The sequence below is a fragment of the Perca fluviatilis genome, chromosome 23, assembly GCF_010015445.1.
Source record: "Perca fluviatilis chromosome 23, GENO_Pfluv_1.0, whole genome shotgun sequence".
NCBI classification, from domain to species: Eukaryota; Metazoa; Chordata; class Actinopteri; order Perciformes; family Percidae; genus Perca; species Perca fluviatilis.
In genome coordinates, this window is record NC_053134.1 from 28,488,179 (window position 1) to 28,543,224 (window position 55,046).

General features: G+C 45.1%; 1 non-coding gene and 2 pseudogenes across 1 annotated transcript; 2 read left to right on the top strand and 1 right to left on the bottom strand.

Moving 5' to 3' along the window:
- Positions 1 to 8,749: 8,749 nt before the first annotated feature.
- Positions 8,750 to 8,810, bottom strand: LOC120553856 (annotated as a pseudogene).
- A 4,245-nt stretch (positions 8,811 to 13,055) lies between these two features.
- LOC120553833 lies at positions 13,056 to 13,241 on the top strand. Its single transcript, XR_005638234.1, has one exon. It is a non-coding gene; the product is annotated as a U2 spliceosomal RNA (small nuclear RNA).
- Positions 13,242 to 38,580: 25,339 nt separating this feature from the next.
- Positions 38,581 to 40,933, top strand: LOC120553768 (annotated as a pseudogene).
- The last annotated feature ends 14,113 nt before the right edge of the window (positions 40,934 to 55,046 follow it).

The following is a 55,046-nucleotide window of genomic DNA, read 5'->3' on the forward strand; positions in this document are numbered from 1 at the left end:
CCCGCGGGCTACGTATTGCTCCAGCGCTCCCTTCTGCGGGTCCCCTACAGATGGGCATGTATCAGCCTCCGCTGCCCCGCCGCCGCCTCTGTGGGGGCAAGCTTGCGGGCGCTTCTGGCCCGCTGTAAGACAGAGGGGAGGGTCTTGGACAGGAGCTGCTGGGGCCTTCATGGGCACGAGTACCTGGACGCAGTCACAAAGCTGGTGCCAGGGTTGGTCGCGGAGGACATCTTGGAACAGCTGCCCATTGCTCATCGTGAGGAGTTTCCCTGCTGTTCTCACGCATAAGTAAGTCATGTACAAACAGTAAAGTGGGCCGCTTCTTCGCCATTGTGCTTCGCGTAAACGTAGCTGCGCTTAGCATGCCAGTTGTGTAGATTATTGTTTTAATTTAAATCATTCAGGTTTGTTTCTTCATGGCGAAATCAACATATATCCTCTCCCTTGAAATAAATACAATCCTAAGGTTACATTTTTCCTCAGCAATCTTTGGTGTGCATTTATCAAATCATAATTGCATTTGGTAACAACACCTCCTTTGGAAATCTTTGCGTGTCCAACAAGTCATATTTCACTTAATGAATCAAACCGTCAACCTTTAGCTTCATTGTTTGAAACCAAGATAGAGAAAACTGCTTTTGTGTTTGTTGTCCATTAGATGTAACAGTTCACTCTGCAAGTATAGTGTAAATGAAAAGCCTGCTCATATGAAAGGGAGCATTCTATTCCCTACGGTGTGACAAAGTTACACATTACTGTCAGTCTCTGGATCTGAGAAATGCACCAAAGCAACTGTAGCTCCACTGTTGTGAAGCCAAGTAAAACAAAATACCATTAAGTTGATTATACAGCTCAATACAGGTATTTGTGGTGGATATATATTTATGCATTCAAACAAAGCGTTTTCCCGGAGAATGAATGATGCATGTGGAATGTAGGCCTACTCTTAGCTTTATTATACCTAACTGCAATAACTGCAGACCCTTACTTAAGCGTATAATAAACATGCAGACATCACATAATGCAATTCTTATTTAGAATGAAAATAATCCACACATCTTCATCTATTTAGAGGTAATGTATTTTCTGTGGTTTTCTCCAGTAACCCTGATTGCCTCTTTCTCCCAGGCTGTCCCGGGCAATCGAAAGCGGCGATAGGGCTCGCATGAAGGAGCGCACTCTGGCAACAGTGCTGCGCTCGCCTCGTGTCTCTGGTGGGAGCAGCAACACCAAAGAAGTGGATGGTGTCGATGCTCTTACCTTTCTGCAGGTTCGAAGTTTGTGTAATCGGCGTACGTCGCTGCCGCTGGCGGGCTGCCGCTTCCACTCCATGCAACTGATATGCCGCACCTGGCTCCATAAATGTCTACGTGGAGGGAAGCCTTGTCGGGGCTGGACGAGACACGAGCCAGAGTGACTTCCATCTTTGGTGATCTTTAAAGATGGACTCCACCAAGAAGGTATCGCTTTTTGTTATCCGTCACAGCGTTCGTGGTAACCGGAAAATGCGTGCCTGTACGCGCCTCAAATGTTAGCTGTGCACAGATCACCAAAAGCTTGGGGAGCGTGCTGCTGGAACGGCTGCCTGGGTCACCAATGTCGGTAACGAGTAATGGTAGGAAGCCCGTGTCTGTCCTCACCGTAGCAGAGGGGGACGTGACTTGCTCGGACATGGCCAGCCGGACTGATGAGGCGAAGCCCGCCAGCCGGGAAGGTCCTCCAAAGGCTCCTGTAATCGGTCGACTGTGGTGCCGGCCGTGAACGCCTTGCAGTCCACCAGATGTTCCATCGAAAGTGGCGCGTAGCTGGTTCGTCAGGCTGGATCGCGGCGTAATCTTAGCGCGGCGCTTTCAGAGGCGGACCAACGACAGCCACCAGCTTCGTCGGCCCCTTCGTGGCGTAGGCTTCGCTGGCCATGTTCGAGGGGGACGGGAGATGGTTCGTCCCGGTGAAAGAGGCTGGGCAGTCAGAGGAGGGGGACGTCCAGGAGGTGAAGCTGTCAGCGTAAGGAGCTCAGCCTGGTCACCGTGCCGGCGACTAGGGGCAGCGGAGACGGAGCGGCTTCCTCCAGGAGGTGCTGAACCGTCTCTGGGGCAATGACGGACACCATGTGCGTCCCCTTTGATTGACCGGCTACCGCGATGGAGGAAGACCGGGCGAACGCAGCCCGGTCCACCTCGACTGCATCCAGGGACCCAGAGGGGTGGAGACTTGCGCCCCAGACGGGAGCCCCACCAGCATGGAGTGAAGCTTCCCCTGCCTTCTCCGGTAGCGGACGCTGCCCACTTCCTGGAATCGTTCCACCTGCACCTGTGCCGCCATCCCAGGTAAGTGCAAAGTGTGGTTTACAATCACACAACTCACCTTAAATTTCATATGCATTTCTGTGTTTATTTCTCCCTCACACACTACTGGGTTGGTTTTATTTCTGCTTAGGGCAATCTGTGCAAGGACGCGGCACTTCCAGGTGTACCTGCTGGAGGCGCCCGGCGGTGGTGGAACGAGAACCGTGGCAGGGCGGCAGGCTCGAGGGAGACAGAGGTCGGCGCTGCGCTAAGCTACAGCGGCCCGTAGTGCAGTAATAAAGCTTTGACCAGCTGACCCAGGGAGCTCTTGGGCTCACGCTGGTCGACACCGCACACCAGCCCAGGGAGTACACAGGTAATTTGCTTTGAGGTTTGTGTCACTCTGTCGGTAAGTCTGTCAGTTGCCAGCCCCAATACAATACTATGCATTGTATGTATTTCTGTATCTCCTCTATAACCTTTTTATACTAGTATGTTGTGTTATATGGACCTGTGTCTGCAATAAAGCTTTACATACATTTAACAATCTGTGTCTCTGTGCGCAGGTTTGTGTGTGTAGCGTACAGGGGAACTCATCGGGTGGGAGTACCTCTACTCCCAGACCAGCGCTGTAGCTGCAGCAGGACCTCTGCGCATCCTGACCGCCCGGAGGGACTGCGTGGAGGAGGAGGCGGGGGGGGAAGTGGGACGAGGGGTTCGTGGAGGAAGAGGAGAGAAGGGAGGATAGCCGGAGGAGATTTGTCTCCCTAGAGCACCACAGCGCTTCCTCCAGTCCGGAAACCTCACCCGCCTCTGCATCCTGTGCGGCCCGATGGAGGTGCAGCAGGCCGCTGTGGAAGAGGGAGGTGAGGGAGGGACCATTCTCGGCCAGACGGTCGGTGGCGCTACCAGCATCGCCGTGGCCCTGGCTCCAGGCTCCTTTTGGAAACCGGCCCACCGCACGTTACGTCACTTCACAAGCCAGAGAGATCACTGCTCTCTGGCAGAATCTGTCGGATTGGGGACATGCCGTGGTAACTTCACCCCATGCACGCAAACCGGTTTGTCCAGGGCCGCACCAAGCACTCCACATCCATGCCCAGGTGACCCCCCCAGTATACAAAGTTGAGCGAAAGCAGTCACACTTCCATCCCAAAGTCTTGTTTGGTTCTTGGTCCTGTCAGTCACTTTTTTTCCTGTGTGTCTGTCTATGTAGTGCGTCCTTGGCTATGGGGGCGTGGAGCGGGCGCGGGTTCCTAGCCGCCTCCAGGTTTGTGGAGGTTGTGCTGTTGGACCTCGCCCCCCTCAACTGCAGCGACAGCAGGACGTATTGTTGGGGTCCAGATTCATCGCTGGGTGCGGTGCCATGAGGGACGCCACACATTATAAAAGAAAAACATTTATAGTTGTGCAGCCCTCGCTGCGGAGCACCTGCATCCAGCTGTATTAATATGAATCCAGCGGACCCTGACAGCATGGTAAGACCTGGTGGGCTATTGCCCAAAACCAAGATAATCTCCTTGACCAGGCTAACAGCCAGGATTGATTAATCCTGCTGCCTACCGCCTTTCTGTTCACTCAGCAGTGGTTTTACCCCTCTTGCTATCAGCCTGTATTAAAATCCAACAGGTGCATATTGCTGTTCATTATTATATTATTATTTAAAGTTGTGACCATTATTTTTCACAATTATTCATGTGACAGTCATTCTTGTATGAAGACTGCTGTTCATATTGTGGTTAGAAGTTTGATCAATATATTACTGCAGTTGTTGCAATAATTAGAAATGAAATAACTGATGAATACACTGTGTTACATTCATGTTTACAGTGTGCATTACATTTATCACTTAATTATCATTGTACTACTAGTCTTCTGCTCACTTTTAAGGCAAAAGGTACAACCATTTCTCCTCCTGTACCCACTTTCACCCCCAGTTACATCCTCAAACGACATGGGAAAACTAGAGATTCTAGAGACCTTGTAGCCCCTATCTGTTCAGAGAGACAGTGCTCACATAATGTTCCAGACTGGATGTCTCACAAAGTTAGAATCAAAATCTACATGTGGGAAATGAGATAAACTCTTTCAGCATTTGTGAGAGAATTAAAGTAGAAATAAAACATGAAAATATAAGGAATTATGCCTAAATGCAATTTTTCCCAGTACACTGTCATGATTACTAATGTGCCTTTGTTACATTTGGTTTTCTCAGGTACAACAACAAGGAGCAAGAACCAGATGAGGGACATCATCGCCATAGCGGTCCCAGGCCCCAGCGCCCCAGACAGCAGCTGAGCCCCCCTGCCCGTCGTGAGGGACTCTGCTGCAGCAGTCGCGCGCAGACCAGCCTCTCCAGCACCGCCTACCGCGGACGCCTCTGGTCTGGCTGCCACCATTAGAGGGCCGCTGGCCCCGGAGCTCTACGACCTCCTCACAGACAGCTCCTCCACTGCCACAGCCTCCTCCTCCTCCGCTACCCCACAAACCTCCACCAGTGCCAGCGCGGACGCCGGCACAGCCCCATCCACCAGTGCCAGCACAGCCCCATCCACCAGTGCCAGCACAGCCCCATCCACCAGTGCCAGCGCAGACGCCACCCCCTCCACTTCCACAGCCGCCGCCACAGTCTCAAGGACCACCGCCTGGAGGCGCAAGCTCCAGGAAGAAAAGGAACGGGCGAGCCCGGGAGCTGGGAGAACACCTCAAACCAGCAAGGAAGGTCTCCCACTTTAACTGCAGGCGCTTGTGGCCAACCAAAGACCAGGGAGTTTGGCCACACGCTGTTATAAACAGGAGACCTTCTTGCCCCCGGCTGACGACAAAAAAGTGCGGAGGACTGTGGAGCAGTGGCTGGCAGAGGTGAAGGGGCAGAGGTGAGGTTCCCTTAGGGAGGTGGTGTAAGCACCGCTCCCTCCCTTTTGGAAGGGAGGATTTGTAAATATTGTGTATATAGTTGTTTCAATTGTTTAAAATATTGATAGTAGTGTATATAGTTCCCAATTGTTTAAAATATTGATAGTAGTGTATATAGTTCCCAATTGTTTAAAATATTGATAGTAGTGTATATAGTTCCCAATTGTTTAAAATATTGATAGTTGTGTATATAGTTCCCAATTGTTTAAAATATTGATAGTAGTGTATATAGTTCTCAATTGTTTTAAATATTGATAGTAGTGTATATAGTTCCCAATTGTTTAAAATATTGATAGTAGTGTATATAGTTCCCAATTGTTTAAAATATTGATAGTTGTGTATATAGTTCCCAATTGTTTAAAATATTGATAGTAGTGTATATAGTTCCCAATTGTTTAAAATATTGATAGTAGTGTATATAGTTCCCAATTGTTTAAAATATTGATAGTTGTGTATATAGTTCCCAATTGTTTAAAATATTGATAGTAGTGTATATAGTTCTCAATTGTTTTAAATATTGATAGTAGTGTATATAGTTCCCAATTGTTTAAAATATTGATAGTAGTGTATATAGTTCCCAATTGTTTAAAATATTGATAGTAGTGTATATAGTTCTCAATTGTTTTAAATATTGATAGTAGTGTATATAGTTCCCAATTGTTTAAAATATTGATAGTAGTGTATATAGTTCTCAATTGTTTTAAATATTGATAGTTGTGTGTATATAGTAGTGTGTGTGTATATAGTTGTTTCAATTGTTGTTTTAAATACACTTTTTCTTTTTTAAACCAATGGTTTCTCCTGCTTCTTTCTGCCTTTAAGAAATTAAACAAAATATGGAGGTCATGTTAGGGGTGCCTGATATCGCTAAATCCTCAGTAACAGTCACAAAATACATCATTCAATTCAATTTTATTTATAGTATGAAATCACAACAGTTAGTTATCTCAGGACACCTTACAGATAGAGTAGGTCTAGACCACACTATAGTTTCTATAAAAAGGTATGCTGAGGCTTTATCCTTTCTTTAAATAAATATTAAACAGCTTTATTACAGTGTACAGTGTTTACAAAAGACAAGTTATTACTATACAAACAGTAATTAATAGATAGAAAAGACAAAAACAAACAACCAAACAACCAAACAAAAACTCAAACTAATAAACCAAACAAGTGCTAATGTGTGTATATGCAAATGCTCCTTCCTTCCTGCCCGGGGGTGCTTTCACCTCCTGCAACAACAGGGGGGTTGACAGGGGTAAGGTGTGGCTGCAAGGTGTTCAGTCCGCCTCTTCCAAGAGAGTGTTTCCAAAAGCAGTCAAGTCCATTCATTCAAGCATTTCAGTTGTGGACAGGATGGAAGGCAGAAAAGCAACACGTAAAACCAAAAGTGTGGACTCTTCAGGTTTGTTACAAATACACTTAGTTCAATTGCATCTGTGTTTCTAAGTATTATGTACCTTGACTAACAGAGTTCTTTATTGCATTTTAAGTGGACTATCAGCAGCCTCCAGAGCCGGCAGCACAGCCAGCCGGGACCAGAAAGAAGCCCACCAGAAAGAAGCCCACCCGTTGTACCCTTCACAGGAGGAAGATGAGGGCACAACAGGACAAACAACTCCTCCAAGGAAAGCCACAGCAGCAGCAGCACAACCCCGGTGACGCCTGCAACATCTGTGGCGAAGCACGCACTGTGGAAGGCGGGCACGCCTACGTCAAGGGGCAGTTCTTCTGCGCTGTGGATGAGGGCCCTGGAGGACGCACAGTTCAACAGTGGACCAGGGAGCAGCTGGGCCAAGATGAACTGCAGCTCCCCAGAACCTCGGCGTGGAACCTGAAGCAGAGATGGGAGAGACAAGACAAACCAGGGGGAAAGTCAGAAAGGCCCACAAACTGAGGGGTCTGCCAGCTCTGTGGCCAGCCAAAGCAAAGACTATGGCCACAGCCAGCATGGGGGAGCACTTCGCGCTCTCAACGAAGGGAAGACTGTGAGCTGTGGCTGCTGAGAGAAGGGCAAAGAAATAGGAACATTTCTTTTTTTTAAGTGTGTTTTTATTATTAGGGTAAATATTTCTTTTGTTAAGTGCATTTCTGTTATTTTTACTCATTTGAATACATTTTTCACTATTTCTAATAAACATTTAATTGATTAAAACCCTTTGTCTTGTCTATTTCAATATTTCAATTTTTTATTTCTATTCATTTCTGTGGGAAATCACAAAATCTTGCTCTGGCCAAAATTTCATCCTTATTTTTATATACTATGCTTCCGCCAATACTTATTGATTATATCAACCCACCCCTACCATCCACCCACCTCTCCCACCCCCCGTCCCCATTTACCCACACATTGCTGGTCCTCATTCACCACAGGTCTCCATCTCACACCACACACACACACACACACACAAGAATAAGTAAAATAAAATAATAAAGGGGGTTCTAAAGACATGCTCTTAGAGGGCATTATAAAATGATATATATATATATACAGTACAGGCCAAAAGTTTGGACACACTTTCTCATTCAATGTGTTTCCTTTTATTTTGTCATGACTATTTACATTGTAGATTCCTCAGAGTAGCCACCCTTTGCTAAGCTTCATGAGGTAGTCACCTGAAATGGTTTTCACTTCACAGGTGTGCTTTGTCAGGGTTTATTAATGGAAGTTTTTCCCTTTTTTTGATTGACAGGTGTTGGGAAAAGAGGGATTACCTGTTGGCTGGCCCAGTGTGATGATCAGGATTTAGAAGGAGATCCAGATGTTCCTGACGGGCTTCCAGCTGGAGGAGGAGGAGGAGGAGGAGGAGGAGGAGGAGGAAGAGGAGAGCCACGCAGGTTATGAGGCCTTTTTTGGGGAGGAGCTGCTCTTCAGCGTTGAGGTGCTTACCCACACATTGCTGGTCCTCATTCACCACAGGTCTCCCTCACACACACACACACACACACACACACACACACACAGAGACACACAGAGACACACAAACACACAGACACACACACAAATAAGTAAAATAAAATAATAAAGGGGGTTCTAAAGACATGCTCTTAGAGGGGGCAAAAATAGGAAATATTTCTTTGTTAAGTGTGTTTTTATATTATTTCTTGTTTTTTTATTTAATTGATTAAAAACCCTTGTCTTGTCTTATTTCAATACTTTTAACTTTACTTTTAAACTTGAAGCCACGCCATAAGGCTAAAACCATACAGATGCGCGTGAAATGTGTAATTGTCGAAAGCAAGTAAAACCACACATGTGTCTCCCTCGCCTGTGCCTTTAATTCTCAATATGACAAGTAGCCATGTGCTCGCGACAATGGTAAACAACGGCTTTTGACTGACAGGCGCTGGGGAAAAAGCAGGGGCAAAAAGAGGGACACAAAAGAGCATCGTTCCAATTTCGGGTGGGCAAAAATTGGGAAAAATAGAAGCGGGAGCCTGCCGGCAGGCGGGCCTGCCGGGCGCACCCGCCGGTAGGCCGCGTCATCGCTGTCGCGCTTAGGCCCAGGCGGCTGGGCCGCCGCGTGTAAGAACCGCTCCCTCCGGCTGGCCATGCTAATCTTCTCTGTATCGTTCCAATTTTGTCATATGTGCTGCCTGAGCAAGCACATTAGACCCTCAGGTGCTGCCTACAATTTAAACCCCCTTGTTGTCATACTGACACCTTCACAGCGGTGCAGGCTGGAGGTCCAAATTCTGTAGAAGTAAGTACTCCAATGTCACAATAGCAAGGGGTGAGGTCTTTCCCCCAAGACATAAATGTCTTCTGTACATTGTTTAAACTGCCAGCTAATTCTGTGTCCATGTTTAATTTAAAAAAGGAAAATCCAAAAATTCCCTGACAGTGGGTGGTGCCCAATTTGCCCTTCAGGACAGAGGCTAGACTTGGACCCCAGTTGCCGTTGGGCTCTGATGGCCAGTAGGGGGTGCCACAGCAGATGCTCCAGTGGGCCAGAGTTTGACTTGTGTCTTTTGTTTGGGTAAATGCATAGTTCTGAATTAGGCTCAGCCAACGACTGCCTGGGCCAGATTCTTTAGAAGGGCTTGTTTAGTATGTCTGACTGATTGTTGTTGTAGCCAGAAAGAACTCAGGAAGCTTCGAGCCATATGACCTTTCCCCCATGGCAGTACCAGTGGCTCTCTTTAACCAGCCTTGGGTGCTTCACCATGGAGCGCTTGGGCGGGGGTGCTAAGTAGCAGCTATTGTTATGCCCAATCAAAAGTACTGGACCATGACAAGTGATAACCGTCCGGGGAGGTTGCATAGGACAGCAAACAGGTGGTGCTCATCGCTTCTCGGCCTTTTGGCTAAGATCAAGTGCATGAGGATTATGGTCTACGGCAGATAGTTTCGGATATGGCCACTGGAGGTGCGAAGGAGCAGCCAATTCCGAAAGTTGGGCTGAGATACACCCTACGGTTCCAGGTGGATTATGAAGAGGAGCAAGCTTTGTCACGTGCATTTTTCTGCAAGGGTGTCATCGTTGGGTAGTTACACCTGAAGGTTGACGGCGGTCTACTGCATTCAGTGGAATCAGCAGGAAAAGGCTTTTGATGTCACCTTCGGACGGAGGATGTTTACGGAAGGGTGGCAGAGTGCTGCAGAACAGAAGCTAGGTAAGGCCTTTAGTTTTTTACAAGGTTCTGAACCTGGACAGGCCGAATTTCAGAATGGTTTCTGTTCATATGTACAACCCCTTTGTGACTGACCTAGCGTTAGCTGCTTTTCTTGGGCGGTATAACGAGGTTGTGACGAGCGCAAGATATGTGAAGGATCCACTGGGGTTTTGGACTGGAAGGAGGCAATTTCAGGTTCTGTTGAACCCTGATCCTGAAGGACCTGGTGGCCTTAAACATCCACCTGCGCAGTTCAGTCTTGGTGGGGATCGTGGCTATCTTTTTTACTCTAGACAGCCAGCTTTTGCAGGAGATGTGACAGCCTGGTATATACGGTGCTTGGGTTGCACAGGATCATGCTGCCGTATCTGTGGACTAATGGGTCATGAGGCTAAGGATTGCACTGCAACTAGGGCCTGTCATGGATGCGGCGGACTGGACCACCTCTACCGGAGCTGTCCCAGTCGTAGGAGGAGTTTTGCTGAGGCAACCCAGGCTACTTGTGTGCCAGAGGGATCCAAGGAGTCGGAAAATGGACCTACTTTTACAAGTCGTTTCCCAGGGAAACTGATGCCAGTGAGGCCGGTTTTAGGTCTTTCGGCAAGTGGAGGGCGAGAGGCACTCCCTGTGCAGGCGAATTTGGATGCTGTACCTTTGGGGAATGGCGAAGAGACAGTTCTACAAGGGCAGGAAGCGGGCAGCACTGTTGAAGTAGACAGGGAGGCTCAGGTGACCTCTGATGCTGTGGGGGGGTTTCCGGCAGGCACTCCTGGCTCAGCCTCAAAGACAGTGAAGCAGGGGGCACGGAGAGGTTCCCAGGTATTTGTAGTAGGGCTTTCTAAAGAGGGTGGGTACAGTAAGAAGTCAAAGGGTGAGGGGCAGAAGCAGAAGGCCATAGTGGGGGCTGAAGGTGGACTGGGTGAGGGGCACTTAATGGGGGCTGTAAGGGAAGTAGAGGAGGGAGGGGTCCTGGAGCAGGGAAGTGGGGACAATGGAGACAGGGCAGGTGGAGAGGTGAAAGTACAATCAGGGGATATTCTAGAGGCAGTTTTGGGGCTAGAGTATGATCTCTCCATAGATTTGCCAACGCTGTCGTCTCCAGTGAGGGAAGATGCATACAGTGGAACCAGCAGACCATCAAATGTGCCGAATGCAGAGCCCTATTCTTGGGCTGAACAGATGGACAATGAGGACTATTACACATAGTGTGGAGGGAATGTTTTGTGTGTTTTTTGTTTTGTTTTTTGTATCAGCGATTTATAATATCCAATGGGTACTTTTAAGGTTCTTTCTATAAATGCAAGGGGGATGAGGGACACAGTTAAAAGAAGGGTTGTTTTTGATTTTGTGGACTCTCTTCATGTTGCCATTTGTTTTTTACAGGAGGTGCATTTGTGAGATAAGAGTGATGTTGGGAATTTTTCGCGGAGTGGACAAAGGGTTGACTCGAGTGTGGAGGGGGGGGGTGCACTCCTACAGGGGTTGGGATTTTATTTGGGGTCAAAGAAATAAGGGTGGAGTCTTCATTTGTTATTGTTCAGGGGAGAATATTGGGCAGCGACATCTCATGGGGTCCAGTCAAGATGAGAGTGGTTGTAGTGTATGGACCACAAACCCCAGCAGAGAGGCAAGATATGTTTGGATGACTGGTGGAGCCACACCTTGTTACAAATAGGCAGGTAATTTTAGGTGGGGATTTTAATCAAGAGATAGGGGAAAGGGGGGAGATTCCGCGCTGTACTTTTTTCCAACCTAATGGCCACACGTAGATTGGTTGATGGGGCAAGGGTGGTAAATCCATGGTTAGATGGGCCCACATGGCGGAACTCACGGGGCATAGAAAAATGTTTGGATTATGTGTTCTTTGCGAGGTCTTATGACCTGTTGGCAGGTAGAATGCTCCCTGTGTTTTTTTCTGATCATGATGGGCTACTGTTTGAGGTACGATCATGGATGCCAGTGTTTGGACCTGGGTACTGGCGCCTTAATATCAGTGGACCACTGAAGGTACTAGGGGTCAGCTTTGACAAAGCTCACAGTGCAACGACCTAACCTGGTCGGCGAATTCTGTGAACCCGGAAGGAAGCTCACACCTGTAGGGAAGGTGCCTGACTTTGTAGGGAAGGTAACTTGTTTTGAAGGTGGATGTATTGCCGTCTCTTTGTATTTGGTACATATCCCCGTGCCCTCTCACCCGCGCTTGTTTTCAGTTTCCTGTGGGGTGGGAGATATGAGTATGTGGCGAGGGCGCGCATGATGGCTGATGTTGAATCAGGGGGAGAGATGTGCCACCCCCCCGCTGAAACTGGATTGCATGTTTGTGTCGTTTTTGTCTAGGGAGTTGTCAGCTCCGGTAGTGCATCCATCAGGATATTTCCTAAGGCTCTATTTCGCTTATCAAAACAGAAGACTGATGGTCTGGAGCAATTTGGCACCTCGGGGGGAGCAGTTGCCATGGCATTACCTCCGCATGCCGGTATGCGCGGGCTCATCCAGAGATTTCACACACAGCAGTAAGCGGTTCATCAGGGGTCCTCTACCGAGAGGTCAGAAAGAAAGGGATTGCACCTCCTGTGGTTGGTACCCCATCCGCAGGTAGGTATCCAGCCAAAAGGGGCTTGACAAATGGACTTAAGGATCTTAATTGGTTGTGCCTTCACAGGTGCCTGCCGGTAACGAGATGTAATGTATAGGCATGGTTTGGCGAGATCCCCGTCTGTCCTAGGTCAGCATGCTCAGAGGAGGAGACAGTCAGACATGTCTTGTGGGACGTCCGTCTTTTGGTAAGGTTTGGGGCAGGGCAGAACCAATGTGGATGCAGATGGTTTCTGGGCTTAAACTAACTTGGGGGAATAGTGGACAGAGGGGTGGGGCTTGGGGAGTGCACAATTTTCTTATGTGGTTGATTGTTAGTATTGTGAAGAGGAGCTTGTGGTGGGCTAGGCGAGACCTGGTAAAGAGGAATAGGGATGGAGGGGTGGACGGGGTGATAAGGAGGGTTGAATTTGTTTTGAAGGGGAGAATCAAAAAGGACATTGAAAAATGTGGGGGAAGCATGCTGCCTTGGAGAGGTGGAAAGGAGGGTTTGGGTGGGAATGGTAACCTCCCGAAGTATGGATAAAGGGTTTGGTAGTTTAATTTGTGTGTAGGGTTTGTTTTGAAAATGGTCTTAGTATAGGATGCATGTTGGAGATGAATTTGTGTGTACATTGTGAATTATGTTGTATGTTATGATGAATAATGTGTTTAATAATAAAAAAAAAATAAAAAATCTGTTCTTATCAGTTTAATATCTGATATGTCCTCTATCAGGGGACAACATATTAAATGGATTTTTGCCGATGTAGTTGAAAAAGGGGCTTGCTCCATTCGCTCCACGCATCGACCCGGTATTGCAGCGCGGCCGGGAACGGTGCACCCTTCTTCTGTCTTGTGTAAAACCAAATAACAATGCGCACGGAGCTGCCCCGCGGTTGTGTTTGATACTGGACCAAGCGCGACATGCGTCGCAGTGGCTTGCAGACTTCATGGCCGGGAGTTGTCGCAAGAACCGCTCGTTTTGACTCAATGGTTTGACAGCGGGAAACAGCCGTGCAGGGAGACGAGGGCATCCTTGTGCACCATGAGGGCACTCTGCTTACTACTGCCCCCTTTGTCTCTCTCGCCGGGGGGATACACGCGATGGTCACAACGTATCCCACGTCGTTGCGCGAAGCCGCCACCTGAACGTCTGACCCCTGCACCTGCCGATGATTGGGGGGTCGCCTCGCTTCTCTGCAACCCTATCCCTCGCCTCAGAGCGCACCAGTTGGGGGCAGTGGCAGGGACCCCCTTTTGGCGGGTGAATGTCAACGCCTCCTCAGAAGGCCCCCGCAGTGGGTCTTTAGTGCAGAGATTCATGTCTTTAACAGCTTGGGGCAACACGTGCAGATCAAAATGTGGTAACGCTTCACGAATTTATGGCGCATTCTTCTCTGTTTTCGCAAGGAGGGGGGCCAGGGAAGTTTTGGGCTTTTGTTGAAGTTTTGAGGTTGCCGGTTCAATCCCCGGCCGCGGCGTGCAAAGACGGAGAAAACCAATCACCAATACCAATGAGTCTGACTCATTATGTTGTGGTTCTGCACCTTGACCCCTGAGCCAGCTGTTGTTGTGGTTCTGCACCTTTGACCCCTGAGCCAGCTGTTGTGTTTCTGCACCTTTGACCCCTGAGCCAGCACACACATATATATATATATATATATATATATATATATATATATATATATATATATATATATATATATATATATATATATATATATACACACAAAGACTTAAAAATAATGCTAGAAGAAATGTCATACATCATAAATTATCAGAAATAATAAACCTTCCAAACAAAGTGCAATTTCAGATTTTTATTTTTAAAAACACATAATAAAATACAATTATCAACCTGAAAATGAGCAGGGCACTTAAATCATTAAAACAAGGCACCCTCCTAGTAGTCTTTGCCAGAACAATATTGTAGTGTTGTGCGTTCACAAAATATTTACACAATGAAATGTTTTGATAAATAATCATCAGTAATGTGATATAATGACTAAGTGGGTAAATGCAAATAATAGAACAGTTACAACAGTCTGGTAAGTTCAGAAAAGTACATTACCTTATTGTAACGCAGCCTTTAAAACCTTTAAAACCTTTGTCACGATATTACAATATCCAAAATCTAAGATGATATCTAGTGTCATTTCACAATATCGATATAATATCGATATATTGCCCAGCTCTAGTGCTAAGCGCCAGAATAAGCCACGGTGCCTCTGCACAATAGTCTCAGGAAGTGGAACGTGTAAGTTCAAAAGTAGTTTTAGTCGTGTAACAGAAAACTCAGATTGGATTCCAGCATAAAAGATATAAATAATATACAGTGATAGTAGTATACAGCTGTTATACATCATATCACATCCATACAGAGGTAGTAGTATGCAGCTGTTATATATCATATCACATCCATACAGGGCTAGTAGTATTCAGCTGTTAAAAAAACAAACAAAATATATGACACTGGTATGGGATCGGTACTCTGTATCGGCCGATACGCAATTTCAGGAATCAGAATCGGGAAGCAAAAAATGGTATTGGACAACCTCTACCTCTACTCTGAGAAGGAGCAGTTAACCATAGTCCTCACAAATCCACCAGAGGTTAGAACGCCAACACAATAACTAATAAAAGCAAAACAAAATAAGAAAACTAAACAGAACAATACAAAACATTTCCCCGAGGAGACAGAAAAGGAAATAAATAAAATAAATAAATCACAGCCCCGGGCCCCCTGGTTCTCTGGCCATTTCCCTCTTCCTCTCCGCAGTCCACTCCTCCACTGATTTCTCCCGTCGGTAGCGCGCAAATGCCACGCGCCTCCACACGTCGTTTTTCCAGCCTTTTGACTGGCTACCACCGTGTAGATGCTACTGCATTATCGTCGGGCGGGGTTTGCTCCCGGGCAGTGGTCCCAGCCCTGCAGCGGCAGCCTCCCGCAACGCCTTCCTGCGCCGTTGTCCTGGGCACAGTCAGTGGTGCAGGAAGAGGAGGAGGAGGAGGAGGAGCAGGACCCGGGAGCAGTGGTCGAGGAGTGGGGCGTAGGCCCCCAGATGAGGGTCCTGGTTGCTCCCCATCTGGAGGAAGAGGGGCGGGGGGGGAGAGGAGGAGGAGGAGGAGGAGGAGGAGTGGGCAGTCCTGTTGTTGAGGGGCCGGGCTGCTCCTCGGGGATGTTGAAGTGAAAGGGCTGTCCTTGTCCCGCCTGGACACAGGACAGCCCTTTTGCAGGAGGCAGAGGCTCCCCAGCCAGTGCTGCCACAGGCACGACGCCAGTTGCCTGCAGCAGCACAGCCTGATCCTGCTGTTTCTGGCGCTGAGAGAACCTGGAAGACAGAACATATTCTGCTTTTAGACTCTAGAGCTTTCATCAAAAGATAAATCACAGCGCAGATTACAACACATCAACACAGCTTTATGTTAAACTCTTACCACTTGGACAGGGTCCTCTGGTTTAGCTCAAAGAGCTGGATGTCCGTCTGAGCCATCAGCCTCGGGCTGGCCAGCACTGCCGCTCTGATGGCCACGTAGTCCGAGAGGACCAGGGACCACCAAATCCTCTTGACCCCCAAAACCCGCGTGTCCGAAGGGTAGAGCTGGCAGAGCTGGCTGCAAATGGCCTCCACCAGGCGACTGGCGCTGGGCCAGCTTGCAGGGCCCGAGTACGGTCCGAGAAGAGAGCTGAAATAGTCAGTGAGAGAAAGCACAGAGTGGGTTATTATAAAGCATGTTTTTATTAGAGAATTAATAAAATAATATTTGCAAAGAGTCTCACCGTTGGAGACTCTCCTTTCCAGGGAAGGGGGTGTTTTTCCCCTTCCCTTTCTTGAACCGCCCCTTAGGCTGCCTTTCCCGGTATCTGGGAGGGTAGACGACTCGCCCCCTGTCGTGCTCTGGCAGGCGATTCCAGAGCACGATGAGTCTGTCTACCCTGTTGTCAGAAAGCCCCAGAAGGCTCCGTGCTTCCAGCAGGGTCTGGGCCAGCCTCAGGACATGCTGGTATCCTGGCTGACCATCAGGCCCCTCCATCTCCTCCTGACAAGAAACACAAGAAAGGGAAATCACTCTAAGTAAAAAGAGCACGGGGAAACATTTAGTACTTTAGTTTGTCTGAAATAAAATGATTTTATAACTCTGTTATGATCATTATTATTATTAATACTGTCATAATCTGATTTAATGTCCCGTAAGGGATAATCATTTCCACACATCTTCTTTTCATGTTCCATAAGCACAACAACACATATAAAAACACATAAAACATGTAACACATATACAAAAAGAAAAAAGAACACATCAGTTGGTAGTCAGTGAACTTACCTCAGACTCTGAGGAGGACTGCGTGGAAGCAGGATCTTCTGGGACCTCGACAGAGGCACGTCGCTGAGGGGCGGCCGGACCGGATGGCTCAGACGGGGGTGCGTCAGCTGGATCACCTGACCGAGCTGCTGCCACTGTGCGGCTGGCTATGGAGAAAGGTATGGGCTTGAAGATCGTTGGGTCCTCAACGGCCCTCCCGAACCCTCGTCCCTCCCAAGGGACTCGATGGCAGCAGCCTCGTCCGGAGTGTCAGGGTCCAAGCTGACAACCTCAAGCACTCTGCCTGTCTGCTGGTACAGGTACTCAACCCCGATGAGCTCCCCTGTCATACAGCAGAAACACAAAGCAAAGGATACGTCAGTGCTCCTTTTCCTCATAGTTATCATGTTAGAATAAAGTGTTTTTTCACATCACACACATACCTGTGTACTCAGCAGGCTTGGTGAAGTCCTTAACCATGGGAAGGCCAAGCACCCGTTGGCTATTCTGGTTAAGGACGTGCTTGAGGTGGCCACTGTAGGAGTGCAGAGGCCCCACCTGTTCCTCAGCCGCGACCGGGGATGCAGCTGCTGCGCGGTCCTCGTTCCACCTCCAGTTCGACCGACGGAACGCCTGGAAGTGCATAGCACTGGCTCGCGCCCCTGAGGAGGCAGGTTTTAGATAAAAAATTATTCAAGAGTTTTCATGAAATGTGAATACAGATTATTTGATCACAAGCCGAAAAACAAAAATGCAAGTACCTGGGATGAACCGGTTGAGGTGGAGGTGGAAGGACTCCAGAGACGTGGAGCCCCTCGCGACGACAAACGGGCAGGCTGACTCCGCGCCTTGTCAGCCTGCCCGTCTGGGGTACAGCTGCACCCCCCGGGGGTCCTGGATGCAGCTGGGGTGGGGCCTCTGCGTCCTCCAAATTTCCTGGATGCGGAGAGCATCCAGCAACGGGATGTCCAGGGTGTTGTCCCGGCTGGTCCGCCAGCGTGTCGCGGGGATTTCCTGGATGAGGAGGTCGACTCGGCTCCACGTGTCCGACTACGCGACAGTGGAGCCTCCACTCCTCCCCTGTGATCCTCCTGACGACCTCGGGCGCAGTCAGGCCAACCATCCCGGGTGCCCCTCCAGCTGGGACTGCTTAGCCTCAGTGAGACGGCGGGCATCTCCCGAGTCCACCTCGAAGATGCAGTGAGACAGCTGCCTCATGAAGGGGGCATACAGCTCGTGGGTCTCTGTGGTGACACCTGATGCGAAGCGCCACATCAGGTGCCAGATGTCCAGTCTCACCTCGAGCTGTCCCCACTCCTGTGACAGAAGAAACATAATGTGGTTTAATTTTTATAACATATATATATATATATATATATATATATATATATATATATATATATATATATATATATATATATACACAGTATATATGTATAAGTACAGTGTTCATGATGTCATAATCATCTTCAAAATTATACATAATAGTCCATAATATAATAATGATGATAATGAAAGCTATTATGAGCATTACTATTAACAGTCTCAGTTTCACACCTGAAACAAGGCAGCTGTCTTCGACACGCCGTCTCGGCTGCAGCAGTCACGGTCCACGTAGATCAGCTGGGGGGGATGTACCCCGGCGAGTCGGTACCGCCTCATCAACCCGACCGCCATGGGGGACAGGCCCTCGGTGCCCTCGGAGCAGGTGAGGACACTGATGAGGACCTGCCCGTGCTCGTTACCCACGTTGGTAACCCAGGCGGCCATGCCTTCAGCGGTACCTGCGAGCTTTTTCGTCACCTTAAGGAGAGAGATTGTACATGTTATTGTGAGTCCATGAATACACAGCTGTGCCGTAAAAGCAGCTCTATGAAAATATTAAACGGTCACAAACTTCACTTGCCTTCTTAGTGGAATCCATCTTTAGGATGAATCCCAAGGTGGACGTGATCCTGGCGTTGTACTCCTCCAGCCGCGTCAGGACGTCATGGCTGTAGACTGTTAACAGCCAGACGGCGGAGGGGAGAGGGGGCATCTGGGGTGGTGGTGGGAACTGCCCCCTCACCGTGCACAAGGCCAGGAACTGCTCGCACACGCCGAGGTACGCGATAGCTCTCCGCATCCAGGCATCTGAGGCGCCGCCCCCGCAGGGTGTTGCACAGCCGGTAGCACTGTTGCCCAGAGTGCGGAGACCTCAGCTGTGCGACCACCCTAAGGTCACAGGACAGCCTGCAGAAACAAAACAAACATTATATACAGCAAAACATATATATACACCACACAATATGTTAAACATACACTGAGATTTCTTACTTGTACGTAAGTACAGCTGGGAATTGGCAGCTGTAGGTGGGGGACAGCTGCCTGATGATGCCCTGTGACCACCCTCCGACCTTCTTCTTACACCGACGGCACTCTAGGTACTCAGTGGCCATGAGATACCAGCCGTCGATGTCCAGGACCCTCCGGATGGTCCTGTACAGCCCAGCCTTTGTCATGGTACCGGTGCACAAAGGCTGGGGGCATGTCAGCTGCAGATGCCAGATCCTGTGTGGCATCCACAGGAACAGCCGACATGCAAAGAAGGGGTCGGGGGACGCGGGAGGCTGGGTGTAGATCGGCCGGGTCTGGGGAGGGTACCACCATACGTTCAGCTCCTTGATGAGCTGGGACCTCCCCTTGCTGCTACTACTACTACTACCACTGAAGCTGAGAAAGCGGGGGTGAGACAAACTGACGATAACACATTACAGAGGTTGAGTGAGTGATGCAGACAGATTACACAGGTAACTAAAGGATGAAGAAGCAAATGTTACTCTACACATACAATGATTAGGGATGTTATGATTGATTGGCCAGCATGTTGGTTAGTGATTTGAATGATAGGTGAGTTGCCAGCATCTCGGTTAGTGATTTGAAATGACACCACGTAACCCGTTTCTGATTTAACACAAACCTACCTGTCGTTTCCTCTCCTCCTCTGATTATGGAAACAGTTTTAAGCAAAATAAATACAACGGTTAACAATGAATTCAAGCTTCATCGTCATAAACAATTTGCCAAATTGTAAAATATTACTTGACTGTTTACTTACACTTCTCCAAGTCAACTACCGCCTTGACCAGCTCTTCATCGGAGGGCTCCTGGGTGGAAGTGGAGGGATGAGCTGGTCTGAAGGGCCAGAAAGAAGAGGCTGTAATCATACAGAGAACAGAACTTTACAAAGTGATCACAGGGAAAACAATAGTATAAACATTTAACTTAGTATTTTGGACTTGCCTGGAAATGCAGGCTTAGGAACAATCTTTTTTAATTTTGCCTGCATTTCCACCGCAGACAGAGAACGCCGCCCTGAGACAAAGGCCGCAAGCGCAGAACCAAGAGGTCTATAACAAAAACACACAACAACATTTATAATGAGACAACATTACAAACACATCCAGGTACATCAAACAGACCGCTTTACACTGAAACACTTACTGTGAGGTACTCCTGGCTCTCTGGCTTGCGGCCGAGACAGAGGCTTGGCGGCTGCTGCTGCTGCTGCTGCTGCTGCTGCTGCTCCTCGGAGTTGACGTGGGCCCAGGCCTCCGCATCCACCTCCTCTTGCTTCTTGGCCCTGTAGGGGGCCTGGCTGCCAGGCGGCCGGGTCCGGGTTGCAAGGGCTTGGGCCTCGGCCGAAGCCTTCAGCAGAAGGGTCCCGTTAGGGGCCCTTCTGCTGAATGCTTCTGAAAGTAGGATTCTCCATCTACATAAATAAATGAACATTAGCTGAATACTGCAGTAGACATTTCAACATAAAAAGAAATAAATAGGTACTTACAGTAAAGATGAAGAACGATGAATGATGTCTGAATGTATAACACAGAGGATAACACAGTTAGCACACACTCATCCCTATATTTACAACTGCACTATTTCATTCTTTAATTCTTTTTTAATCGGAGCAGTTTCATGACATTTTCACAGATATCACGACATCTTTTATATATAAAAAATAAAATTAGACAGCATACACTTAGCGCCTAGCTAACATGCTGACCCAGGTAATAGTCTATAACACTGTGGCTAACAACACTCCCCAAAAGGACCGTAAAAACAGTGTGACTAATGTCAGACAGAAATATGAGTTTGCTAACTGTAGTTACAGTTTTTTTCGATTGCTAAATGACAGTGGGCACAACTGGAGTCACATGTGCAAATCTCTAACTACAGTCTGCACAGCAGCAGTTCATGTGGACCAAACTCTAGTTCATTTATCATTGCTTGAACACAGTTTTCAAAACTCTACACACTTATCCCATGACTTTAACCACAACGTGCACAACACTGTAGATTTACAGCACTTTGTTCAAATGCTAACACACTGCTGTCAAAACTGTAAACCACACATTCAAAACAGAATAGATTTCAGTCTGGTGCCTATCAAACACTGCTGAATGCAATTTTAGCTGAAAGCCTAAGCAAGTGTCTTATTTTAGACTAGTTAGTGAACATATATGGTATTTATACAGAGAAAGCTCAGAAAGTCTTTTTTTGTATACAAACACCAAATAAGAATGAAACAATTCTACACTGTACTGTTTGAGAGAAACGGGTAAAAGAGCAAAGATACCAACATGTCCAGGTAAGATGTCGGAGGTTATGTACACAGCTATAAAAAACAGTGAAAAACACTATATCTTTACAATAGTAAAACTGTGTTCTTACTGTTTTTCAGAAAGTAATGGAGGTGAAAGCAATGGAAACACCACATTCATTTGTATTTAGAGATGATGCAGACATCTAATGTGATGAAGAAAACTTGCCACATGATGTTGGAGAGAGGCAGGATTAGTCACACTATTCGTTGGTACTGTTATGTACCTTTAGTTTTTTTTCCCCAGTAATTCCATAAATTACTAGAGACAAAATACTTTATTGAAGAAAACTGCTGATTTTCATTCCTTCTTGTTTACCTTATGTAAAAATTGGTATGCTATACAATCTATATTTTTTCCTTAAATAAACTGTTGAGTAGTGTCAAGTCACTCAAATTGTTCAAACTGTAAAGATGAGAAAGTTTGTAATTTCTGTATTGGTGTTTGATGCTAGTGTTTTTACCCTCAGTGTGTTCTGAGTGACAGTGTGTGTTATCTCAGTGAGGCCTGTGCATACTGTTTGAGACGTGTGTTACGAGTTGTGTTGCTTTGAATGAGTTTTGCAGGTGATGTGAACTGTTTAGCTCAGGTGACTGTAGGTAGTGCAGACTGTAGTTAGAGTTTTGCACATGTGACTCCAGTTGTGCCCACTGTCGTTTAGCAATCGGAAAAAAATTTAATACTGTACTGTCTGTACTGTCAACAACACTGGCTAACAACACTCAGATATACCCCAAAGGACCATGTTAAGTCTGTGTGACTGATGTCAGACATCGATACGAGTTTCTACAGTGCTGTGCGCTCATATTTAATACAAATATTAACAAGTGTCTACCTCCGTGAGTGTCACTGTCGGGTCCCCCCGCTAGCCAAACAGCGCTACTGTAGCTACTGTACTGTACGTCAACAACACTGGCTAACAACACTCAGATGTTCCCCCAAAGGACCGTAAAACACCGCGTTAAGTCGGTGTGAGTAACGTCAGACAGTGATAAGAGTTTCTACAGTGCTGTGCGCTCATATTTAATACAAATATGAAGGACTGTTTACTCACTCGACTGTCGCCGTAATGGTCCGTAATGTGAATAACGGGGCTCGCTAAGCGAGAATCCAAGATGGAGGATGAGATTTTTCAGTCGAAACAAATAGAGCATTCTGATTGGATGAGGTCGGGAGCAAAAAAACGGACTTGTGTGATTGGTTCAGGACCTTGAACTCGAGCAAAGCGCACCTTCTCTGATTGGTCGGAAACTCGGGACATCTTGGAACACTTGGAACAGAGAAGAAGCCACCCAGGAGGCGAAAAAATTGGTCCCCGTTCTTCTCCTGCGGCCAGCGGGCCCCTCCCGAGACGGGTCCCTGCCCGGTGGATCAATTCCCGCCTCCACCCCTGCTCCTGGGCCTCAATCTCTGACGCCACAGTTCGCTCCGACTGTTTCCCCCAAGCACACGTAGCGAAATGTGGAAAGAACGGCTGTTTTCGATCATTACATGAGACGAGCAAAGATGGATCGCAAACAAGTGCACGTGCCCTGTCAATCAAATCAATTCAAAGGTCATGCCAGGACACAAACAGATGACCCAGTTACCAGTGTTTTCCTCCTATCTGTCAAATCATTTATAAACGTGCTTTTATATTGTCTATTTATTTATTTAAACATCCACAGAAAAAGACAGTCAGTCAGTTTTTAGGCAATTAAGCAATGTTTATTTGAACATACAAACACAAACAAAACTATAACTATGAAATAATATGAATACGTGAAAAAAAAGAATATGAAAGAGACTATTGCTGTGTATGTTAGGCTGGGCTGCCTGGATTCAAGCACAGACACAGAAAAGGTCAGAACAGGTATTGAGGTTTATTGAACAAAAACAAATGAGTGATGCAGGTGCTGGATATCCCCTGGGGCTGAGAGCGGGCAGACAGGTGAGAGGCAGGATCGGGAAAAGAACAAGGCTCAGATAGGCAGACTGGGCTTCCAGGGCGGTAGTGGAAATCTGGACACAAAAACACAAAAAAGTCAAAACTAGGCTGTCTTTCAAAAACAGTGAGGCTGGCCGTAGCGAGTGTTACCACTTGGGTGAACGGACGATCTGGCAGAGACTGGTTGGAAGGCTGGGGTTTTATAACAGGAGTGGTGATTGCTGGATGTGAATCAGGTGAACAGGAAGCCACAGGTGTCTTGACGAGGAGGGAGAGAGAGCCAGGAGCACCACACCCACTCAGCACATGACAGACAACAAAAAAAAGGGAGAGGGGAGAGGAAACAGACAGCACCATGACAGTGTATATGTCCCGTATACTAAACAAAACTGTATACATTTATTTACAACATATTTAAAGCAGTATCAGTGCCTTCAGAGCCCTTCGTTCCGCCAGCCACAGCGCCACAGTTTTCCCTGCATATAGGGCACAGAAATTTCTCCCATCGTATCGACTGTGCCCATAGTCTTTTTGTGCCGGCTGGAGGCACAGCTGGCAGATGCGCAGCTTGTGGGGCTTGTGCTTCCGCTTCCTCCTGGAAGGCCCAGGTGCGGGGGATGCAGGTGAGGAAGGGCCAGAGGAGGAAGAAGAGCTGGAGCAGATCGGGATGTGCTGCTTCCTGGGCTTCTGCTTCAGGGCTTTCTGCTTCAGGGCTTTCTGCTGCCTTGTCAAAGGCCCAGGTGCAGGGGAGGCAGGTGAGGAAGGGCCAGAGGAGGAGGAAGAAGAGCTGGAGCAGATCGGGATGCGCTGCTTCCTGGGCTTCTGCTTCAGGGCCTTCTGCTGCCTTGTCAAAGGCCCAGAGGCAGGTGAGACAGGGGAGGAAGGCCCAGGTGAAGAAGAGCTGGAGGAGGCAGCCTGCCTCATCATCCTTTGTTTCAAGTTCCAGAGAGTTGTTCTGGGAATTTTCCCGGCATCCTCAGGAGCGCGCTGACCTGCAAGCCAATCCCTGGCTGTGGGTGACCCAGGGCCCCCCTCCAGCTCACAGTAAAATTGGCCCTTGTAAAAGGCATGCCCTGTGTTGAGGGTCCTGGTGTTGCCACAAATCCCACAGGTGTCCCCCGGCTGGCTTTGGGGCTTCCCCTTCGCCTCTTGCAGCACCCTCTTGTCCTGCTGCATCCTGCTCCTCCATCGACACAGGGTGACTCTGTGTGGCATCCCCTCAATGGATGCCATGTTGACTCTTACAGCCCTCCTCTGCTCCCGCCGCCACTCCAGTGGTGTCTTTGCATCAGGGCCCTCTCCAAGTTGGCAGTAGGGAGTGCCTTGAAACTGGGTATGTCCGTTCTTAGCGGACCTCTCCAACCCACAGATCTTGCATGTTGGTGGCTTCCTCTTCCTCTTGGGAGGAGGAGGAGCAGCAGCAGCAGCAGCAGGGGTGAAACTGTTGGACCCTAAACACAGGCAATAGAGAACTCTTTTAGTCTTTATTAATATTAAATAGATGCAGTCACTAGTACACACACAGATTAAAACAATTTAGCAAGATAGATACACACCCTCTGTCTCAGGCTCCACACCCTTTGGCGCAGGCTCCACAGCCTCTGGCTCAGGCTCAGAGTTGTTCCTCTTCTGTGTTGCTTTCATAGTGAATGTGGTTTAAAGAAACTTTGCACCTGTATTTGTACTTAAGACAGTGAAGGGGCTGGACACACCCCTACACACCTCTGGGAGACAGTCTGGCCTGAGGATGCCCTGCCCCTATTGTATTAGCTTGGTGGGCCATCATGAGAGACAAAAGAGCAGCCAGGACAGCTACCATGACAGACAATAGAGGCCAAGTGTGTAGTGTGAAGTGTGAAGTACGTGGCTGCAGCAGCAGTAGTAGTACAGTTATGTTTTAACTGACTAACTGACCTAAAGGCAAAGGATATAAAGGATATAAATAAAGAGGACAAAGCATTGGCTTTTTGAATATAAATAACACGATTTATTAAAATAACTATATACAATAAAGTGAAAAAAGTCAGGGTTAAATAACTATACAATCAAGGTTAAATAACTATATACAAAAAAATGTAAACAATCAAGGTTAAATAACTATATACAAAAAAATGTAAACAATCAAGGTTAAATAATTATGTACAAGAAAATTTAAAAAGTCAAGGTTAAATAACTATTATGTACAACATATTAGGGCTGGGCGATATGGCCAAAATTACATATCACGATATTTTTGACCAAATACCTAAATATTGATACCAAAACGATATTGTAGTGTTGATTATTGGTGCTTTCACAAAATATTTACACAATGAGATTTATTATGAATAATCATCAGTAATGTGGATATAATGACTAAGTGGGGAAAGGCAAATAATAGAACAGTTACAACAGTCTGGTAAGTTCAGAAAATGACATCACTTTACTGTAATGCAGCCTTTAAAACCAGGAAAAGACAACACTTATGCCATTTTAAAAAGTCAAGGTGGTGGGGGTAGCCCCTCGCGCTCCCTACGCTTCATTTTAAGCAGCCACTTCTCCACCGTTCCCCCGTCGGCCCGGGCACAATAGGTCTCCTTTTTTTTTTTTTTTTTTTTTAACCTTTATTTAACCAGGAAAGTCCCATTGAGGTTAAAAACCTCTTTTTCAAGGGAGTCCTGGCCAAGAGGCAGCAAAAACACAATCAATTACAAGTATTTAAAAGTTATACAACACAAATAATTAGAAACATTTACAATTTGAACAGGTCATTTCAGGTTCTCTCAATCTGGACTTAAAAGCATTTAAGGAAATAAGTTCAGATAATTTCAAGTCTTTTTGCAAATAGTTCCATGCAGAAGGAGCAGAGTAGACAAAAGCCCTTTTCCCAGTTCTGTCCGAGGCAAATGGAACAAAGAGCAGCAAGTGATCATTTGATCGCAATGAATAAGAACCAACATTTCTCCGTGTGATTAAACTACAGATGTACGCTGGCAACAGACCAAGCATGGCCTTATGGATAAAGATATGCCAGTGCCCTGATCTCCTGTTGGACAACGATGGCCATCCCACTCTGGAATATAATTCACAATGATGGGTCAAGTTTTTACAATTCGTAATAAATCTCAGAGACGCATGATAAACAGTGTCAATCTTATGCAGACATTGTACTGAAGCGGTCCTATACACCAGGTCTCCATAATCTAAAACAGATAAAAATGTTGCAGTGACTAGCTGCTTTTTTGCTTTAAAAGAAAAACAAAATTTATTTCGAAAGAAAAGGACAGTTTAAGTTTGAGTTTCTTCACAAGGTTGTCTATATGAGGCTTAAAAGTGAGAGCATCATCAAGCCAGATACCAAGGTACTTATAAGAGGTAGCAACTACTATGACATTTCCAGACAAAGTGAACACAGGAGGAGGAGCTTGAGAAACCTTCTTAATATTACTAAACAGCATCAGTTTGGTCTTATCAGCATTGAGAACCAGCTTAAGCTGCATAAGCGTGCGTTGAACCGCATCAAAAGCTTTCTGCAAAAACTCAACCGCTTTAGCTGGGGATGATCCAAAACAATAATCGTGTCATCAGCATAGAAATGCATATTGGCATCCGACACATTGTGGCCTAACTCATTTATATACATAATAAACAAGAGAGGACCTAATATTGAGCCTTGTGGCACCCCCTTGTGGACCTTCACTAATGCAGAACATAAACCATCACATTTAATGCACTGAGTCCTGTCACTCAGATAATTCATGAACCAGAAGACTACACAATCAGACAATCCCAGACAAAGAAGCCTATGCTTTAGAACAGCATGGTCCACTGTGTCAAAAGCTTTCGACAGATCAAGAAAAAGTGATGCACAGAATTGCTTTCTATCAAGAGCGACAAGTATGTCATTAATTACTTTTGTAACAGCAGTAATTGTACTGTGCTTTTTCCTGAATCCTGATTGCAGTTTAGAAAGGAGTTCATTTGAGTTTAAAAACTCTTTTATTTGGTCTGAAACAAGGGATTCTAAAATTTTTGACAAAACACACAAGTTAGATATAGGCCGGTAGTTAGTTAAAACTGCTGGATCACCTCCTTTAAACAAGGGAGTAACAAAAGCTGACTTCCAAACTGATGGTATTTCATTGTTTTGAATTGACAAATTAAAAAGAATCGTAAGGGGCTCTGCAACAAAATCAGCCGCCTTTTTCAAAAAGTAAGGCTCTATTAAATCTGGTCCAGGAGGTTTTCTGTGATCTAACGCTTTAAGAGCCGTGCCGCTGCACCTGCGCGCAGTAAAAGAAACTAAATTAAAAGGCTCTCCAGAAAACACTGGGGGTTCTATGCATGGAGTAACAGCGACTGCTCCTGTCGACTCGGACAGAGAACCAACTGATACAAAATGCTCATTAAAGCAATTTAAGACATCAACTCTGTCATAGACTGGGAGAGAGTTTTTTAAGACAAATTTTGGGAGGGCTTCATTACTTTTATTCACCGAGAGAGACTTGATGACTTTCCAGAATTTCTGTGGATTATTGAGGTTTTCACTTGTAACTGATAAATAATATTCTGATTTAGCCTTTTTGATAAGAGAGGTACATTTATTTCTTAGTTGTCTGAAAATGGACCAGTCAGTGGCAGAATCACCATTTCTGCTTTCAGCCCATGCCACATTTCGTTGATGGATAATGTCTGACAACTCTGGAGAAAACCAAGGGTTTTCCCGTCCCTTCACTCTGTGCTTTGTCCAAGGAGCATGTTTATTTACTATTCAAAATTCTCCCTTTAAAAGTGTCCAGGCAAGCTCAACGTCAGGCAACAGGCCTAACTGGCCCCAGTTAATCAAAGATAAATCATGATGATAGGCTTGTTCATTAAAGTTTTTCAAATTTCTCTTTCTAATAATTTCGCGATTTACATTTGGGTATTTTACTGCCTCGCGATGCGCAATAACACAATGATCACTCAGATCATTACAAAAGACACCCGTGGATAAACATTTATGGGGGACATTTGTTAGAATCAAGTCGATTAAAGTAGAGATTTATCTGGATTTTTGAGATTAGGCCTTGTAGGTACATTTACCAACTGGCTAAGACTGATAGAATCACAGAAAGATTTAAATTCATCAGAACCATCACTCAGCCAGTCCCAATTCAAGTCCCCGGCCAATAAAAGTTCCCTGTAGTTTAATCTGGATAAAAGAAGCTTTAAAGATGATAAAGCCTCCCTGGAGGCCGATGGAGGTCTATAACACCCCACAACAGTTATTGAAAGGGACTTAAATAACTCAACATTTAAGGCCAAAAACTCCATTTGCTTACAAAAAGACTCAGACAGAACAACTGATGCACCAAATCTTGACTTAACATAGATAGCTACGCCACCACCTTTCTTCGGCCTGTCACTGCGAAAAACATTATACCCATGCACATTTATATCTTCATTAGTAATTGATTTCGTCAACCATGTTTCCGAAATTATCACTATGTCTGCATCTGTAGATTCGATCCAAATTCTAACCATGTCCATTTTGGGTAAGAAACGAAACTAAACAATTAAGATGAACAAATTTAAGTCCAGGCATTGATTTAAATTCAAATACGCGGGTCTGGACACATTGCAAACAGGGGCCAGGATTGGGCTGCACATTTCCAGATAGAAGTAGGAGTAGTGTAATAATCAATCTGCATTTCACAGTATATTTTGAAGCCGGCCTATCATATGCTGAAACCAGGCAATGCCTGTCATTAATTGAGAACAACAAATTATACAAAGCAAAAAAATTCTGCAGTTTAGGCAAATCCCAATACTGATCCATCCAGAAGTCCCGGTTCCAACTAAAGTTTAATGGTTCCTGGTGCATATCAATGCTGGTTTCTGTGCCACTATAGTAGGTTTCCTGTATGCCCACCATATTATTAAAACAACTCACCCTAGGATCAATGCCCAGTTTCAAGTTCCAAGTCGCCAACAGGGATAAGAAAATTAAGAAAAATGCCATCGTCATTAATTTTCTAATAGTAAAGTTAACTAATAAAAGTACCAGTTTGTCTTGTAGAGTATGGCACAGCTTCCAAAATGATGTTGCAGGTTTAGGCTGGTTAACCCAAGCTCCAGGAGAATGAAGCAGGCCAGGCCCGCTAGCCTAGCTCCAGGAGTATGTAGCAGGCTCAGGCTGGTTAGCCCAGGCTCCAAGAGAATGTAGCGGGCTCAGGCTAGTTTGCCCAAGCTCCAAGAGGATGTAGCAGGCTCAGGCTGATTAGCCTAAGCTCCAGGAGATGTAGCAGGCTCAGGCTGGTTAGCCCAAGCTCCAGGAGGATGTAACAGGCTCAGGCTAGTTTGCCCAAGCTCCAAGAGGATGTAGCAGGCTCAGGCTGGTTAGCCTAAGCTCCAGGAGATGTAGCAGGCTCAGGCTGGTTAGCCCAAACTCCAGGAGGATGTAGCAGGCTCAGGCTAGTTTGCCCAAGCTCCAATGAGGATGTAGCACGCTCAGGCTGGTTAGCCCAAGCTCCAAGAGGATGTAGCAGGCTCAGGTTGGTTAGCCTAAGCTCCAGGAGATGTAACAGGCTCAGGCTGGCTAGCCCAAGCTCCAGGAGAATGTTGCAGGCTCAAGCCCGTTTGCCTAGCTCTGTTTAGCCTGGGCTAATAGGATCAGTTGGATCAGGCTCAGGTTAGCAAAGTTAGCTCAGAGCAGAGGTATAGTGTCATTTTTAAACTCATAGTAGTCCACAATCTTCTTAAAAGTTCAAGATGAAATTTCCATATAAATTAAATGTACAACTTAAAACTACAACTTAAAAGGAGTAAAATACTATGAAATCCATTTAAATGAAATCAATCCAGAGAGAGACACTGAGCAGACCTTAGACTAGCTGCCATCTTGGATTGTAGCGGCTGTGGCCGTACTCTTTTGTTTTTGGCTGGCCACAGCGCCTACAATTGAAGTGGGAGACCTTTTTGAGGAGCTTGAGCAAGCGCCATTCCTCTTGGGCCCGACGTGCCTGCTCTGCATGTACCCTGTGCCTCCACTCAGTAGAGCAGGGGATGGCTCCAGCGGTGGCTGCAGCAGTGCTGGTGGAGGGAGCAGGCATGCCACAGGTGGACGGGGTGGTGTCCATCGGGGGGGCAGAGGATGGGGTGGTGTTCATCGGGGGGGCAGTGGAGGAGGAGGAGGTGGCGGCGGCACTTTGGTGGGCGGCGATGAGGTCAAACAGCTCCGGGGCAAGCGGCCCTCGGATGGTTGCAGCCAGACCAGAGGCATCTGCGGGCAGTTGATGCTGGAGGGGCTGGTCTGGCTGTTGGGGCTGCTGCAGCAGAGTCCGTGGGGCAGGCAGGGGCTCCGCTGCAGTCTGGGGAGCGCTGGGCCCCGGAATTGCTATGGTGACAGTGTCCCTCATAATTGTCTTGCTCCGCTTGTTGTGCCTTTTATAAGAAATAAAAATCAGACAGAAAAAAATACATTATTTGTCATGACAAATATATAAAGCATGGCAAAAAAAAAAAAAACACAAACACACACACACATCAGTGCTGTGAGCCCAATTTTATTGACTTACCACAGCGACAGGGTGCGCTGATTAACATCAAACAACTGGACGCGGGTGCGCGCCATGAGGGCAGGACAGTTGACCACGTTGTCCTGCATCTGTTTGTAGTCCCTCATGACGGCAGCCCAGCGGTTGATGCGGACCCCGGCGATGGTTTTGCCCTCGTGGCTGTGTATGCGGCACAGCTCCAGCATGATGGCTTCGACAAGCCTGCTGTCGTTGGAAGACTGTGCTGCTCCTGCCCCCTGAACCAGGATGACACTGGAGAGAGAGGGAAAGTGTTAGTGACTGACTATAGCAGGCTCTAAAATAATGAAATTGTTAATGCAGTGACTGACTGCTTACCGCTTCACACTCTCCACTCCTGGCGTGTGAGCGTGCCAGTGGCTGGTCTTAAACCTCCCCTTGACCAGCCTGTCCTGGTGGCAGGGGGGGAAGGTCACCGGCGCCTTGTCATGGTCAGTCAGCTTCTCCCAGAGAGCGATTATCTCTCTGGACTGACGCCGTGTCATGAAGGCTTGGTGACGCAACTCCACGAGGGCGTGGGCCAGGGCCACCAAGTGATGGTAACCGGGGTGACCGTCTGGCCCAATGACTTCCTGAAAGGAAACAAGTTTCAAGTCTATTTGTAACATGCATCGTCATACACTTACAACAAGCAGTGAAATTAATGCCTGACTCCACTCCAACTGTAGCTATCACATAGCTAATAGCATAATTAAGTTAGAGAAAAAACGTTAAATTTAAAACATGAATAAATAAGAAGCTAATGATAAATACATACCACCCAGACTAGACTACTACTCATAAATATAAAAAAACCTTGTACTACACAGCACATGATGCAATGCTGCAAGCATACAACCTGAGTGAATATAAAATGTTAACTGTGCACTCACATCCTCCTCTTCCTCCTGCTCAGCCGGCTGCACCTCCATCCTGTTGTCGTCAGGAGGTGGGTGGTGGGTGGTGGGGTCCCGACTGGGATGACGAGGCCTCTCCGACATCAGGCACGCCTTGGGGCTTCTGGAGGAGAGCGCTGTGATGTGCGAGGAGACGGATCTCCTCCTTCCTCGAAGCCCTCATCGGTGTCCGTCCTGTCCTCCTCCTCCTCGGCCTCGTCTGTCCCATCCGGAGCGTCGGGATCACCCAGATCCTGCAGCACAGCGCTCGACTGGGAGTACAGGTACTCTACCCCTAAAAGTTCCCCTGCAGAGAGAGAAAATCAGAATCAGCTTAGTGGCCAGGTTTCTGCAAACAAGGAATTTGATTCCGGTTTTGCTCTCAAAGTACAACACTCACTTAACATATGAGAGAGAGAGAGAGAGAGAGAGAGAGAGAGATAGAGAGAGAGAGAGAGAGACACACGCATTTGCAGATGCCAGCAGTGTAATGGCAAAAATTACATTTAAGCATAATTCCTTATATTTATTATGTTTTATTTCTACTTTGATTTATCTACAATACTGAAAGAGAGTTTATCTCATTCCCACATGTAGATTTCATGGATAAATGTATACAAAACTAAGTAGCTAGAGGTCGACCTCCTATCACCATTTTTTACATAATCGGCATCGGCCAATATCAAGCCGATTAATAGGCAGGCGCATCTGCGGGCAGCCTGGTGTTGTTGTTGTGGAACACGTGTTCGACGCATGCTGCCCCTTGAGTCAATTACCAGCAGAGTGAGCAGACCTCATCCAGTGCCTAAGGAAGGATCTGTTCCTCGGAGAAAACGGTAAGGATAGGTAAAGTCCTATATATTTAATGAAAAACGTATGACATGTTACTGCCAACTTTGAGAAAAAACATGAATAGGCGACATGACGTTCGGCTACTTTGGATATTGATAGCTGCCATGTCATGCTGTCATGTCACAATAATTAAGCTAGAATTTTGCAATCACAGACTTTTATTATTTGTTCTGTTTGTGTGTCTATATTTGAGAGGGTTGTCAACTCAATGCAGAGAAAGAACTTGTAGTTAAAAGAGACCACCGCACCATAGGCTAGTGAAGATAATATTAAAGATGATAGAAACGTTTTTAGCCTTGTATCACTTACAAATACAATGCACTGAATTATTAGCTGATTTATAAAAAGAAATGTTAGATTTTATATCTATACCTATCTATAAAATGACTTGAATAAGATACTATAAAAAAATACTAACTTAACCTTGTATTTTCCCCCTTTTTTTGTCATTAAGTCTGATGGCTGAAAAGAAAACCACCCCCTTATGGCAGCGCTTCACCCAGCCAACACCAAAACAAAGAAATGCTGCTGGTTGCTACTGTGTGTCAGCACTACTATTGTTAAAATGGTAAATTTATTTTATTGTTCTCAGATGTTTGATAAATGCTGCTAAGTGCACTAAACTTTATTTTTTCATTGAAAAGTTTATTTGACAAAGTTGCTTCTTCTTCTTTCTTCTGCACCCGCGTTTTGTTTATTTCATACACATATGTTTACATTATGCTTGCACAAGTATACGCGGAAACAGCAGCAACAAACACACTCTGTCGCTGATCCCTCTGTACCTGTGTACTCCCGGGTTGTAGTTGCCAACCAGCGCATCTCTGAACCTTCTGCAATAGCTGGTTGAAGCTGTGCTGCAGCCGGCACCGTAGTAACGCGAAATTTAATCTCTGTCCTCGACCGTCGCCTGCCGACGGTTCTTCGCTTCCACCGCACAGGTCTCCAGCAGGTACACCTGAAGTGGGACATCAATGAAGTTGTGTTCTGGAAACTTCAGACATGGGCGTAGAAACAGAGCAAAGAGTTAGTGAGAAGCAAAAAGAAACAAAACAAACCTGTACGCGGTGGAAAAAGATTTACCTGGGATGAAGCGACACTGGCAGGTGGAAGGACCAGAAGGAGCCTCGGTATCTGAAGACAGGGAGCTTCACACCCCCTTTGGTGACCTCTCCATCTGGGTGTACAGCTCCACCCCTCTGGGTCCTGGATGGTGTCGAGGTACGGGCTGCGTGTCTAGATCTCCATGCGCGGGAATGGTCAATCAAAGGGACGCTTCATGGTAAAGTTCGGCCAGCGCCCAGAAGGCCCAGCACTCTCCTGGAGGAAAGCCGCTCTCGGCCGCACTGCGACAAGGCCGATAATGGCGAAGCCGTTCGTCGACAGCTTGATGTATGTCCTCCACGGGACTGCTTCGCTTCTGTCAGGCGTGGCAACGCCTCAGCGCCCCACCTTAAAATGCTTCAAGGATAGCCTCGCCATGAAGAGGCTTATAGAGCTGGTGGCCGCCTGTGGTGACACCTCTAGTCAGTTGCCCATGAGGTTACCACGCCCAGCTCGACCACCAGCTCGTGCTGCCACTCGGTACATCTGATGCACTCGCAGACGCGCTCCCACGGTGACAGCCAGCAGTCCCGGTCAACGCATTATGACCTTTGAGGGCCTTCCTGGCTTCCCCGTACCGCCAGAGATCAGGCCGCTGCCATGTTGGTCGGGTCCGGCCCCTGCTGGCCTTGGTCTCGTCCAGCCTGGTCAAGGCATCGCGGACGTAGACCCCGCAGAGCCAGGTGAGTCCGGGCACCTTGTCCATCTCTGGAAGCGACACCTCCTGTGGTGCCGCTCCAGGTGCCCTGAGCTTGCGAAGCACAGAAAGGTAGTTGATTGACCGCTCCATCCACTCACTGGTGTGCATCTCCACCAGAGAGGCACGGAGGCGAGCCACACCGTTGCCCAAGGTGCGTTCTTTTAGCAGCCCAATCACCTTTTTGTCACAGGACAACCTGTGATGAAAACAGAGAACACAGAGAGTGTACAGAGAATACAGACAAATATAGTTAACTACAGAGAACAAAGAACAGAAAGAAATTTATCCATCCATCCATCCATCTTCGTCCGCTTATCCGGTGTCGGGTCGCGGGGGGAGCAGCTCCAGCAGGGGACCCCAAAACTTCCCAAACTTCCCTTTTTTTTAAAGAAATTTATGTTGAGTGAATGTTGAAAGACTTAAAGTGACATACTTGTACATCAGAACAGCTGGGAACTGCGCACGGTGTGCGACGTCCAGCTGCTCCAAGATGTCCTGTGACCAGCCCGCAACCTTCTTTAGACAGGAGGAGCACTGAAGGTACTCTGTTGCCATAAAGTACCACCCACTCCTGTCCAGGACCCTCCGGACGGTCCTGTAAAGTCCAGCACCCATAAGTTTACGCCCACAAGCAGGACACTTGAGGTGGTATGCCCACATCCTGTAGGGCATCTACAGGACAAATGGGCACTGGAAGAAGGCGTGGGCTGTGGCAGGGGGCTGCGTGTAGAGGGGCCGGGGGCCTGGTGGATACCACCACAGTTTCAGCGGCGATGTGAGGGCAACCTTCCCATCGGCTGACATCGGCCGAAACAGCGCCCGGCCCACCCACTCCTGCTGCTCTTCAGGCAGCATCTGCCTCCAGCCGAGGGGAAGCAGCTGAAACACACACAGCAGAGACACAGAGTTAGTGAGCTCAATGTGCAGCGTCAATGTTGTGTTTTCTGTGGAGTTGTTATGTTAGAAAAGTTATTTATTTTTATGCCTAATTAATTACATCGATCAATCAAAATGTTTACCTTAAACCAGAGCTAGTGACATTTATAGAAGAACGTTTGCGGTGTAGCAGCCAAATAGAGTAGTGCCTCTTTAAGAGGAGTGTGCTGTGAGTACTAGGCTACAGGTGACCGGTGATTACTCCGTGAAAAGGAAGCACGAGATTCATGCAGTCTGTGATGACTGTCAACCCGGTGTGCAGCCACTTGGTAAGCTCTCTCTTAATTACAAGTGTTTCTTGTCTGTGTTTATGATGTGCGCTTCATCTGTTGCCATGCTATGTTGTTGCGCTGTGTTTACGTTTGTTGCACGTTAAAGACAACGCTATGCTTCGGTAGGCTAAGCAGGTTGATTAACTGATGTAGATGATGCTACACTCCAGAGTTGTAAGTTAACGAGGTGGTGGGGTTGTGAGATGAAGCTGCCGTTTAGACTTGTGATATTGCTGCACCATACGTGCCTGTTCGTGTTTACTTTCTTTAGCTGTATGAATGTCAGTATGAAGCGCGGACCGGCGTTTAACGTAAGTGACGGTTACTTCCTGGTTTACCGCGGGGCATTTTGGGAGCTGTAGTTTCCAGCTGTTATGCATCTTGCATAGGCTTTGCATAGGCTTTGGTAGGTTTGTTTGACATGTGAAGTGTGTACATAACAATTATGAAATTACGAAATGAGTATTATTGTTATTGTTGGATGATGATGATGATGATGATGATAATAATAATGATGATAATAATAATAATAATAACGATAATAATAATATGTTTTAATAATTAATATATATAATATACTTGTATTTGATTAATGTTGATTTTGTATGTAATCAATTTATATTTGATTAATTTGTATTTAATGTTATTCCGTTAATGCTGCTTATTGTCATTGGGGCTAAGAACTGGGGAGCTGTCTGTAGTATGCATGTGGGGGTTGATAATTGCATTTCTTATTATTACAGGTTTATTACCTGGTTTCCCTTTGTGAAAACAAGAAATTAAACAAACAAATGTGGAATACCGAGTAGTATCCTTTTGTGCACTGGGTTGCCCTTTCCATGGGGAGAACACGGAACACACACATAAACACACACATCATACATACGATCATACACATCATACGTACCTCTTTGCCGGAGGCAGGCTGCTGAAGAGCCATCGGTCCTGGTCCTTCCAGTGGCTGCTCTGAGGAGGAGAGAGAGGAAGGGGGGACCATGGCTGGTGGGGCGTCCCTGGACGTGCCTGACAACACATATGAGCGTTAGCACGTTGCATTACAAGTATATTCACATCAAAAGTTATACTTACAGGGAGAGTCAACCTCAGCGACAGCGGCAAGCATTTCGGCGTCGGATAGGTCCGAGGAGGAGGCGCCTGGTGGCAAAGAATAACAAGAGAGCACTGATGAAGCACTGGTGTACTGTGAAAAGCACCTCACAGGCTGTTTTGTAGACGGTGCAGTTACCTGGCCGTGGGAGGACGTGTGCTGGTTCCGGTATGGTCTTTGGCTCCTTGTCCCGGGCCAGCACATACATCTTCAGGGCCTCCATCCTGGACCCAGCTCCCACCTTCTGCTTCCGCACCCAATCCACAAAGCTGTAACAGAGAAAAGGAAAGAAAAAAACACAAAAAATCAACACGCACACACAGAGTCAGACACACACAGACAGACACAAACACACACACACAACTTACGTTTGACTTGTACGTGCGGTGTGAGTGTACACCAAATCCCACCAGTGTGTCGTCCAGCCCCCCTGCAGACTGGGAGCCCTCACACAACCTACGCCTGGCGACGGCCGTCACCATGGGTGGGTACAGCCCAGCGTAGGAGACGAGAGCGTCCTTGTTCTGCATGAGGGGCGTCTTCGTGGTGTCCCCCCCTCTCTCTCCTTCTGGTGGGACGCCAAGATTTTCACGGCGTACCCCACGTCGTTGCCGAGCAGCCACTGGAATGTTTGGCCGCGGTACTGGCCAAACTGGAGCTCGCTTTCAGCCAGCATAGCCTGGTCAGAGCCGTTTCCCCTCTGCAAGGCTCTAGCCCTCGCCTCGGCTCGAACCACATCGCCCCTCTTCACCTGCCAGCCACTGGCGGAGGCCTGCTGGCGGGATTTGGTGACGTGTGCAGCAGCGGCTGCAGAGGGGCGAAGGGTGAGCTCAGAGGACGAGGGCTCAAAGCAGAAGAGGGGATCAAAAGACATTTTCTGAAAGACAGGAAGAAACAACAGTACACTGTAATACACTTCACTGACTAACTGCATTGTTGATGCACATTAACTGTCAATAACACTTTCAATGTGAATGTTAATATTAGGATATCAGACCATTAGGTTTCACTATAGCTGGACAGTGACCTACTGACCCTTGCCCCCAGCCATTAACACATTTTCTATGGAAATCGCACTTACACTTTCGACCTAAAATAAATATATTTACACTTCGAATTTCGTGACAGCATTTATAACACAGTTACCCAAGGGCTAAATTACATTTAGTGCATTTTTATGAATCAGAGAGGTTACGTTAGGAGGGTACACTAAGCTCATTCAAACGGCAGACATGCTAATCGCTATTAGCGTTTCAATTCAATGCCTACAAAGTTTTTAAAAACTTTTCCAGAATATTCAGCTGTTTTAATACTGATTGTAATTGCTGTTGTGAAGACAAAAAGACATAACTTATGTGCTGTTGAGAGATAAATAGTCGTAGTATCCATGTAATAGCGACTGAATGACTTGACAGCGGGAGCGAAGTCAGAGAAGTCCATGAACTTGCCCCTGGGAAATTCAGCCAATCACGGAACACAATGCAAGTAGGACAAGCCAATGAAAATATGCGAGGTTTTCTGTGGGGCGGGACGTGGAAATTAGACTAGCCAATGGGGCGGTATAGGGCGGGACACACAAATGAGACACAAATAAGACACAGATACAGAGCAGAAGGCGAATCCGGAAGCGCAAGGATGACACGCAAATTCGTGAAGCGTTACCACATTTTGATCTGCACGTGTTGCCCCTTTTCGGGCAACCCTAAGACTGCGATCGCCTCTGCTAACTAAGAAAACTCTGCCTGTTTGTGGCTTTGTTTTTTCACGGTGTTTGGAGAATATTGTTGTATACTCATTGAAATTTTTGAATTCCTTGTAAACTGATCCTTTGTAAAGGTAGGTACATTTCTTAAAACTGTTTTTAACCTCTGCTAGGTCTAAGAAGTAAATTGAGTGGTGTCTCTATCATGTCAGCCAACCATGCTGGCATGCGGAGGCACCACAGTGTCCGCTTCACTTTTAACCCTTGTGTTGTCTGTCGGGTCACGGGGACCCGTTCAGTTCATTTGACTTTTTGCATTGGCCTTCGGGTCTCCAGGACCCACGCTTGTTTTCATTTCATGTCAGGTCTACCACCGCGGCCTTGGCCTTTGGGTCTCCGGGACCCGTCCCGTATTTAATCGTATTCCTCTACTACCACGGCCTCGGCCTTCCGGTCTCTGGGACCCGTCCCGTATTCAATCGTATTTCTCTACTACTGCGGCCTCGGCCTTCGGGTCTCTCGGACCCCTCCCGTATTCAATCGTATTTCTCTACTACCACGGCCTCAGCCTTCGGGTCTCTAGGAACCATACATTATTTTTTGTGTCGAGAAATGGTGAAATTGAATGGTCCTCGGACACGTATCATCCCAGTGGCCGTCAAACTCATCGCCGCGGCACCGAAGAACAAGAATACGAAGAAGACCACACACGCGGTACTCCTCCACAGAGCCCAGGACCCACAGAGTACGCTGCCACGCGCGTCCACGACATACTCTCGGTGTTCGACCTGTTTGTCACACCACGAATAATAGACATCGTGCTGGCCGCCACGAACCTCGAGGGCCTAAGGAAATTCGGCAACGACTGGAAATTGATGGACGCCACGGACCTGTGCGGCTACATGGGGCTGCTGATCCTCGCCGGTGTGTACAGGTCCCGAAACGAGGCCTTGGAGAGCCTGTGGCACGAGGAGAGCGGCAGGGCCATTTTCCGCGCCACGATGCCAATCAAACGGTTCCACACGTTCTCGGGACTGCTGCGATTTGACGACCGCGAGACGAGAGCCGCCAGACGAGCCTCGGACAAACTGGCGCCCATACGGAAGTGTGGTGGGACGAGGTATGCGAGCGGCTGCCTCGCGCCTCTACAACCCGGGCCCGGACGTGACCGTGGACGAGCAGCTGGTTCCCTTTCGAGGTGGGAGTGCAAGATAAACGGTTGTCCTTCAAATTCCCTCTGCACGCAATAAATAGATCGGAGCCCATCAGAGAGTTGCCAGACTGACCCTCTGGGGCGCGCGTGTAGTTTGCTGCCTGTGGAGCGCGTGTGTATGTCGTGTTGTGTAGGCCACTTTGTTTGCTCTTTTCACCGTGGCACCATGGTCTTGTGTGGGTTTTAGCTTTGTTTTGCACCGTTTCTTTTTGTCTACCTCATAGTTTAGAATGCTTTTGTGTGTGTGTGCGTATGCGCACACGGATGTTTTTAAAGATTTTATTTTTATTTTTGTTGTCCTTGTTCATTTTTATCTTCTTCTTGTTCTCATTTCGTCTCTTCACTCTTATTCGGCTCCCTCCGAGTCCTTTCCCTGTGTCCTTGTCATTCTCCTTCTTTGACGACACGTCCAACAACAACAACAACAACAACAACGACACCGACAACAACAACAAGGTCGACGCTCCTTCCGCCAGTACATACCCAGCAAGCCCGGCAGGTATGGATTCAAGGTGTGGGTGGCCTGCGACGCCGTGTCCAGCTACGCTTGGAACATGCAGGTCTACACGGGCAAGTCTGTGAGCGGCGAGCCCGAGAGGAATCAGGGCGCCCGGGTGGTGATGGACCTGACCGAGGGGCTGACGGGCCCCCGCAATGTGACGTGCGACAACTTTTTCACCTCCTACGAGCTGGCCCGGCAGCTCCTCCATGACAGGGACCTCACCGTGGTGGGCACGATGCGCAAAAACTGCCGCGCGCCTTGCTCGACACCAAGGGCCGCGCGGCCCTCTCGTCCAAGTTCGCCTTCACGCCCACCGTCACTCTGGTGTCCTACGTGGCCAAGAGGAACCGGAACGTGGTGCTGCTGAGCACGCTTCACACGGGGGACGCGCGAGTCAGCGCCGCCAGGCACGCAAAACCCGACATCATCCTGCACTACAACAGCACCAAGGGCGGCGTGGACAACCTGGACAAGCTCGTCGGCACGTACAGCTGCCGCAGGAACACGGCGCGCTGGCCCCTCGCCGTGTTCCACAACATCCTCGATGTGTCCGCCTACAACACCTTTGTGCTCTGGCGAGAGCTCAGGCCCAAGTGGATGCACGGCAAGCTCAACAAGAGGCGCGCCTTCCTCGAGCAGCTGGGCAGGGTGCTTGTGACTCCGCTCATTGCGAGACGGCAGCGTCTGCCTCGCACGCCAGCGTCCGCCGCGCTCGTCAAAGCCGTGGCGACGAGGTTTGCCTCATTGGGCGCTGGCGCCGGCGACGTCAACGACGAGAATGACGACGACGCCGACGAGGATGCGCAACCGAGGGCGCAGAGAGTGCCCAGCAAGCTGTTTTAGAACCATGCATCCCAGAGAGCAAGGCTTCACCTGGTTCAGTGGTGATGGCACGTATAGATTACATTTTATCACGTGATTGCCCACCAATGGATGCTAGATTGGAACCTATTTTCTTTTCTGACCACGCAATGCTTTCCTGCACCCTCTCACTTTCTTCTGAGGTGACACTAGGAAGTGGTCTGTGGAAGCTCAACTGCTAGAGGATAGGGAGTTAGTTAGTCAGTACCGGGAGCAGTACCTCGGGTGGCAGACCCTTCAAGACTTTTACGATACACATGCACATTGGTGGGAAATGGTAAAAGGACGGACCCAGACCTTCTTTAGACAGGCAGGTAAGAGAAAGAAAGATAGGGACGACAGACACATGTTGGGACTGTGTCGTGAAAGTTTTCCTTGAAGCAGCAGAGTTAGTGATATTCATGATAAAATCAAAACGAATAACGACTGTTTGAGAATTAAACCAAAGTTTGGTCTTTGAGTATCTATTTACATTTGCAAATGGAGAAAACACAGTTTCAAAGGTACACGCAGCACAACTGAAAATGTTTTTCCTAACTAGAAACCTAAAAATCAAAACATCTTATAGTGAAGAAACTCCGTTAAGCCACCCCTCTTCAAATATCTGTAGCATGCTGCCACTTTTCTAAAAAATACCATAGACAGTCAGATGATTTTACAACCTTCCATTCTGCTCCTGTGTCTCCTACATTAGACTAAACACCTGCTTATCTCAGGAGACAGAAAGAGATACGGTTCAGACAGTGTTATAGCCTTCTTCACTTTATCTTCGAGAAATAAACAAATGAGGAGCTGCAATTTCTTTAGCGAAAATAACTTATGCTATTGCTCACAGTCTATAAGGCCAGCTCTCTCACTGGTGCCTTTAAGTCTACATGAAGGAACAGGATTATGTGGAGGTTTAAAACAATCTTTAAACAAATGGTCAATATTATTAAAAACAAATGGTTAAAATAAAATTTGCCACCACAGTTCACCCTTTTGATTACAAAATAATCACAAAAATAAATTTTGCTTTTAAAGATTCAACCCTTATTATAGAATTTATCACATAACCAAACTTTACTTCTTAATATTCAACCTTATTAATTTTCATGTCTGTTTCTTACATTTTAAATGGAAAGGTACAAAAAAACCTCTGTTAAATAGTAGCAAGCATCCACGTCAAAGAATGAATCAATCTCACACAGAGACGGTGTCCAAACATTATTATCATATTCAGAAATACGAAATACGTCAGAAGGCTCAATCATATTTACCATAAGAATGAAGGACTCTTTTTCTTGATTAGGGTAACGACATAGCAAACAAAAAAAAATAAAAAATCCGAAGACCAAACATAATCTGCTAAAATCCCTCCTATTTGTCACTGGTTAATGTCACATCAGACTAATGCTTTATAATTTGTGTAAAGAATGTGTTTAACCATTAGAATAACCTGGTGTGAAGTGTGAACATTTACTAATTTCATATTTACCCATACGCATGTAAAGTTCAAATTCATTGACAACCCATGGTTAAACCCCAAGTACTGCAAACCCATACGGCGAAGTCAAATTTTCCATAAAGCTGATAATTAATTTATCCAATGCCATCAAATGCTTCCCTACTTTGGTTATTTTAACACAAATCAATTGAAACACGCTCAGTGCAATTATCAAAGCTCGAACAGAGTGAAAGTTGAGAAGAATCAGAATCAAACTGACCCCTCCTTGTCTCTAACCTCAATAAGTGCTGTCAGAGCACAAATAAAATTCAATTATTCTATTGTGTGGTTTCACTGGAAACAGCTTATTTCTTGTAAACGAAGAAATAGTGAACAAACATAACAAAAATCATCATAACCTACATCACGCATACATTTCTTAACTAAACCAAGTCATACTTTAGTAGAAAATGCATCTATTAGATAATCTTTCAAAAGTCTTAGTCCAATGTGTCGTCAAAATGTGGAAGGTGAAATTATTTCAATGTAATAAAAGATCCACAAGGAACTTTTCCTAGGTTATAAAGCACACAACAAAATGGCCTAGGTCTTTATACTTAACTTTGTTCAATATTAACAATATTGCTGTTTAGGAATAATTTCAGTTAGATTAGTGTGGTCATGAGGAACCACATAAAGTACAAAACCCCTAATTAGCCCCAATTTAGTAGCATTCGTATACCAACCATCCTAATGCCTGTTATTGGAACATAAGAGTGGACGTAAGTTAATCATTACAGTAATATTAGCTCTGTACTAGTACTTATTGTATTCCAACCACCATTTTCTCATTGATATGGAAAGCAGTGAACGCATCACTCGTCTTTCTTTCCATGTTCTTCACTATTGCTCCTAGAGTGTTTTTGTATGCAAATGTTGGGAGGAATGGTTACACGTGATTTATCATATTTTTCTCTCATCAAAAATAAAATGCAAAAACCATAAATGCAATAGAAAATCGTAAAAGCAGTAATGAAGAATAACCACACTACAAATGTGGAAACCCCCCCATGTTCTTCTTGAAGGGTACCTGTTGCAGTCCTTTCTGTCCATCTGCTCCATGTGTGTGTGTGTGTGTGTGTGTCAGAGCACACTGCTCTGAGTCACAGAGGAATGTCAGATGCTCCTCAAAAGAATGTGCAGTGAGTGTGTGTGTGTTCAGAGCGAGAGAGGTGGTGTGTCCTCTACAATTGTGAAGTATATTCTGCTGTCACTGTCAGAGAATGTGCTCTGCAAATGTGCTGTGGTTGTCAGAGAAGAGATCAGTATCACTGCTGTCTTCTGAAAAGATTTTAAACAGCAGGCTACAATACCAATATGTAGCTTCTGGTTTTTCCTCCTTGGAAAAACTTCTCGTTTTCCTCCTCTCTCAATTTGTTGCAAACAGTGACAAAAAACTCCAGTTTTCCCCGATTGATTTCAGAGATAGCACAGAAACGCCGTTTGTCAGGCTGATCTCTGAATCGATTTCCCTCGTAGGTGACTCAGCAGAGGATCTGCTTGTCACTTGTTGCAGGTTGTAGAAAAACCTGTCCTCTTCTCCTCCGGAACCTTTTTGTAGTGATGCGTGTATCCAGGTGACTCTCCCTGGAACCTTTCACTGCCCTGTGTCACTGGAAGGACCTAGATGGTCTCTGTCACCGTCTAGATTTGCCAATCCTTCCTCCTGAAGTTGTTATCACCACAGAATCCCCAGGCTTGACACCTGGATTCTTACGGCCAAAAGAGCAGAAGAAAATTCTCACGCAATAACCTAACCTATCATTTCCCTTATACTGCCGTGGAAGAAATAGGTGTTTTTTTATTATGGGCCTCTCCCTACCTATGTCAAAAAAAAATTCTTTAGAGCAAAATTCTTTAGAGCAGATCAGAATCAACAAAACAAAAACAATTACTATTACATCCCCTTACACTACCGTGTCAATCAGGGGTAGATGATCCTTTTTAATAGTCTATCAATTTTGTCAATTTTGTTCTCACCTAAGCAGATTTTTTCTTTAAATGTACAATACACAATAAATGTACTATTCTATCACTTTGGTTATCCAAGGTATTTTAAACTGGAGCTACAGTGATGTCACAACAAATGTTTCAAACGTCTTTAGAAAAATTATTTAACACTAAAATTATTTAACACTATTTCCCCTGCTACTTTTCCCTTTCTCTTTATTAAACCCCTTATTTATCATTGCTACTATATCCCTCCTATTTGAGACATGACCAAGCTCATGACTCAAAAGCAATATAAAAAATCTGTTTAATATTCTAATCCTTAACATTGTTCTAGGTTTTACAGCAAATCCTGTTTATCAGTAACCAAAGTTCAATAAATAATTTCTTTAGATGAAATTCACCTCAGTACATTTTTCAACGTCAACATCAACTAATTTAGTTTAGACAATTTGTGATATAGCAACTCAAAAACTCATTAGAGTATGATATGAAACGTACTGCTTTTAGGATTAAATCTCATTTAAACCTTCATTTATTCAATATCACCATTAAACTAAGACGAATTACCCAAAATACATTGTTTGTGTCCTTTTTTCATCTACAGTTTACAAACCAAAGTAACACTAATTACTATCTGCTAGTTCCAAGAACCATTACAACTTAAAGTTTTTAGCCTTCTATTTATCCAAATCGTTACCTGTTATGGGAAGCATCATATCATATAACATTCAACAAAAATGTATATCAAAATCATTTCTTTAAACCAAAATTTCACTTGTACTACTCATGTTTGGTTTTAGCTTGTGTCTTATCTCTGTGTGGTGTGTGTGTGTGTGTGTGTGTGTGTCTCCTCTGGCTGTCCTCTGTCAAAGAAAGAAGGATTTCTCCAGGGTACATAAACACACTGTTATTTTTTTTTTATTTATGGCATCATTAATTAACAACTCAATGTATTCCTCACAAAGGTGTGTCAAGGTGTACAGCTTACCATCACCCAGAACTATAAAATGATATTTACTGTCTTTTCTACTGGAACTCTGAGGAAAGAAAAACGTTAGACAAAACATCAGAGAATCAAAACATTTAACATTCCCTGCAGAATGTTATTTTTAGCTGTGGGAGACACTAGGTGCTCGAGCATAGACCCACTGCATTTACTGCTTGAAGGTCCTGAATGAAACAAACCTTTAACATTCATAATAAAAATGATTCTTCTTATTTAGGTTACTTGAGAGAATAAGTGTACGTGCTAGAGAATCTAAACATGGAACTATAAACCCCATCCGTCAATAAAGAGTTAAAAACACGGTCGGATTTCTGTCGATTACTTCCTGTTTTAGCGTGTACTGATGTATTCTGGGGCCTGTAGTCCGAACGCAGCTTGATGACTACAGGTTAACAATTTGTCAATCAATCCACGTCACATTTGTTGTGTTTTGCCCAGAGATAACGCTGTACCTGAGACAAAAAGTGGTGAAACATCAGTAGATAAAAATATCGTTTTTACCGTGTGAATATATATCTGTTGTAGGCACAGGTTCTCTGAATATCTGAACACTGTGAATACAAGGCATACGCTGTTGTATGGGTTTTCTATAGTCTCCTGTCGATGGAGACAAATAAACACATTATCAATAGTGTCAGTCCAGTCAGTCAATTTTACAAATAGTCACAAGGTGTCCTGCGTCTGTCTCCTCTTCTGTTGGAAACAAAGAAACATGAATGTGAGCTTTTGAGTTAGAATTTCTGAAAAACTTATGTAGTTTATCAGTCAAGGTAACAGCCACTGGACATGTGTATATGCCAGTAGACAAAAGAAAACTCATGCTCGTCCTTTGATTTGTTCAAATCAAAAAAAACGTTTCACGTTTCTTCATCAGGGTCAAAAGGTGACAAAAGGAATGCATGTAATATTTGTGATTCCTTAAACTTAACTACAGGTGTCCCAATTTATGTTACCGTAATCAGGAGATTAACAGACTGACATGGTACGTGTTCCATTATAATTTGTAAACAAATACGTACTTTTAGGCTGCAACAAAAATATGTCAGCCAAAGAGTGATTTGTATCAAGCCGCACAACTTTAAAGCCATTTTCAAATGTCTGCCTGCCAAATTTTCAGGACACTCAGATGAAGGGGAGAAAGAAACAATGCACATTTTCCTTTCTTATCTAGTTCAGGATCCTAAGGATCTGAATACACACAAATCATAAGAATGGTGAACTTTTCTGGGATCACCATTCTACTAATCACTTCTCTAAGGAAAAACTAGTTTACCAGAGAGCTTCTGATTGAAGAACAAAAATCTTCACTAAAACCCAAATTGTTGCTCCTGAATCAACTAAAAATCAAATTTTCTTCCCTTATATAATTAACACCATGCTAGGCAATTTGTATACACACCAGACAACACACATTGAATACTTGGACATATTTTCCAAAAGTTATTTCTGTTAACCGTGCTGTTTTTGCGTCTAATTTGATCTGTCTATCGTGTGGGGAGTGTTTGTAGCGTGAAAAAAGCATGTCTTCATTGCAAGCATGTGTATGTACGTGTATGTCTGTATAGACTGTTTTTAGGGATCTGGCAGTCCCAGCATCGGGGGAGACTGCAGAGCATTCATATTCACGAACGCTTCAATAGCTTTGGCAGCAAAAGTCTTACAGTGACATCAGGAACGTATACAGACATTTTATGTGAAAGGCTCAAGTAAAAATCTAATCGTTAACACTAAACTGAACAAGCTGCTATTCTGTTCATTTTACATGAAAACAGCGCTGCACCAAAAATCTTTTCTTGAGGGATAAAAAGCAGATGCAGCCTTGAGTGATGTACAGTAGATATTGGTTGTCAGGTTTCATGCAGTCAAGAGGCAGGGCTGATTACAGACGCCGCCTCAGTGAGGTCATTTTAGCCACACTGTAATTAACAAAAATGTTTTCGTCAGTTGCATCATTACGAGAAATTCTCAATCTGTCATGTGTGGAGGTTAAACCAATGTTAAAAGTGCACATTAAATCACTACCTAAACCAAATAAGTGGACAAAATCATACACCAAGAATAGTTTTTCCCATGTACAGGAGAAAGGAACAGAGAATTGTTCTCTTACTGTTTGATCTGTTACCCCAATTGACCAAATAATCTTCAGTGTCAAATCTTTCGCTCTAATAATCAAGTTATGTGAGTGGAACCTCTTTAACTTTACATTCAGTAGTAGGCATTTTCTTCTAGGTTTCAGAAGATAACATACTATAATGGTTTAACTGAATAGATTATTTTTCAGAACTTTCTAAACTATCAATTGTCCCTAATAGCAAAACAAAAAACAGTGTATCAGTGCAAAGCATTTCTTCATTGCATGAAGCGAGTGTGTGTGTGTGGTAGCACTACCTTCTTCATCAGCTTTTGGACTCAGTCCAACAGAGGGACAAGTGTTCTTTGTCTGAGGTGTTTTTTGCTTTTTCTTCGGGCAGTTACATACCCAATGTCCAAAGTCCTTGCAGTACCAACACTGGTCTCGGTTGTAGGGCTCACCATTTTACCCACGGTACCCGCCTTGGCCTCTTCTGACTCGACCACGTCCTTTGTGGGAGCGGCCTTTTTCGGGTCCGCGCTCCATATGTTGCCCACCAGCCTGTTGTAACATGCAGACAAACGCTTCAAACATGGTTTTCTCACGTACTCGTTGGTCTTTCCACCCAATGCAGGTGTGACGGATGCTGTCAGTCCTGTCCCAGAGTTTAGTCTGTGTCCTCTTCGTCCCTCCGTTTCTCCAGCTCGTCTTCTTGATTTTTAGAGAAAGCTCAGAAATGGGCTTTGGTTAGAACTGATCAGGAGGTTATTGGTGCATGTGTGTTTGCATTCTTTCCCTAGATCACTGTTTTATCTATATCTTAAAACATTCTTTGTTTTTCCTGTACCCAGTAGCTTTAAATCCTCTGTCTTAATTATTGATTTTCCCATTAATTTTCTTTCTACTTCTTCTAAAATCTTGCTTTAACCTTCTCAGTGTCTTTGTACACAAAGATCCGTTTCTCGGAAAGCCAAAACTTTTGACCCGTAGGCCTATGACAGACATCGCAAACATTCCGGTCCATATTTATGAGTAATTTCACCCACTATGGGTCCAGTTGCATCACTGGGACAGGGAATTTCTTCTTCCATGATTGACCCTTGGACCTTATAGTATACTATGTCTTGGTCGATGTGATCGTCACCACACCGCAAGGTTATTTGTTCGGGAAACTTGCGTGAAAACCCGTGTACAGCCCTGCGGACAAAATCAACTTAATAGTCAAATAACTCGACCTATTTAGTATGTTTTGTCTTGTTGCAGTCTGTCTCTAAATAATCAAGAGGCTCTTCTTTAGAGTATAGACTATTTGTTTTTGTTCGGGAAACTTGTATGAAAAACCCGGTGCGACCCTGCAGTTAAAATCTCTTAAATAGTTAACTATTTTATTTACTCTGCAGTCCGCCTCTTTAATCAGGAGATTAATTTTTAAGCCTTACCTAGCCTACTGTTCTGCCAGTTCTCTTACTGGTCTTGTCCGTCAATCAATTGTCTTATCACCATATGAGAATTCAATCATAAATATGTCCGTGTCTGCCAAAAGATGTCATTCATAACCTCAGTCCTATCTTTGTTACCCAAAATGACCCACAACACATAAAATTACTCACTTCCCAAAAGTCAGAATTAGTTTCATTTATTTTCTTTAGTTAAGAGAATGATTTCGCCAATTATTCATTACTTAATTCGTTTAGCAACGGTTGCTTGTTTAGAATGTTTGTTCAAAACCTGGAATTCGCAATCGATTGTAATTAATCAATTTTATCTTACCGTGCTGCTTGAAATCTCTTCCTGTTCGTTTTTGACGGAGTGGAAAACAGTCAAGAGCGCTCCGCGGTCCTAACCCTCTTCTCTCTGAAAAACCTTTTTAAAGGTTTAGAGGTATGAGGCAGGTCACAGTCTACAAGGCCAGCTCTCTCACTGGTGCCTTTAAGTCTACAGGAAGGAACAGGATTATGTGGAGGTTTAAAACAATCTTTAAACAAATGGTCAATATTATTAAAAACAAATGGTTAAAATAAAATTTGCCACCACAACTGCAAAAACGACTCCAGCGGTATTTTAAACTAAACCAACAAGGGATAGATCTAAATGAAGACATGAAACAACTTAAAGGAGAGATGTCCCTTTTAGCAGAAATAAAAAGTACGGGTTTGATTTTAAGAAGCAAAGAAAAAGAAATAGAGGAAGGGGAAAAATGTACAAGATACTTTTTTAAGAAAATAGTAAATAAGAGGGGCATTTTTAGCTTAAAAAAAGAAAATGGCTGCACTGTTAAAACAACAGAGGAACTTGGTTCAAAGAGACACCATGATGGAAGTTTTAAATTTCATTGAGCAAACGATAGACGACAGTGTGCTTTTAACCCAGGATTTTACCATTCTAGAGTTAAATGAATGCATCAAGAGTTTTAGAACAGGGAAGTCCCCAGGTGAAGACGGACTTCCCTTAGAATTTTATTTAACATTTTGGGACATTTTAGCACCTGACTTGTTTGATGTTTTTAGCGACTTTGAAACCTTGAACAACTTCCTGACAGCTTTAGAGTAGGGATAGTGACCCTTCTTTACAAAGACAAAGACAAGACTGACCTGAGAAATTGGAGACTCATCACACTTTTAAATGTTGATTGTAAACTTTTTAGTAAGCTTTTAGCATCACGCATGTCTCTGTTTTTAGAAGGGTTGATTCACCCGGATCAAGCCTGTGCCATACCAGGGAGGAAGATCACCGACAGCCTCGTACTGATCCGAGACACCATCTGTTATGCGAGAGACAGAAACATCCGGCTAGTAGTCCTAAATTTAGATTTTGAGAAGGCTTTTGATCGGACCCCCACCAGTACCTTTTCCAGGTACTGCAAAAAATGGGCTTCCCAAGAAGGTTTATAGCCTGGGTGGGATTGCTCTACCGGGGTATTACCAGCAAATTCCTCGTTAACGGGAATCTGAAAAAAGCAGTCAATATCAACTGCGGTGTCCGTCAGGGTTGTCCGTTATCTGCCCTCCTTTATGTTATTTGCATCGAACCACTGGCACAGATCTTGAGAAGGGACAAACTGATTAATGGGCTAGGAGTGCCGGGGAGCGGGGGACTCACGACAAAGTGCATTTTATATATGGATGATATTAACATTTTATGCACTGACCTTTTATCTGTCAACAGGACTCTAGACTTGACCGACTGTTTTGGACGGGCCTCTGGGTCAAAACTAAATAGAGGCAAGACCCTAGCCCATTTTTATGGGCCATGGACGGCGACTGAGATGACCGGACTCCCCCTGACCGTGACCTGGACCGACCAGAAAATACTTGGGGTAAAATTCGATCGGGAGGGGGGAGGGAAAACAAATTGGCCAGACATGGTAGGGAAAGTTAGGCAGAGACTATGGTACTGGAGACTTAGAGAACTGACACTAGAAGGAAAGGTTTTAATCATCAAGGCAGTGATTTTACCTTTGCTTTTACTCATCAGCTCTGTTTTTATCCCACCCAGAAAAGTGATTTTAGACCTGGAACGAGACATCTTTTATTTCCTGTGGGGGTCCAAGTGGGAACGAGTGCAAAGAAGTGTGATGAAGAAGCCAAAGGAGAAAGGAGGGAAAGGAGTGCCGGACCTGTTATTGTTTTTAGGGAGCAGATTTACAGCTATACACATAACAGCAGCCACGGCCCCATCCAGAAATCCTAAGACTGCAGCTATGGCACGTTTCTGGATGGGGTCATAACTCAGAATATTGAAGATCTTACCCTCTGATCTTAAAGTACCTGTGTCTTTTATCCTGCCGCCAACCTATGCTTTTATCCAGACCGTTTTAAAATGTCTTCACCTTGAGCAAGAAGAAGTGTATGTTTTAACAAATCATCGCTCTCTCATTTCAGTTGTGCAGGAGCGGGAACCAGTGAGTGGGCTAGCACTTGGCGAGCCCTCAACTGTTTGGCGCAACGTGAACCATTCGGCTCTCCCAAACAGACTCCGGGACCTGTCATGGATGGTGGCTCATGAGATCCTCCCGGTCAGGTCCGTTATGCACTCCCGGGGCATGTCAGCGCACTCAACCTGCCCCCGACCTGGCTGTGGCGAGCCCGAGTCGGTGAGGCATTTGCTCTGGGAGTGCAGCGCTGCCGTAGACCAGTGGGCAATGGCCGGCTCCTTGCAATTCCCGTACTTACCAGCAAGGGAGGTCCTCACAGCACAGCTAGTGCTATATGGGGTGAGCCCAAAGAAACAGATGCCAGCATGTGAATTTGCAAATCAGTGGCTCACCCTGGCCACCATCAACGACGCCATTTGGACCTCCAGAAACTTGCTGGTAAGAAAGCACATGCAGATCCCCCCCGTGGCTGTGATCAGGATGGCTGCAGCCACGGCCCGAATGGCCCGAGCTGCAAGCGGCAGGCCAAGGACACAGCCACAAAGAAAAATAGCCTCTGTGCCCATTCGGATGAAGGAGCCGGAGCCACACAGAAAAAGGTCAAAGCAGCGGCGGCCTGACTCTCCGGGTGAGGCAGGTGGGAAGGAGCAACAAGGGGAGGGCCTCCTCTGAGCACCGCAACAGGATCCCGAGAGACCCAAACAGATTAAGTACATCCTTGTTAGGGACCCACTGCGCTCCTGCACAACTGATTTTTGAAGAAAGCTTTTAAACAAATGCACTCTCTCTTAAGACTTTTAATATGGACATTAAACACACTCTGATATGCACAAGATGACAAACTCTTATATTTACCTGACACTTATGAAAACATCTCTTACCTGTATTACATTTAAAAACAATTGCTTTTACTGTGCTACACCTTTTTTAAATGTCGTTTTACAGAGTAACTTATTTATTTATAGTGTTGTACTTTAAATAGTAACTAAAGTTTTGTGAATTGTGTGAAGACCTTTATGAAATGTGTTCAAACTTGTTGTTAATGTATTTTAAATTGTATAGAAGTTTATTTTTTTTAAGTGTATTAAATTTGACATACTTAGAGTGGCAATTCAGTGTACTTATGGGAAGTATATTGTTTTGGAAATTAATTGTTAGTATACTTTTTTAAAGTGTACTATGATCTCACTTCATTAGAAGTGTGACTTCTGTACACTTTATACAGTACACTCTAAAATAAGTGTATTTTTAGTGGCATATCAGAGTACTTTCATAAAATATGTTAAAATACAAAAATGTATAGTGGTAACTTAGTGTACTTATAGTAAGTACACTTATTTTTAATACAGAGTTAGTATAATTTTTGAAAGTGTACACTAATTTCACTTCATCAGTAGTGTAATCTTAGTACACTGTAAACAAAGTGCACTTAATATAAGTGTACTTTTATTAGCATATCAAAGTACACTGAAAAAATGGGAAATAGCAGGTCTTTGAATTTACAAAAATGAATTTAGAATATGCTACGCAATTCATTTATATTCCTTTCAAGAACATCAATCATGTAGACTTCAGTTGTTTTTGAATAATGTTAACTGTATAGATTCCTTTTGCGTTGATTGAAATTGATTGAATTGAACATTTTAAATGATCAAATTAAGTTTGGTCACTACCGGAAATGGTATATTTGAATCAAATGGCGCCAGGAAGTGTAGGTGGCACTTCCCGGGCACAGACACCAACCGTTTATATATTTTCTATGCTGCCAACACAGGCAAACTGTTTCAACAAGGACATCGCCAAAACAAGAAGAATGTGAAGAAGAATGTTGAGCATGTGTTGAGCATGTGTTGACTGCGTGCAGGATTAATTCTACAGCAGCCATGTGTTGTCTCCTTCACGTAAGTTAACATCAAAATGATTTTGTTCATGTTCATAATGTTTTTATACTGCATGTAACAGTTACAAAAGTCCGTTCACTTGTTTGTGCATTCTATAAATATATCGGTTTTCTTGTAACTAAGTTAGCTAATACCATCACTTACTAGTAACTACTTAGTTTAGCATTAATACTTGTGTTTCTCCCCCTGACGGTCCCGCTCCTAACAACGGTATTTCAATGTAGCTAACGTAATGTTAATGGCAGCCGGTGAAGAGGAGCCAGTCTGCCTCATAAGAATGAGTGTTAAGTGGTCGTGTTTAGTTTGCAACATTTAGATTACATTGATGCTGTTGTAACGTTACTTTATGTAACAAAAAAAAGGTCCGTCGAGTTGTTTGGGCATAACGTTATATGTTGGTTTGCTAATAGCTAAGGTTAGCTAGCTAAGACCACAGGCTTACAAGTTCAATGTAACGTCGGGTAAGAACGAACGAGTGTTGTAGCTAGTTAAAGCTGTCGGTTATTCAGTTACTGTGTGTGTGTGTGTGTGTGTGTGTGTGTGTGTGTGTGTGTGTGTGTGTGTCGGTTATATGCGGGAGGGTGCTGCTGACATGAAAATGTATCGGGGCAACTAACGTTAGCACAGTGTATGGGAACTCTTTGTTTATCATGTCATTTTCCTAAATCTCTCTCCACTAAAGAAGCCCTCCATAAATCATTAAGTTTTCATATAAATGAAGCAGCGTTTTTAAGGTCGGACTCAAACTGGATTTTTAGCCCACCTTTGTGTCTTTGTTGTGTGCTTTATTTTGTGTGGTCTTTTAATTATTGAGTCAATGTGCTTGGTTCACCTCACTGATTCTAAATGTTTTCTTTCATAGGATCCTATTTGAACAGCATACACAATCAAATGCCTTATAGTGGTAAGTGCTGTCATATTTCTTTTTTCTTTGTATATTTCCTAAAATAATTGAAAGTTACAGATGGAAACATTTGTTTCTCAATTGTTTACAAATGAAAATGGACCTACTCTCACAGATATCACAGTTTTAAACTTTAATAGTATCAGAAACATTAAAACACCAACTGGTTGTTTAGTGTTTAAAAAAACAATGCAATCCACATGTTTATATATGTTTATTACAGTTAATAATAATTAAATAATCTAAGTACTACTAAGTGTGGTAAAGCCACATATTTTTGCAATCTGCACTTTAGTTTGTGTGATTTGTTTCTGACTTTCATATGAACGTTTACACCAAGCTTGGTCAGTGCTCAATATACTACTGTGATTGAAGTAGTTAAATAAAAGATGTCATTCATATAAATTCATGCATCACCTAATTTCATCATCACATACAGGCCTGGCCCCCAGGAAATAACAGTTTGTTTAGTCTATCTAATCTTGTGTTATTCATACTATACAAGGATGTATTACTTGTCTTTGTTGAATAATACAGAAGACAAAGAGCTTAAAAAATTATTGCATATTAAATTGCAATCACAATATTTGTGGAAAAAAATTGCAATTAGATTATTATCTAAAGTCGTTAGCCCTACTTACTACTCCCTTATGATTTAATACTTGTGTATTTGTTTCTCGATTGGTCTTATTGACTGCCTTTTTTTTTTTAATAGGGCATGGATGAAGACGCCATCAACGAGGCCATTGAAGAAACCAGTGTTGGGATTTATGTTCTTAAAGAACATGCTTCAAGTGATGAACCAGAGGACATTGGTATTGTCCTTGAAGGCATCAAGATGTTGCAAGATCTTTATAATGTAGCATTACCTGTTGCTACGCTGTTTGGACTAATGTACAG